This window comes from Heterodontus francisci, chromosome 14 (genome assembly GCF_036365525.1).
Source record: "Heterodontus francisci isolate sHetFra1 chromosome 14, sHetFra1.hap1, whole genome shotgun sequence".
Classification (NCBI taxonomy): Eukaryota; Metazoa; Chordata; class Chondrichthyes; order Heterodontiformes; family Heterodontidae; genus Heterodontus; species Heterodontus francisci.
In genome coordinates, this window is record NC_090384.1 from 51,380,477 (window position 1) to 51,452,565 (window position 72,089).

Here is a 72,089-nt window from a genome sequence, read left to right on the forward strand (position 1 = left end):
CAAATGCGCTGCCAGCCCAACTGGTTTTTCCTCACTGATACAGACCAAAATACTGTGGATTCTGGAAATCTGAAATAAATACAGAAAATGCTGGAAACACTCAGCAAGTCTGGCAGCACCCGAGGAGAGAGAAACAGAGTTAACGCTTCAGGTCAATGACCTTTCATCAGAATGGGGAAAAGTTAGAAATGTTTTAAGCAGGTGAAATGGGGGAGTGTGGGAAAAAGAACAAAAGGGAAGGTCTGTGATGGGGTGGAAGACAGGACAGATTAAATGACAAAACAGTCAGTCATGCAGGGCCAAAGGGAGTTTCAATTGGGCAAGAAAAGGAACAAAGAAGCAAAAGATGTGCCGAGAGCAGTTGTAAATGCAGAATGATAAACAGCTGCCATCCGAAAGCAAAAACAAGAGAAAAACAAGGGTAAGACTGAAACCTGCAAAGAAAATGAAACAAAATAGGGGCATAGATTACAGTCCGAAATTGTTAAACTCAATGTTGAGTCTGGAAGGCTGTAAAGCGCGTAATCGAAAGATGAGGTGCTGTTCCTAAAGCTTCGTTGAACTTCATTGGATCACTGCAGTAGGTTAAGGACAGAGAGGTCAGCATGAAAGCAAGGTGGAGAATTAAAATGACAGGCGACCGGTAGCTTGAGGTAATGCTTGCGGACTGAACGGAGGTGTTTTGCAAAGTGGTCACCCAATCTGCGTCTGGCCTCTCCAATGTAAAGCGGACTGTTCCGGTGAAAGTAAAATATCCCATAGCAATATTAGAAGAGCAGGGGAGTTATCCTGGCCAACATTTATCCTCAAGCTCATCATTGAAGAGATAATCTAGTCATTTATCTCCTTGCTGTTTGTGGCATCTTGCTGTATGCAAATTGGTCACTATGCTTCCCTACATTCCAGTAGTGACTACACTTCAAAAGTACTTTAGTGACTGTGAAGCGCTTATAAACATCTTGAGATCAATGAATGCAAGTTCTTTCTTTGCCATTGCCTGCACTGCTGTTACTCGCATTTTGACTGATACAGCATTTGTATGGTATTTGTAAATGTTTCCTATGTATTTTTCCCCAGCAGAAAATGCTTTGTATGGGATCCTATTGCAATTAGTTAACATCATAATTTGACCATTAATTAATAGGATAATGTCATCAGTGTGAGCATAAAATCAGTGTGATCAGCTTTTGGGCAGGTTATGCCCGTCAGCTTGGTTCAATTCATGGGACTTTAACCCTGTTATATTCAACCGAGCACAAGTGTTTATCAATTCAAAGAGACAATAAGTGCTTCCCTTCTAAAGGGGCGCACATTAATGAACTGTAACAGAAATCAAAAATGTAACAGAAACTTAACAAATCCAATTAAAATGATATTCCCAGGGGTGTTGATGCATTCCAATCCCTCCAGTACTCACCAGTCAAGGAAGGCCTTAAGCACATGGATGGACATTGCATGCTTCCTTTCCAGGGACACCCGGACATAGCCGTAGCCACAGAAGAGAAGCAGGCAGTTGGGAACACTGAAGTCTAATGTTTGGGAGCTCAAGCTCCACTCCAGCATGTGAGCACATTATGTAGGCTGACACTCCAGTGTAGTACCGAGAAACTGCTGTATTGTTAGAGATGCTGTCCTTCAGATAAGCTGTTAAATCTTCTGTTTCAGTGGTTAAGGTGAATATTAAAAAGGGGCAGGGAATTCTCCCACTGTTCTTCCAGCATCCTTCCATTAATCAAAACCACACAAAAATAGATTAATTGCCATTTATTTAATTGTTGTTTGTTGGAATGATGAGTAAAATAGTGACTGTATTTGCCTGCATAGTAATTCCTTATATGTGAAGGGCTTTGAGATCTTTCTGAGATGTAATTAAGCGCTATATAAATACAAGTCTTTCTTTTACTCTTTTCTGTAATAAATACAGATACTTCTTGCATGTACAAAGTTAAGATGTATCCCAAATTCAGTGGGAAAATATGCTTCAAAAAATGAAGCCAAATCTTAGGCAGAATTTTTATTAGTTTGTGAGGATGGGAAAGGGGGTGGGTGGTCGCTTAAACCACCCCTCAGTTTGAAGTGCCGGTTTCCCGACCTCTAACCTGCACAGTCTGAGTTCAAATCGCAGTGTTGGGAGCAGGAAGAGACAACCTGCCTGCTCTGTGCAGATGCCCTCTTAAGCCCATTAATGAGCTTGTTGTCAGCTTGTTTAAGGCCCAGTTTTGTATTTTCTTTCTAAGGTGCGGGTTCGACGCACTGTCAGAACTATGGCAGGAAGGCGGAGATGGTGACACAGCAGGGAGCAAGCTGGAATGGTGGGACAGCAGCAAAAGGCACCATTGATTTTGTGCGGCGCCGGGATTGGGGGTGTGGGGGAAACGGGTCCTTCTGCTATAGGGTCCCATGTGTTCATAACAGGGTGGCGGGGGTGGGGGAAGGGAGGTTTTAGGAAGACTCCACGTTCCATTGCCAATGAAGGAAGGAAATTATAGGAAATGAAATCAATCTTCTCCGATCTTGATCCAACTGGCGATGAGGAGCAACATCTGCCCGAGCAAAGGCAGACCCCTGAGCAGCAGGGGCAAAGGAGTGAGGAAGAAAGGGCAGGAATGCTCCAGACTCTCCACCTCCACTTGCAGCACTGTGGGGGCAGCTTCTGTCACAGGGTGTGACTCCACAGATGCTTCAGCTGTCGGATGGGCCATGGACGTAGATTTTGGTGACAGAGCTCCTTTTATGGTGCCCTAGATTGCTGGTGGGGACCACCAGCTGGGTTGCAGCTGGAATCCACTCCCTGCTTAGTTGCGCCATTTTCACCACTGGCCAGTCAATGCTGCAAACTGTGACATGCATCCTGTACATGTCAGTGTGCTGTTCCTGCATCCACTCTGTGTGATGCCACATGTGCCTCTCCATGATGTTGGCCACAGTCTTAATGGAGGAGCTCATCTGCTCAAAGCACTGAGACATTGTGGAGCACATGAGATGAATAGATTCCTCCATTCCCATCCCATGACTCCGCAGAGCCTCAGACAATTCCGACATGTGGGCACACATCTCATACTGGTTCTCCAGGTAGAGCTGCCTGTTTCATGATTGCCTAGACCCTGCATCACCGTCCTGCTGAGCAGGGCTGTGCCTGTCCTCCATCCTCCAAGGGAAACTGGCCACAGCTGACTCTGCCTCTCCAGAATCTTCCAATTCTGATGTTAGGTGTGCTTCACCCTGTGCCACCATCTCTAATAATGTGCGAGGACGTACCGAGGTGCAAGTATCTACGCTGGTGCAGGATCCACTAGAAGCGATGTGACGGTGCAGGCTCTGAGGTGTTGTCCTCCTCTGACTCCTCGGGACTTGTTGTCTTTGTCTGGCCTCCTGCCCGTCTGGGGCTGGACCTGTGGGAGACATAAGAGAAGATGGTTATGAGAGATCAGGGCAGTCAACAGATGCTCTCACTGCTGAAAGCAATCAATTTACAGCTTAGGTATTGACAGATTATTGCACAGGGAGCATTGCCATGCATCCCTTGAACCCGGAGAAGTTGAGATGTTTTTACCCTGTCTACAGCAGACCTTCGTTTCTCTGTCTGCAGCATCCCTGTGTCTTGACACTGTGAGCAGGTTAAGGGCCAGCTCCTCAAAGTGCATCAGTGACACTATCTGTGGCACCCCGCCATCTAGGTGGGCCCTCCTATTGTTCCTGACGTTCAACTCCCTTTTGAGTTGCAATGTGAATATAGATGCAGTTCAGACAATGCCTGTCTCCCTCACCACTCACAGCTTTTCATTCACATACGCTGCTATGGTCTGCGCTCCAGCTTCCTGTCCAGCAGCACTAGGGTTCTGACCTATGCTTATGGGTCTTCAAGGCTGCTGGGCACCATCTCTCCCATGGTCAGGAGAACTCTATTCACCCTCAGGATATCCCTCTCTTTTGCACTCTGCTGACTGCTAATCAGGATGCATGGCATCTTGGTCTATCTTTGGAGTCAACTTTCCAAACCTGAAAAGGTCCTTGAAGCATTTCTGGCACTGCACCCAGTTCCTCCTCACCACTCCTTTGTTGCTGACCTTGTGAGCCACCTCCAGCCATGCCTTCTTGATGAAACTTGCAGTCTTTCTGGTGCCACTGGCAGGGAACAGAATATCTCTGCGCTCAGTCACCGCATCCAGCAGCAGCTCCAGTGAGGCATCAGAAAAGCAGGGGAGGGTGACCCTGGCATGGGGGCCTCCTTTCTCACTGCTCTTTGCTATGCATCTTCCACCATCACTTGGGTGAATTGCAGCGTTAGCACTGGCTGCCGCCTACCCTTTAAATCGGGCATGTCACTGCCTAAGTCCCACTACCTTCCCGAGTCCACAGCCGCTAATTGGGAAATGAGCACAATTCCAGGCCAATTATCTTATTTCAATAACAAAATTGTAACATGTGTGCATTGCTGGCTCTGTGCCTCTTGTGTCTAATCTAAATTTTTATAAGCCAGTGCTGCTGGTGGGGAGCCTTACCCACTCTTAGCATACATTGGAACGTGAGTCATATGTTGCCCATGACTTTCTGACCATCCATATGCAAGTGCCAGTTAAGTATTATCAGTCGTAGGGACATAAAAACATAACATTTTTAGTGACATCCCTGATACATTCCAAACTCCAAATACACTATTTTACAACCCATACTCTTCCTTGTACCTTCACTATGTTGAAATTATTCTTTCCTGGAACCTCCTTCCCACCTTCAGTTTTTCCTTCCTTGTACAATCTTCAGGTCTTAACACCTAAACTTCCGAATTTCTTTCTCTTTCCATATCTTTTAATCTTTAGCTGCGCTTGACTCTATGGGTCATAGTCATCATCTAGATTTTGGAATAAAACAGAAATATTGACCTATTGAAAATATGTCTGTCTCTGATGTTTTAGCTGACTGAGATTGCATAAATAATTTGACATTAATATTCCACAGGTGGCAGCACTGTAACAGCATTTCAGAATATTTTGGTTCAACTTCATTACTATGTCAGCCATGCTTCAGCTGGTAACATTCTTGTCTCTGAGTAAGAAGGCTGTGGGTTCATGTCGCACTCCAGAGACTTGAGCACAAAGATTTAGGTGGACACTCCATTGCAGCACTAAGAGAATGCTATGCTGTCATTTGGATCATATGTTAAACCAAAGCCCCATTACCCTCTCACGATCCTATTTTGAAAAACAGCAGGAAAGTTATCTCTGGTGTCCTGGCCAATATTTATCTCTCAACTAACACCACTAAAGCAGGTTTATATCATATTGCTGTTTGTGGCAGATTGCTGTGTGCAAACTGCTCTATTTCCCGATAGGGTGGCCATTCGGTTTTGTACTTGACGTCCAGATTTCAATATATCTGCCCCCATTATGATACCGGATGCCCTTAGATCCGGTATTTTGAAGTTCGCAATGCCATGGCCCAGTCTGAGGGGAAGGTCCATTCATTTGCGGGCACTCACCGACCAATATAGAGATGATTTAAATTGAATGATATCAAAATCAACCAATTAGACTATTTTAAATGGTCACCCTACCAGCCTTTTTGGTTAAATGTCAGATATGAAATCATTTCCAGGTCAGTGAGTGCACACAAATAAAGGTCTTATTGGACCTATCACGTATCCTAATGGCACCACCGTCAATGTTACGTGATGTTGTCCTACCAGCCTCATTGGCTAATGTCAATGTCAGTCATTGAAAATCATTTCCAGGTCAGCAAGTGCACATGAGAAAAGATCTTGGTGATGTTCTCACCACCACATCCACCACCATTCACCATGGTGAGTACATTGACTTTAAATTGTTGATATTGTTATTAGTTATTATACTACATATATGAGTTTTTATGCTATATATATTAGCTATTAGTACAGTTATTATTGGTAATTATTACTTAAATTTAATAAAGCCATTCCGTGTGCAAAATTGCATTTGTAGTGCTCCATGCTCGTTTTAACTAATTCCATTGGGAGCCCTTAAACTCATAGTCAATTTTGCATGTGTGCATGCGTGGGGTTGGTGGGCCAGGGGCGGGGTCTTTGTCCAGTATTCTTGGCCTCTGTCAGTGACCACCCTATTTCCTGTATTACAGCTCCGACCACACTTCAAAAGTACTTTGATTATAAAGTGTTTTGTGACATCCTGAGGTTATTCAGGTGTTGCGATGGATCAAAACCTTACATGTCAATTGCTTTTACTTTCCTATCTAGACTAGCATGCTATTCCTCCAAACTACTGTGTGTTATATTAAAATATATGGGCTAATGCCTCTGCTAAATCTTGCACAGAACAATGTTATACAAACATTTAAGTTTCTAATACTAGTAGATCAGAAAAAGTAATTTTGAGGCTGTATTTTGTTTTCCGGCCAAACGACCAGTGGGGTGCCCAAAGCTCCGCTTTAAGTATGCTTGCAAGCTTGATAGCAAGGCCCTAAATGTCAACTATTGCACCTCGGAGTTACTGGCTGACAAAATAAGGAAATGGCGACACATCCTGTGGACTGGCATGCACTACCATGACAACCAGTGGCTACAGAAGCTTGGCAACAGGCGCCAACACCAAAAACAACAACTCACAGTATCACTTGGCTTCACTTGCAGCACTTGTGGCAGAACCTGCCTCTCAAGGATTGGCCTTCACAGCCATCAGCATAGATGCACCAAGAGAAGGCACCCCACCTAAATGGATTGTTTGCTGTGTGTCCATCATCTTTCATAGATGGAAGGATGCCAATGCTATTTTTTTTAAATCAACTACATGTGAAACAAAGCCATATGGACAGGAGGGGGAAAACTGTTCAACTGTTGACGGCATTTAGCTGAATTTTATGTCACAACAGCTAGTTAGGCCACAGCTGGAGTACTGTGTACAGTTCTGGTCACCACACTTTAGGAAGGATGTGATTGCACTGGAGAGGGTGCAGAGGGGATTCACCAGGATGTTGCCTGGGCTGGACCATTTCAGATATGAAGAGAGACTGGATAGGCTAGGGCTGTTTTCCTTAGAGCAAAGAAGGCTGAGGGGGGACCTAATTGAGGTATACAAAATTATGAGGGGCATTGATAGGATAGATAGGAAGAAACTTTTTCCCTTAGCGGAGGGGTCAACAACCAGGGGGCACAGATTTAAGGTAAGGGGCAGGAGGTTTAGAGGGGATTTGAGGAAAAGAATTTTCACCCAGAGGGTGGTTGGAATCTGGAACACACTGCCTGAAGGGGTGGTAGAGGCAGGAACCCCCACAACATTTAAGAGGTATTTAGATGAGCACTTGAAACGCCATAGCATACAAGGCTACGGGCCAAGTGCTGGAAAATGGGTTTAGAATAGATAGGTGCTTAATGGCTGGCACAGACATGATGGACCAAAGGGCCTGTTTCTGTGCTGTATAACTCTATGACTCCACTTCGAATTGATTCATTGATTATATAATTTGCTTCAGGATGTTCTGAGACACTGTGTAAATCCAAATTCTTTAACTGCATCAAAAGTTTTTGTGGGTAAGAAAAGATACAGATAATGGGAGTGTGAACAACTGAAATTCCACTGTAATTGATAGCTTTAACATGGTATCCAGTTACCCAGTGGTACTGGTCTAGTTTCAGCAGTCTTCTTTGGCGTCCTTGTCTCGAGAGACAATGGGTAAGCGCCTAGAGGTGGTCAGTGGTTTGTGCAGCAGCGCCTGGAGTGGCTATAAAGGCCAATTCTAGAGTGACAGACTCTTCCACAGGTGCTGCAGATAAAATTGGTTGTCGGGGCTGTTACACAGTTGACTCTCTCCTTGCACTTCTGTCTTTTTTCCTGCCAACTTCTAAGTCTCTTCGACTCGCCATGCTTTAGCCCCGCCTTTATGGTTGCCCGCCAGCTCTGGCGATCGCTGGCAACTGACTCCCACAACTTGTGATCAATGTCACAGGACTTCATGTCGCGTTTGCAGACGTCTTTAAAGCGGAGCCATGGACGGCCGGTGGGTCTGGTACCAGTGACGAGCTTGCTGTACAATGTGTCCTTGGGGATCCTGCCATCTTCCATGCGGCTCACATGGCCAAGCCATCTCAGGCGCCGCTGGCTTAGTAGGTTGTATATGCTGGGGATGTTGGCCGCCTCGAGGACTTCTGTGTTGGTAGTACGGTCCTGCCACCTGATGCCAAGGATTCTCCGGAGGCAGCGAAGATGGAATGAATTGAGACGTCGCTCTTGGCTGACGTACGTTGTCCAGGCCTCGCTGCCGTAGAGCAAGGTACTGAGGACACAGGCTTGATACACTTGGACTTTTGTGTTCTGTGTCAGTGCGCCATTTTCCCACACTCTCTTGGCCAGTCTGGACATAGCAGAGGAAGCCTTGCCCATGCACTTGTTTAATTCTGCATCGCGAGACAGGTTACTGGTGATAGTTGAGCCTAGGTAGGTGAACTCTTGAACCACTTCGAGAGTGTGGTCACCGATATTGATAGATGGGGCATTTCTGACGTCCTGTCCCATGATGTTCGTTTTCTTGAGGCTGATAGTTAGGCCAAATTCATTGCAGGCAGCCGCAAACCTGCGATGAGTCTCTGCAGACACTCTTCAGTGTGAGATGTTAATGCAGCATCGTCAGCAAAGAGGAGTTCCCTGATGAGGACTTTCCGTACTTTGGTCATCGCTTTTAGATGGGCAAGGTTGAACAACCTGCCACCTGATCTTGTGTGGAGGAAGATTCCTTCTTCTGAAGACTTGAACGCATGTGAGAGCAGCAGGGAGAAGAAAATCCCAAACAATGTAGGTGCAAGAACACAGCCCTGTTTCACGCCGCTCAGGATTGGAAAGGGGTCTGATGAGGCGCCGCTATGCTGAATTGTGCCTTTCATATTGTCATGGAATGAGGTCATGATACTTAGTAGCTTTGGTGGGCATCCAATCTTTTCTAGTAGTCTGAAGAGACCACTTCTGCTGACGATGGACCAAAGGGCCTGTTTCTGTGCTGTATAACTCTATGACTCCACTTCGAATTGAATCATTGATTATATAAGTTGCTTCAGGATGTTCTGAGATACTGTGTAAATCCAAATTCATAAACTGCATCAAAAGTTTTTGTGGGTAAGAAAAGATACAGATAATGGGAATGTGAACAACTGTAATTGATAGCTTTAACATGGTATCCAATTACCCAGTGGTACTGGTCTAGTTTCAGCAGTACAAGAAGAATTATAGTAATCGTTCAAGAGGAGTATGGGGTTTACAGCCTTATGGTCAGATTCCTTATGTGGATTTCTCTCAAAGTATGTAGGAGGTAAATCTTCAGTAGGTTATCTGTGATTATCAGTGGATCCCCTCACAATATGAGCCAACTTTGGTCTTTCCTCCTGATGCCAAAGTATGGTTCCACAATATAATCATCCAAGTGGTCATTTGTCATGTACCTGATGTTGAGTGTCAATTTGGAGGGCATTACAGCCAAGTACAATTGTACCTTCATCTTATGTCCCTACACATTTACATTCCAACAGGCGTTCTGGATGGCAATTGGAAATATTTGCTGGACTTTTACACCCCTCAGGAGGCGGCTAGGAGGCGGGTCGGGCAATAAGATTGAGTGGAAGGGAGGGGGTCACCGTGCCCATTGCTTACCTGCCCCTGCTGCTATTTCATCAGCAGCAGTGGAGGTGGCAAGTGGCCCGCCTGCCTTTAGGCCAATTGAGGCCTTAGTGGCCATTAATTGGCCACTTAAGGGCCTTTTCCCACCGCCGCTGGTAATACCTGGTGGCCTCCTTGTGACCTGGGAGGTCTCCTCCTGTTCGGGTACTCTGTGCCTCACAGACAGCCTCCCCCACAGCAGCACAGGCTACCCCCGCTAAAGCTAAACCCCCCTGCCCTGCTCTCTGACCCACTGCCCCCTCGCCGAGACCCAGCTGATCCCCACCTAGCACTCCTGGTAGCGCGACTGGGACTAAGGAGCTGCCGGCCCTCTGATTGGCCAGCAGCTGTTGGAGGTGGACTTCCTGCCTCAGAAGGGTAGAAGTCCCGACCGAGGCCAATCAAGGGGCCTGGGTCACACAAAATGGCAGCATGGCTTGCTGTCCCAGCGGAAGTGGGCTTGCCCCCGATTTTTCAGCCAATGGGTGGGGCTACCCCCTCCTTGTGAAAACCTGGCCATTCGCACTGGTTATTATTCCAGCCTTCCCCAATCAAGGAGCACTGATATAGCACCCCAACTGCTATGCTGCCTGAGAGAAGTCATGTCAACGCAAACTGGCGAATCGAATCTGGGACAAATGTGGCCTGTAAGTCTTTGTTCCCCACCAGGGGCTGTATTCAAGTACTGAGACATTGGGTAAGTTTTAACTGCTTCTGACAGTACCGTAAGACCCTGTGCTGAATGCAAGTCCTTTGCTGAAGATTGGATTCATACTACTGATTTAGTAAATCTAATACTATCTACCTCTCCCCCTCCCTACCTCTATCTCCTCCCTTCAGACATTCCTTAAAGCCTACCACTGACAAAGCTTTTGATCAACTGTCCTAATATCTCCTTCTGCGGCTCGGTATTAAATTTTGTTTGATAACGTTCTTCTGAAGCATTTTGGGGCTTTGTTAGAGGCACCATATAAATGCAAGTTGTTTTTTGGTTCATGGTGGTTGTCCAATTTTCAGATGGGTTAAGTAATTAATATATCACTGAAATTTTAAAAATGTACAGAGACGCCCTGTTTTCTGAACTGGGTTAATGTGTGATAGATAAAGAGACAATGTTACATTCTGCCTGAGGGTATGTAAAATTTCAGAATAATAGAAACAAAATAAATTAAGAAAATCCAATTCAGAAATGAAATATGAGGAGGCTGTAGATTAAATTCCTGTCATCTGAATTCTTGTTTTGAGTTTACTGTGATTTTTTTTCTGGCAATTTTCTCTGTTCTTACGATGACTCATGTTGGTGTATAGCAGAATGTGCACCAACAACTCTGAAGTAGCTCATCCTGGCAACAGTTCTTCATGTGTGAACCAAGGGTGCATGGGCGGGAGGGGGAAGAAGGGAGAACTGTTCAACTGTTGAGAACATTGTAGCTAAACTCAATCCTGTCTTCATCTTCATCCAAAATCCAGTCACACTTTCCTGCAGGGGTGCGGAGACAGTAAGGCCAATTGTAACACCTCACACCCACTGTGTTTGTTTGCCCATTGCTTTAAGCACATCTAAGAAAATGGAAAGGCACACATGAGATAACCCGTCTTCATGTGTCTGCTCACGTGGACACCCATGTGCAATCTTGTTGGGTTCTTCCTGCATCCTGAAATCATTAGGAAAATGCATGAAAAGATTGACCTCTCACTCCAAAGATATAACTGTCAGATTTTAAGGATCAGTTTCTCTTTGGGCTGATGCACTGGCCGTTTGAGTTGGTTTTCTGTCATTTAAAAGGTGGTGTTTGAGTAATGTGGATCTAGGGTTACCAACCTTACAGAATTGTCTGAAAGTCTTCCAGAATTGCTCTGCTTGGGCATGGCTACTAGCAACCTAAGAAAAAAATAGTTTGGATGCCCCAAACTTCACGGATAGATACCTAGGCTGCATCTGCCAGCCCTGTGATACTGTCGCATATTTATTTTGGTGAAGTTACGCCATGGAATGGGACCAGAAAGGTGAGAACTTCCTGTCTACTTTCAATTCTGCGAATCTCAACACTGTTCCCCAACTAACCAGCCTGTCAGATTCAAGATTGACATTTGAATCGGGAAGAGCAGGGTTAATTTTATTAGAACCTTGAAGCTTTATTGAAGTCTACGTCAACAAATTGAAGGCCTCAGAAAATATACAAAAATACTTAATGGCTGGAAATTTTTGTTGGGCGGGAGTCTGAAAAGTCAGTGGCGAGCCTGCCTCCACCGGGCCTGAGGAGCCAGGCGGGATTTTTCGTGCATAATGGAGCTGCCAGCCAATCAGCAGCCCAGTAGCTATTAGTCGCAGCAGCGCCACCGGGGGTAGTGGCCACTGCTAGGACTACACCCAGCCATCGCAAACAAGGTGAAGCACAGCCCCGGAAGTCGGGTAAGTTTTTAGGGCCTCGCTGGGTCAATTGGCCGGGCCCCAGCGAGTTAGGGGGGTGGGGGGAAGTGTTGTGCATTGGGGGAGGTTGGGGCTTCGGGGGCGGCCCTTCGTGGGGCACAGGGTTCCCCAATCAGGAGGGAGCCCCCTTCTCAGCCCGCAAAAAGACCGCTTTGTTTTATCAGACGGGGTTCTTAAGGCTTTTGGCGTCCGGCCGCCGAGGGTAAAATAACTGTGGCAGTGGGAGGAGGCCCTTGAGTGCCAATTAATTGGCCACTTAAGGGCTTTGATTGGCCTTGGGTGGGCAGGCCACCTCTCTCCACAACCGCCCTGTGTACAATCGCAGCGGGGGCGGGAGGCGGTTAAAAAAGCACCCCCCGCCCCCCCACCTCCCACCTCCCACTCAATTTTACGTGTCTTTCACCAGTTGATGTTTATCTCGGTGGGAACAGCCTGTATTGCACATGGTCCTGCAATACGCAGCTGCTCAGGATAAACCTCGACAAAAAACACTGCATCTCTTTCCACATGTGCTTTGCAAAGGCACATTCCAAAAGGAGATGGACGACCGTCTCTTCCCCACTGCAGCCACCTCAAGGGCAGTGTACAGAGGCGGTGAGTCTCCAAGCGTGTAGGAAGGATTTAATAGGAAGAGCCCTTCTCACTGCCAGCCAAGCTCCCTCTTGGTGCTTGTTTGAAAGTTCTGGCAATGAGGCATTCTACCAAATGACTGTTTGAGTCTGTTCAGGGAACCATCTGGCAGGATCCACGATCACCTTTTCCTGTAGGGCCTTGAGGACATTCTGTGCGGACCACTGTCTGATGGATTTGTGGTCAAAGGAGATTTTCCGAACAAACTTTTCCACGAAGGATAGGCTGTACAGCACAGTCCAACTGAATGGAGCGTTCTGCGGCAAAGTGGCCAGACCCATCCTTCACAACACCAGGGACAGATGGAACCTCAGCATGTAGTGACACTTAATGTTTGCGTACTGGGGTTCTATGCAAAGCTTGATGCAGCTGCACACAAAAGTGGCCATCAGGATGAGGGCGACGTTGGGTACGTTTTTTCCCCCTCTATCCAGAGATTTGAACATCATGTCCTGCGGACATGATCAATTTTTGATCTCCAGATAAAGCGGAAGATGACTTGTGTGACTGCCATGGTGCAGGAGTGGGGAATGGGCCAGATTTGTGCCACGTACAGTAACGACGTGTGAGCCTCACACCTGATGACCAGATTCTTACCCACAATGGAGAGAGAACGCTACTCCCATATGCCCAGTTTCTGTTTCACCATGGCTACTCACTCCTTCCAGGTTTTGGCACATGTCCCGGCCCCTGCGAACCATATCCCCAGCACTTTCAGGTAGTCTGACCTGACCGTGGAGGGGACAAAGGATCGGTCAGCCCAGTTCCCAAAGAATATGGCCTCTCTCTTGCTGCAATTTACTTTGGCTCCTGAGGCCAGTTCGAACTGGTCACAAATGCTCATCAGCCTGTGACCGGACAGCGGGTCCGAGCATTGTCCATGTACAGGGAAGCTTTAACCTGAGTGCCTCCACTGCCTGGGATTGTCACCTCACTTATGCCTGCATCCTTCTTAATGGACTCAGCAAAAGGTTCAATACAGCCAACAAACAAGACAGAGGAGAGAGGACAGCACTGTCTGACTCCAGATTTGATCAGGAAATTTCTGATTCCCGCCCATTTATTGAGACTACGCTACTGATGTTTGTGTGGAGCAGTTGAATCCAGTTGCAGATCCCCTCCCCAAACCCCATTTTGGAGAGCACGTCCATCATGTATGTGTGCGATATCCTGTCAAAAGCCTTCTCCTGATCCAGGCTGATGAGGCAGCTGTCCACCTCCCTGTCCCGTACATAAGCGATCGTATCCCTGAGTAGCGCGAGGCTATCAGAGATCTTCCTGCCGGGTACAGTACAGGTCTGATCGGGATGAATCACCAACTCCAGAGCAGACTAGACCCGACTGGTGATGACTTTGGACAAAATCTTGTAGTCTACATTGAGCAGTGAAATGGGCCGCCGATTTCTGATTTCCTCCCTCTCTCCCTTCGGCTTGTAAATGAAGGTGATGATGCCTTTCCTCATGGATTCAGACATGCTGCCAGCCAGTAGCATACTCTCATACACTTCTAGCAGGTCTGGGCCGATCCAGTCCCACAGAGTCGCTTCTGGGAGTTTTACTCGTCTCAAAGGACCTGACAGCCTTTGTTAGCTCATCCAGAATTAGCAGTTTGTCCAGACTCTCCGCGTACTGTCTGAGACCTCCGTGATAGATATCAGGAAGGGCTGAGAGGCCGTGCTGTCCGTGGACTTCACGTTGTACAGCCCAGCATAAAAGGATTTGCTGATCCTTAGTATGTCAGACAGCCATGATGTCACCGAGCCGTCCTCTTCCTTCAGGCTGCTGATCACAGAGCTCTCTGTGTGTACCCTTTGGAAGATGAAACGCGAGCACATCTCATCCTGCTCAACAGAGAGGACTCTGGACCGGAAGATGATCTTGGAGGCCTCCGTGGCAAAGCGCGAGGTCTGCTGGCTCTTCACTTCTTGGAGATCCTCCTTGACCTCGACCCCCATTGACTGCAGCCGGTGCAGATTTTGCATTCTTTTCTGGAGTCGGGACATTTCCCTCTGTCTCTCTCTCACCCTCTAAGCACCTTTGAAGATGAAGAACCTCTTGATGTTCGCCTTGATCACTTCCCACCAGTGTGCCGGAGACTCAAAGAGGGGTTTTAAAGTTCTCCAACCTTTGTAATTCCTTTTGAGCTCCCCGATGTTCTCTGGGGTCAGCAGTTTTACGTTCAGCTTCCGTGTACCCCTGCCAACCTACTGGTCGTCCTGTAGGTGACAGTCGGCCAGTAGGAGGTAGTGGTCAGAGAAGAACACTGGCTTGATATCGATCGATCTGACTATGACAGCATGGGACACAAACAGGAAGTCAATCCTGGAACGGGCAGACCCATCCAGTCTTGATCAGGTGTATCTACGCTGCACTCTGTCTGCAGGGTTGCTGAAGACATCGTGCAACTTGGCATCTTTTACTGTTTCCATCAGGAATCTGGGCGTGACATCCAGTTTGCTGTCATCACTGCCGGATCGTCCAGCTGCATCGATGATGCAGTTGAAATTACCACCTAGAACGACTGGCCTGGACGTCACCAGCAGCAGTGGGAGCTGCTGGAAGACGGTCAGCCGCTCGCTGATTTGGGCTAGGGCATACACGTTGATTGACTGGAGCGGAGCATTTTGGTACATTACGTCTGCTACGAGGAGGCGACCGCCCACTGCTTCCTTAACTTCGGTGATGGTGAAGTTGCCTTCCTGCAGCAGAATACCCAGGCCAGAGGAACGGGAATCATTTTCCCCTGACCAGATCGATGACCTGTGGTACCACCATCACAACCATTGCCTGTAGGTGCTGAGGTGTGGTATTCCACATTCCTGCAGAAACAGTAGTCTCAGCTTTGACATTGGCAAGGTAGCCCAAGGTCGAAACACATCGCATAGTGGATTTAACGCTGAGCACGTTAATGGAAGCAATTTTTAAACCTATTTTAAGCTGGATGTTTCTTACCATTCCAGGTGTCCTTACTAGTCCCAGTCTTTGGGTATTTTCCTGCATCCCCCATAGTGTGCTCAAGCTGTTGCACAGTTGTTGGGCTCAGAAAAATCGCCCAGTCACTCACAGGGGGGTTTGTTCCACTGGGGTGACATCGGGAGGGTCTTGCAGGCAATGCAGTTTAGACTGTCCTCTGCTGAAGGTATCTTTCCCCTCTGTTCCTCCTCAAGAACATTACTGCTCCCGGCTTCCTGGAGCTGGAGTGCGCTGGATGCTTCACTGCTCCTGATCTCCTGCAGCTGGGGTGTGCTGGGCATCTCACTGGGTTCAGCGCTTTGGGGTTGGAGTGCACTGGGCTCATCGCTGCTTCTAGTGTTTCAGAGCTGGGGAGCTTTCTCTTCCAGCTCCTTTGCTTTCTGCTGTTTCTTTTGTAGGTGCCGTCTTTCTGGCCGTTCCTCATCCAATGAGGAGCAGCTGCTGTCGTCCGTCTCAGACATTAGCCTCCTCTTGCCACAGGTTTGGGTGGTGGCCTGTTCCTTTCTTTGGGGCTTCTTCTTTGTGGTATTCCTTTTGACCACTTGCCACTCACCTGGTTGTCCCTCTGCTGGCTCCTCCTCCATTGATTCTGTCTGTTGAGGAGGAGTTTCCAGGCACTATAAAGGTAGAAGAGTTGGAGGCAGTCATAGCCAATTCATACAGCCCATGCCAAAGAAATCTAGGAACACACATTCCTCCTTATCCCTTCCAGTGATTGTGCCCAGGCTACGTAACTCTATATTTGGACAGTTTGGTTTTGAGTATGGTTGCCAGGTCACTTTCATAACTGACAACAAGATGGCAGATACCTGTTTTTTAATAACTTCCTTTTTAAAAAAAAAACCCTGTTCAGCATATGAATGGGCTAATTTTATTTCTGCTTAATATGCACAGCAATTTGTTTTATTGGCCTATTCTTGCCTAGAGCTCTGCACTCTTGTCCTATGTGGTTTCACAGTAAGCAGAAGGTAGAATCCTATACATCTTGAGTGTTGCCAGGGAGGTTTATAGCCCTTCTTTTAATCTTTCCTCAAATAAAGAGCAGAGTTCAGTTGAGAATGAAGCAGACTTTTATAGTATACGCTGCAATATAACAGTACAATTTCTTTTCACCCTTTCAAAGTGCTGTTATTAAGTCTCATTAAATCCCACATCATAGGAGCTAACCCACTGAGCTAACCTTTAGTAAATGTCTTTCATTATTTCGTAAGAGAGTCTATTTGCTTGGACTTTCTGCTTCTAAAAGAAAAATGCTTGAAGATTACTCAAGGGGTCTGGAGCACAGAAAAATAATATTTGAAACAAAACAGCTCTCTAGATAAGTTTGCTCTATTTCATGTAAAATACCATCAGTTTAGTACTTCCACAATTGATGCCCATGGAAATCTGGCCTGGTAACCTCTAAACTATTGGCAGTCTAGAGATGTTCCTGTCTCCAGGCTGACCAATTTTGTTTATTTTCAGCTTGCACACTAAAACAAACACTATTATTGCGGTGATAAGGTTGCTCTAACATCACGAATAGCTTTTAGTATCATATATAGACCCTAAAGTAGTAAATTGGGGGCTGGTTAGCTCAGTTGGCTAGGCAGCTAGATTATGCTGCAGAAAGATACCAGCAGTGTGGGTTCAATCCCTATACCAGCTATGGTAGTTTATGGAGGCCTTGCTTTCACCCTTGCTTGAGGAGTTGTGATCCTCAAGCTGTATATCACCAACTGTCTCTCTCTAATAGGGAGAGATACCTCTGGGACTAAGGCTAGAGCAAAGTAGTAAATTAAACATCATTTTAATGAAAAGGTATCTTAATTTTGCTTGCCCTGTTGTCCATATTTTTTCTTCTCCTTCCCATTCTCTATATAACATATTTTAATTTTGAGTTGGATTCAGGATTAAAACTCAGAAGTGAGAAGACAGCAAGGTATATTTTCCTCCAGTTGACAATGTTAGCTGCAAATCAGCATGAGCAAAAAAGGGGTTCCTACCTGTGGTACATGTAATAGCTGAGCATTTTGTTATACTTCCCTCTCTGTTGGGGAGGTGTAAATGAAGTAGGACATTGGCTGCTTGCACTGTGAGACCTCATGTTAGGCTAACAAGACAGAAAGAAGATGATGAGATGAGATTGATTTTTTTTTTACATTTCATTCAAGAGATTAAGGTCTGAAGAACAGTGTGACACACCTTTTGCAACTCCCAAAGTCGATTTTGAGGATGTTTGGGGCGATTTGAAAGATTGTTCCATGTGTGTCTGCACATCATGTACAAGTACAACTCTGTGAGTCAGCATGGTACGTAATTGAAAAAAATGGCACTGAAGACATATTTTGGGACAATGGGGGAATTCAATGGGTGTAATTACGAATGAAGGTTAGACATTTGGCTAAAAGCAAATAAAATAGGAGATGAGGATAAAGTAAACGTTTTCCTCATCATGATGCAGCCAAGAGCTTTTGAGCTGGTGTTTAACCAACGTTGCCTGCAAGACCCCATTTCTATTCTGAAATTAATGAGATTTTGGACTCATGGCACAACAAAGAATGAAATTGCAATGCGAGTTGCATTCCGTGAAAGGAAGCAGTTGCCAAGTGAGACTATTGCAGATTATATTGTTGAATTAAAGACACTCTCTCATCACTGTGGGAATGGCACAAACTTAGAAGTCAACCTTAGAGACACATTTGCAAAGCCGGCATTTTGCAAAGCTAGGCTAGTGCCTTATGCACAGTGAGAAGCAGTAAACAAAGAGCTGGATAGATTAGAAAGAAAAGAGGCAATTAAAAAGGTGAAGAGCAGTGAATGGGCTGCACTCATTGTGGTAGCTCAAAAAGCAAATGGGTCTATTCGGATTTGTGAAGATTATAAGCAACTGGTAAATATGTTGATTAAAAATGATACTTACTCACTGCCTACTAGTGATGATTTGTTTTCTAATTTTGTAAATGGGAAGATGTTCTGTCAGATAGATCTGTCAAATGCATATTTGGAATTAGAATTAACTGACAAGAGCAAGGAATTACTTGCCATTTATACACACAGCGGGTTGTACCAGTATGAAAGGTTACCATTTGGGGTGTCTACTGCTCCTGCAGTGTTCCAGAGCATCATGGATCAGGTACTAAGTGGGATAAAAGGAATGTGCTGCTTCTTGGATGACATTTTAATTAGCATTATGACAGAGAAAGAGTACATTGTAATGTTGAATAAAGTCCTAGATCGAGTTCCAAGAGTATGACATCAAAGCTAAAAAGCCCAGTGTCGCTTAATGGTATCAAGCATAACATACCTGGGTCACCAAATAGTTGGTGAAGGTATCCACCCAACGCAGGAGAAGGTTGAGGGGATTTTGAAAGCAAAGAGACCAGAGAACAAAGAAAAACTTAGAACATTTATAGGAATTGTTGTGTGTTCTAAGTTCACCCCCAACTTAGCTAATACATTCGCTCCATTGTATCAACTGCTCAAAGATAGAATAGATTGGGAGCGGTCTGTAGAGTGTCAGAAATCATTTGAAGATGTGAAGAAAGTACTGACTAGTGATGCTGTTTTGATCCACTATGATCCCAAGAAACAATTGGTTTTAGCAGCGATGTCTCACTGCAGGGGTTTCATGTGGTGTTATCTCACATAATGGAAGCTGGTGTGGAGAAGCCTCTAGCATGTGCTTCACATACTTTAACAAAGTCAGAGCAAAATTACTCACAAGTTGAGAAAGAGGCATTATCAATCATTTATGGTGTTACAAAGTTCCATAAGTACCTGTACAGTAGGAAGTTCACTTTGTTAACTAACCACCAAGCCCTAACAATCATATTTGGTTCGAAGAAGGGAGTACCATCCCTAGTGGTGGCACAGCTTCAGAGATGGGCCTTGATTTTGATGGCCCATCAGTACAATATTAAACATCGTAAGTCAGTAGATCATGCTGATGCAGATGTTCTTTCGACATTTCCAGTGAAGACTGATTAATTTTTAGCCAATGTGTTACCTGTCAATTACTTTACATACATAAATGACATGCCAGTGTCTGCCAGAGAAATAGTGAAGAAACTCACAAGGATGTAGTGCTCAGTATAGCATTCAATTATGTCATGAATGGCTGGTCTAAAGAGTGTGATGATAAGAAATTGCAGAATGTAGGAATGAACTGATCGTAGATCAAGGCTGTCTCCTATGGGATTTAAGAGTCATTATTCCGCTAAGGTTCAGGGAGAGATTGTTTAGAGGAACTTCATCAAGAGCACACAGGGATAGTCCATGTGAAAGCAGCAGCAAGAAGCTATTTTTGGCATCCAAAGGTCGATGGAGATATTTAAGAGTTGGTGAACAGTTGTGAGGTGTGTCTCAGAATGAAAAATAATCCAACCAAGGTTCCTTTCATTCCATGGTCAAACACAAGAAAACCATGGGAACGAGTACATGTTGATTTCTTTGAAGTGGAAGGGAAAGAGTATTTTATTTGGGTCGACAGCTATTGCAAGTGAATAGATGTTGATTCTATGCCCAGCAAGTGCCAAAACTGTTGAGGTTTTGAGAAGTTGGTTTGTAATTTATGGGTTTCCAGAGGTGATGGTGTCAGATAATGGTCCACAGTTTACTTCAGAAGATTTTGAAATATTTCTGAGTAAGAGTGGAGTCAAACACGCTCTAATCCCACCATATCACCCAGCATCAAATGGTGCTGCAGAAAGAAGTGTACACATTGTGAAGAGGTCTTTGCAGAGGTATTTGCTAGATGACAAGCTAGGCAGTAATTTCCATGTTTCTCTTTGACACAGGCTAGACAATTTTCTGTTCTCTTATAGAATAACCCCACAGTGTACAACAGGCTGCTCAGTTTAAACAACTGATGCTGTTATCATTCGTAGATAGAGGATGGAAACTGCAGTGTCACTGTGACACTCAATCACCATTCTTATCCAGGCTGTTAGAAGTCTAATGAGATTAAATCAGGATGGCTCACCTGTGATGCTCCTTCCCTCTCTTTTGTCAGACAACTGTTCTTTGAGACAATGGCCTGAGTCTGAGCACTCACCAACGAAGCAATTCTAATGTGAATTCTGTAATGTGAGTTCTGTGGCACAGAATTCTGCTATTGTGTGCCCAACTTGAGACAATTCTGAAACAAAATTTGAAAAGGAACCACACTAGCTAGAACCAGAACACATGACTTTCTTTTCCACCACCAATTACAGATTCACTGATCATTCATCTCATTGCTAGTTGGAAGATCTCACAAAATGGCTGCCAGAGTAAATCATTTTATGTGGATCACTTTAGACGTTTTACCAGAAGATTCGATAGGGGGCTGTATAAAACAAGACCCTTTTCTACAACTGCTCAAAATACTCTAATTCAGACTACTTCGGGCAGAATAAAATCTTGGCCTTGGAGACAGGAATGGGATGGGGTGGGGGGGCGGGGGGAGGAGGCAAACAAAATGGCAAGGAGTGCTGTGCCCGATGTTGTCCTGGTTCTCTGCCATTTTGTCCAGCGTGGGGAAGGCCGAGGACAGCCTACCAGCCTCACGCCAATTGGCCACTTAAGGGCCTCTTCCCGCCTCCATTCCAATTTTATTGAAGGCGGAGGGGGTTGCTGCCGCATAGAAATGCTGCGAAGTGAGACCTGGTGGCCTCCTAGCGGGGTTCGGTGGGGGGTGGGGGCCCTCCTCTGGGGGTAATCCATGGCCCCCGGAGGGCCACCCCAGTGGCAATGTCCACCAGCCCCTGGCAAGACCCCTCCTGGTCTCACCAATCCACTTCCCACCCCACACCCTGTCACCGTGGTCTGTCTGACTAGCCCCAGTGATCCTGACCTCATTCATCTGAGTTCTGGCCTCTCTGCCATTTTTAGCACTGCAGGCCCCCGGTGGCACTGATGGTACTGCAGAGCTTCTGGTCCTCTGATTGGCGAGCAGTTGTGGTAGTGGGAGCACATCCCTTAAAGGTACGATGACCCCGACAGTGGGCAGCTAATTGGTTGCCCGCCATTAAATTGCAACAGTGGTCAGACAGCGGGACCCCTGTCACCAGAATAAAATCTGGCCCTTTGTTTTTTTGCATCCCACTTCATCCTTATTATTTTAGTTTTAACTGTATAGTTTTATAAACATATTAAGCAGCAAATTGATGGTTGTCATTTTCAAATTCACAGATACATTATTATTCTGTTCCAGCAGCATAGACAGCAATAAATGTCTCACCCCTCATTTGGAAATGTTATTGTAAGGAAAGAAACACAGATTCTGAAAACTGTTATAGATTAACTGAAGTGCCTGGAGCAAAACTGAAACATTTTGTAGATTAAGCATGTAAGACCCCTAATATGTTTACTTGTTGGGTGCATCAGAGCTTGACCTCGGCCATCTATAAGTTCCAAGTGATTTACCTTAGTACTTATACGATTTGTTTCCCCCTGGAGCAAGTTCGACCCTGTGCCACAATCTAATTGTAAAATAATGGAGATGGGTGCTCATTATTTGGATGTGTAATAAATAATTCACATCATTTATGAGATTAAGAGAAAGGGTGATTACGAACGGCACCATTTAGTTATACAATACATGCTGCATTTGTATACAGTTGTTAAATGGGGCCATAGTTACTGTTAGGAGATATTGTTAGTGAGAGGAATATCTCAGGGATTGTCTAATAAACTGATTGTAAAGATGATTTGTTTGAAGGTGTGCCATTTTAGCCCTGCTCCAGCAACGTTGCACACAACAGTGCCTTGAACTGTCATAAAAGCAAAATACTGCAGATGCTGGAAATCTGAAATCAAAACAGAAAGTACTGGAAATATTCAGCAGGTCAGGCAGCATCTGTGGAGAGAGAAGCAGAGTTAATGTTTCAGGTCAGTGACCTTTCACCTTGAACTATCATGCTGGCTCTGACCCTGGCAGAGTCTTGCTCCACCTTCAGAGAACTTAGCCAACATCAATGTGACAATTAATTGTGAAAAATAAAACATTTTTTGTCTTTGCTAAATTATTTATTGCTCTAAACATTGCACACAGCGTTATAGTTGATACTATAAGGAGATTTTTAAAGTTGATTAGAAGTTGCATTACAATCTAGTTAACATCCACACCTCAATGTGAGGCAAAAAATTACTAAGATTAGAAATCTTAGGTATGCATGGTTTGATTGTTCATTTCTACTTGGACGGAAACTCGCCTAACAGGTAATTCAAGGATTTGGCACAATTAAATCCATTTAATTTCAACAAGACTAAACTGGCTCAAAAATAATAAATTTCAAGGATAAATGCTATTGTCCCAGACTGCTGACAGAGACTAGGGAGAGGATCTGTGAGGCACTGACAGACATTGTAAGAGAGTTTGGTGGACAAAGGGGCTATTCTGGTAGATTAAAACTGGCTTATGTGGTTCCCATAATCAAAAAGGGGGAAAATGCAGATAGAGAGAGCTAGGGATACATTAGTCTTAATTCCATTCCAACACAATGACATTAAATATCAGAAGCAAAATAATAAACCAATTAACAGCAGTCTGCATAGATGCAGAAGGGGAAGATCCTGCCTGACCAACCTCCTTGACTTTTATGAGTGATAACCCAAGTGGACTGCACTGCAGTTTAACTAGAATTCCACAAGGAATTTCATAAAGTACCACATAAAAAGCTATTACTGTACTTAAAGCTATAAGGAGTCAGGGTAAACTGTAGGAATGGATAAGAAATTTGCTGAAGGGTAAAATACAACAAGTACCCTTGTGGCCAGGGGAAGTTCTGAATGGGATTCCCCAGAACTCAGTGTTGGAACCACTACTGTTTTGAATTTGCATAAATGCTTTGAATTCAGAAATTCAATGCAAAGTGGTCAAATTACCAAACTAAGAAGGCAATGGAACTGGAGGAGGCCGCTGACAGATTACAGAGGATAAAATATGCACCCTGACTAATATTTATCCCTCAACTTATATCAGTAAATCAGGTTTTCTGGTCATTATCACATTGCAGTTTGTAGGAATGTTCTGTATGTAAATTTCCTTCATTACAACAGTGACTACACATCTAAAGTACGTAATTCGCTGTAAAGCACTATGGGATGTCGTGAGGTCATGAAATGCGATATATAAATGTAAGTCCTTTTAAATGTGCAGGGCACTGGCAAGTGAAGTTTAATGCAGACAAGTGTAAAGTACTACAGGTAGGAAGAAAAAATAAGCATCACATTTACTTTGCGAATGATGTTGGAATAGCTAAGAAGCAATCCAAAAGAGACCTCGGGATCTTAGTAGACTGGGTGCTTAATGAGTTAAATCAATGTGAAGCAGCAATCAATAAACCCAATAGAGCATTCAATCAAAACAGTAAAATACAAGTCAGGGGAAGTCATGACCAAACTGTACAGTGCTAGACTCTGTCCAGTTGTGGTTGCCAAGGCACAAAAGAGACATCCGACTGCTAGATACAGTGTGAGAACATCCAGAGAGCTGATCCCTAGTGCCAATCCCTATGTAGCTGATCCCTAGTGCCAATGCAAGGAGTTACAATGAAAAACTGGAGAAATGTTTGCTTTTCAGTCTAGAAAAGAGACATCTGATAAGGTGATCTTAGAGATATATAAATTAATGAAAAGATATGGAATAGGCAAATCCAAAATATTACATTAAGTCAAATTGCAAGAGTAAGATAAAGCAATATAGATTCAAACTAGTAAAAGGTAAATTTAGGACTGATATCATGAAATTCTTCATTAAATAAAGACTGAGCAAAATTTGGAATAGACTTCCAAGAACAACATTGGATGCAAAAATCCTGGAATTGTTTTAAACATTTGAATGCTGAAACAGAGAGACTTTAGAATCTGTCTGGCTGGATGAACTGAACTGGATTGAATGGCCTTCCTCATCAGTAACTATCTTGTGATCCTAGCTGATTGACATCCTGGGATAGACATCAGATTGATGTTATAGGTTGAGTCTGTGAGATGACAGAGCTAATGTTTCTTTGGAGTCCTTCTGACAGATAGTTCTCTGGTTTGGAGCTTCCAATTGTGGCATTCTTGGCAGCTACTAATACTCAGGTCAGGAATCAATCTGAAGCCAACAGGAAGACTGAGCTAGTCTGTGGCTCTGTGGTTTCACTATATAAGTAAGCAATAATGTTTCATGGATCGGTTGCATGTTGCAAAGTGTTATTGCTTTTTTTTACATCTTGAATGAAACATTAATCATGAGTATGGTAAATATACTGTTTACACTGAATGCTGTTTACTATCTTTTTGGTTTATAGTCTGAGCCTTGCGATGATATCAAGTCAGCCTACAAAAGATAAAAAGTCCATGAAGAGGTGCATGATCTATCGCAGCAAAACAAAACAGAGTGACAAGGCTTCTCTGTTTGATCCCTGAGTCTCATTGCAATTACCCAAACAGTGGGAAAATAAAGACACACTTTGATTCATAAGAAACACATTGCTTATGAAAGTACTCTTTGATGCTGAACTCAAGTGATATATCTAGCATTAAACCCCAAGAATGTAACAAGCTATATATTTGATTTTGATTTTTTATGTCTGACTCTGTGGATCTATGTTGCAATGCAAACTTTTATATAATGCTGCGTCACACTATTTGAAATGCAATGACTTGTTATTTAGGCAAACACAGCAACCATTCTAGGCCAGGAATGTTCCTGAAACAATAATAAGATTTATAACCAGTTAATCTGTTTTGTCAGTGTTGGCTTGGGAACAGGGAGAACTCCCTGCCTTCTATTCTGAAGCAGCAAGTTGGTCCTTAAGATTAACCTCTCATCTAAAGGACAGCAGCTCTGATGATCCAGTATTCCCTGTGAGACTCAAGCCTCACTGAACCCAGCCTACCTCACAGAAAAACATCAACAACTTGGAGTTATATAGCACCTTTAACATAGTAAAATGTCTCAAGGCACTTCGCAGGAGAGTTACCAAACAAAAATTTGACACTGAGCTACAAAAGAAAATATTAGGGTAGATGACCAAATGCTTACACAAAGAGGTAGATTTTAAGGAGTGTTTAAAAGGAGGAAAGAGAAGTAAAGCGGCGGGAAGGTTTAGGAAGGGAATTCCAGAGCTTAGGGCCTCAGCAGCTGAAGGCACAGCCACCAATGGTGTAACAATTGAAATCGGGGATGCGCAAGAATTGGAGCAGCACAGTTATTTTGGACAACTGTAGGGCAAGAGGAGGTTTCAGTGACAGGGAGGGGTGAACTCATGGAGAGATTTGAAAACAAGGATGAGAATTTTAAAATGAGGTGTTACGCAACTGGAAGCCAATGTGGGTCGGCGAGCACAGGGTGATGGGTGAGTGAGACCTGATGTGTGCTGTGATATGGCCAGCAGAGTTTCAGGTTATGGAGGATGGAAGATGAGAGGCTGGCCAGGAGTGCATTGGAATGGTCAAATCTGAAAGGGCAGCACAGTGGCACAGTGGTGAGCACCGCAGCCTCACAGCTCCAGGGACCCGGGTTCAATTCTGGGTACTGCCTGTGCGGAGTTTGCAAGTTCTCCCTGTGTCTGTGTGGGTTTCTGCCGGGTGCTCCGGTTTCCTCCCACCTCCAAAGACTAGCAGGTTGATAGGTAAATTGGCTGTTATAAATTGCCCCTGGTGTAGGTCGGTGGTAGGAGAATGGTGGGGATGCGGTAGAGAATATGGGGTTAATGTAGGATTAGTATGGATGGGTGGTTGTTGGTCGGCACAGACTCGGTGGGCCAAAGGGCCTGTTTCAGTGCTGTATCTCTAAATGAATAAATAAAAGCAGGAAAGCAATCAATGTGGGTTTCAGCAGCAGATGAGCAGAGGTGGAGTTGGGCAATGTTATGAAAGTAGATTTTTTTTTTTCATTCATGTGGGTGTCACTGGCTATGCCAGCATTTATTGCCCATCTCCAATTGCCCTTGAGAAGGTGGTGGTGAGCTGCCTTCTTGAACCGCTGCAGTCCATGTGAGGTAGGTACACCCACAGTGCTGTTAGGGTGGGAGTTCCAGGATTTTCACCCAGCGACAGTGAAGGAACGGCGATATAGTTCCAAGTCAGGATGGTGTGTGACTTGGACGGGAACCTGCAGGTGGTGGTGTTCCCATGCATCTGCTGCCCTTGTCCTTCGAGGTGGTAGAGGTTTCAGGTTTGGAAGGTGCTGTCGAAGGAGTCTTGGTGCATTGCTGCAGTGCATCTTGTAGATGGTACACACTGCTGCCACTGTGCGTGGTGGTGGAGGGTTTGAATGTTTGTGGATGGTGTGCCGATCAAGCGGGCTGCTTTGTTCTGGATAGTGTCGAGTTTCTTGAGTGTTGTTGGAGCTGCACCCATCCAGGCAAGTGGAGAGTATTCCATCACACCCCTGACTTGTGCCTTGTAGATGGTGGACAGGCTTTGGGGAGTCAGGAGGTGAGTTACTCGCCGCAGGATTCCTAGCCTCTGACCTGCTCTTGTAGCCACGGTATTTATATGGCTACTCCAGTTCAGTTTCTGGTCAATGGTAGCCCCTAGGATGTTGATAGTGGGGGATTCAGCGATGGTAATGCCATTGAATGTCAAGGGGAGATGATTAGATTCTCTCTTGTTGGAGATGGTCATTGCCTGGCACTTGTGTGGCGCAAATGTTACTTGCCACTTATCAGTCCAAGCCTGGATATTGTCCAGGTCTTGCTGCATTTCTACACGGACTGCTTCAGTATTTGAGGAGTCGCGAATGGTGCTAAACATTGTGCAATCATCAGCGAACATCCGCCCTTCTGACCTTATGATTGAAGAAAGGTCATTGATGAAGCAGCTGAAGATGATTGGGCCTCGGACACTACCCTGAGGAACTCCTGCAGTGATGTCCTGGAGCTGAGATGATTGACCTCCAACAACCACAGCCATCTTCCTTTGCACTAGGTATGACTCCAACCAGCAGAGAGTTTTCCCCCTGATTCCCATTGACTCCAGTTTTGCTTGGTTCCTTGATGCCACACTCGGGCAAATGCTGCCTTGATGTCAAGGGCAGTCACTCTCACCTCACCTCTTGAATTCAGCTCTTTTGTCCAAATTTGAACCAAGGCTGTAATGAGGTCAGGAGCTGAGTGGGCCTGGCAGAACCCAAACTGAGCATCACTCAGCAGATTATTGCGAAGCAAGTGCTGCTTGGTGGCACTGTTGATGACACCTTCCATCATTTTACTGATGATTGAGAGTAGACTGATGGGGCAGTAATTGGCCGGGTTGGACTTGTCGTGCTTTTTGTGTACAGGACATACCTGGGCAATTTTCCACATTGCCGGGTAGATGCCAGTGTTGTAGCTATACTGGAACAGCGTGGCTAGGGGCGCAGCAAGTTCTGGAGCACAAGTCTTCAGTACTATTGCCGGAAGATTGTCAGGCCCCATAGCCTTTGCAGTATCCAGTGCCTTCAGTCATTTCTTGATATCACGCGGAGTGAATCGAATTGGCTGAAGTCTGGCATCTGTAATACAAAGAACAAAGAACAAAGAAAATTACAGCACAGGAACAGGCCCTTCGACCCTCCAAGCCTACGCCGATCCAAATCCTCTATCTAAACCTGTCGCCTATTTTCTAAGGGTCTGTATCTCTTTACTTCATGCCCATTCATGTATCTGTCTAGATACATCTTAAAAGACGCTATCGTGCCCGCGTCTACCACCTCCGCTGGCAATGCGTTCCATGCACCCACCACCCTCTGCGTAAAGAACTTTCCACGCATATCCCCCCTAAACTTTTCCCCTTTCACTTTGAACTCGTGTCCCCTTGTAATTGAATCCCCCACTCTGGGAAAAAGCTTCTTGATATCCACCCTGTCTATACCTCTCATGATTTTGTACACCTCAATCAGGTCCCCCCTCAACCTCCGTCTTTCTAATGAAAATAATCCTAATCTACTCAACCTCTCTTCATAGCTAGCGCCCTCCATACCAGGCAACATCCTGGTGAACCTCCTCTGCACCCTCTCCAAAGCATCCACATCCTTTTGGTAATGTGGCGACCAGAACTGCACGCAGTATTCCAAATGTGGCCGAACCAAAGTCCTATACAACTGTAACATGACCTGCCAACTCTTGTACTCAATACCCCGTCCGATGAAGGAAATCATGCCGTATGCCTTCTTGACCACTCTATTGACCTGCGTTGCCACCTTCATGGAACAATGGACCTGAACACCCAAATCTTTCTGTACATCATTTTTCCCCAGGACTTTTCCATTTACTGTATAGTTCACTCTTGAATTGGATCTTCCAAAATGCATCACCTCGCATTTGCCCTGATTGAACTCCATGTGCCATTTCTCTGCCCAACTCTCCAGTCTATCTATATTCTGCTGTATTCTCTGACAGTCCCCTTCACTATCTGCTACTCCACCAATCTTAGTGTCGTCTGCAAACTTGCTAATCAAACCATCTATACTTACCTCCAAATCATTTATGTATATCACAAACAACAGTGGTCCCAGCACGGATCCCTGTGGAACACCACTGGTCACATGTCTCCATTTTGAGAAACTCCCTTCCACTGCTACTCTCTGTCTCCTGTTGCCCAGCCAGTTCTTCATCCATCTAGCTAGTACACCTTGGACCCCATGTGCCTTCACTTTCTCCATCAGCCTACCATGGGGAACCTTATCAAACGCCTTACTGAAGTCCATGTATATGACATCTACAGCCCTTCCCTCATCAATCAACTTTGTCACTTACTCAAAGAATTCTATTAAGTTGGTAAGACATGACATTCCCTGCACAAAACCATGTTGCCTATCACTGATAAGCCCATTTTCTTCCAGATGGGAATAGATCCTATCCCTCAGTATCTTCTCCAGCAGCTTCCCTACCACTGACGTCAGGCTCACCGGTCTATAATTACCTGGATTATCCCTGCTACCCTTCTTAAACAAGGGGACAACATTAGCAATTCTCCAGTCCTCCGGGACCTCACCCGTGTTTAAGGATGTTGCAAAGACATCTGTTAAGGCCCCAACTATTTCCTCTCTCGCTTCCCACAGTAACCTGGGATAGATCCCATCCGGACCTGGGGACTTGTCCACCTTAATGCCTTTTAGAATACCCAACACTTCCTCCCTCCTTATGCCGACTTGACCTAGAGTAATCAAACATCTGTCCCTAACCTCAACATCCGTCATGTCCCTCTCCTCGGTGAATACCGAAGCAAAGTACTCGTTTAGAATCTCACCCATTTTCTCTGACTCCACGCATAACTTTCCTCCTTTGTCCTTGAGTGGGCCAATCCTTTCTCTAGTTACCCTCTTGCTCCTTATATATGAATAAAAGGCTTTGGGATTTTCCTTAACCCTGTTTGCTAAAGATATTTCATGACCCCTTTTAGCCCTCTTAATTCCTCATTTCAGATTGCGCCTACAATCCCGATATTCTTTCAAAGCTTCGTCTTTCTTCAGCCGCCTAGACCTTATGTATGCTTCCTTTTTCCTCTTAGCTAGTCTCACAATTTCACCTGTCATCCATGGTTCCCTAATCTTGCCATTTCTACCCCTCATTTTCACAGGAACATGTCTCTCCTGCACGCTAATCAAGCTCTCTTTAAAAGCCTCCCACATATCAAATGTGGATTTACCTTCAAACAGCTGCTCCCAATCTACATTCCCCAGCTCCTGCCGAATTTTGGTATAGTTGGCCTTCCCCCAATTTAGCACTCTTCCTTTAGGACCACTCTCGTCTTTTTCCATGAGTATTCTAAAACGTACGGAATTGTGATCACTATTCCCAAATGTAATGCTGGGGACTTCAGGAGGGGGCCGAGATGGATCATCAACTCGGCACTTCTGGCTGAAGATTGTTGCAAATGCTTCAGCCTTATCTTTCGCACTGATGTGCTGGGCTCCCCCATCATTGAGGATGGGGATATTTGTGGAGCCACCTCCTCCAGTTAGTTGTTTAATTGTCCACCACCATTCATGACTAGATGTGGCAGGACTGCAGAGCTTAGATCTGATCCGTTGGTTATGGGATCACTTAGCTCTGTCTATTGCATGCTGCTAATGCAGTTTGGCATGCAACTAGCCCTGGGTTGTAGCTAGGCAGTCTTGACGATGGAGTTCATCTCAGGGTCAAGCATGACACCAAGGCAGTGAACAGTTTGGTTTAGATTCACAGTTGTCAGGAAGAGGGATGGGCCTGGTAGCTAGGGAATGGAATTTGTGTCAGGGACTGAAGGCAATGGATTTAATCCTCCTGATATTTTGTTGGAGGAGATTTCTACTTATCCAGTACTGGATGTCAGACAAGCAATGTGATAAATCAGAGACAGTGGGGAGGGGGGAGTTGAGAGAAGTGGTGGTTATGTAGAGTTGGCTGTCCTCAGCGTGCATGTGGAACCTGACCTTGTATTTCAGATGATGGCACCAAGGGGCAGCATGTAGATAAGAAATAGGAGAGGGCCAAGGATAGATCCTTGGGGGAATGCTAGAGATAACGGTGCGGGAACAGCAAAAGTTGTTGCAGGTGATTCCCTGGCTATGAGTGGATAGATACAAATGGAACCAGGTGTGTGCAGTCCCACCCAGCTGGATGACAGAGGAGAGGGGTTGGAGGAGATTTGACTGGTCAAGTGTGTCAAAGCCTACACAGCCCTGTCAATACTGTGCCTGTGTACTTTGACAGAATTATGCAAATACTGATCTATGTTAGCAGGGTCCTGCAGGCTCTGCTTACCTTGGTATAGTTCAAGAAATATTACTTTTGGTAAAGCTGACAGCTACACAATGCACTAATGTGTTGAGCAAAGTTACCTATGTCTGTGTGTTTCCAATTATTGCTGCAGATTGCGTTGCATATATTTTACAACAGGTGTTTTTAAAGCCAACATGACCAAGATAACAGCCAAACTAAATTAACATTTAAATGCCTCACTCATTCAGTAACAAATTATAACCCATATTATTCTTAATTACTACCACAAGATTAATAATTTCATGTGATTAATGAACATCTTTTTAACATGATGAAAAGGACAGAAGTCCCAATTTTAGATTGAGGCATGAATCGAGCAGGTGAGGATGGGCCAAGCGGGTAGCCCCGTGGCATTTTGACTGTGAGCCCCTCATTTCTATTTGATTGACAGTCTGTCCTCCCATTTGAACTGGGAATCTGTCAACCCACGCGTATGATGCGTACAATTTTCAATAGGCCACCTGCGGCCTATTCAGAGTAGCAATGAACTTCTTAAAGTAAAGTTCCATTCCATGCTTTAATTTTCATCTCAAGAATTGTGGAACTATTGTGGCAGTAGAGTTGAGTTGGAGGGATAACCTCCCTGGAGGTCCTGGTGGAGACAAAGCAAGAAAGAAACCACAGGAGTATTCCCAGGCCATTATTCAGCAGGCCCAGAAGGAAGTAGCTGACAGGGCCAGTGCCTGCAGAATCTAAGACCTGTGTTCAGAGAAGGAAGACGTTCAATCACAACAGACGAGCAGTAAGGCCAAATATAGCTTTTCATCTCACCATATCTCAATAGCAACTGATAACACTCCTTCCATCCCCAACCTCCATCACAGACTTCACTATATACTGACAAGGGTACATGGCAACACCTCACATTGCAGCAGCAAGTGCAGCCTCCGAAAAGTCTGCTGTAAAATTGGTCATGGATGGCAAGATATTAGGAACATAGCAGTAAATGCTCTATTGCTATTTTAACCACTGAGCAACCATTAAAAATCAGTGCTGTACAGTGTAAGCCTTAAGTGCAGTTTAGAGATGTCTGGTCTGGTTTCTCCTCTCATCACTGAGAATATTTGTACTCATAAATTGGCCTGTAGAGTGTTTTTAATTAAGAGTGAGTACACCAAGTTCTGAAGAGTTCAAGAGTGTTTGTCAAACAACTTTTACAGCTAGGCCTCTCATAACTGGATTTTTCCAGGTCTCCCTTCACTTAGGACCTCTGAACTTTGTTTGGACAAACAGGCTGAGGCTTCCATTCCCTTTTCCTTCCACCACAGGTGACTTTCCAGGCTGGAGGCAGGCGAGTGCACTGTAAATGGGAGGAATTCTGATGGGCTGGGCCACTGCGAGGAAATGGGGAGGAAGAGAGTGCTGTAGAATGTGAATGTACACATCCTTTATGATCAAGGCAACACAGGATCAATGGAACACCAAGTTTACATGTACAGCTTAAGTGAACAGCCAGGGAAGGGTTTAAGTCAACAGCAAGGGTAAGGAATTTTTGGCAGGGGATAAAAATGATAGCTTCAGTTTTCCTAATGTTCAATTATATGATTTTCTGACTCATTCATCAGAATGTTAGACAGGCAAAATGACACCACAGAGATGATTGTGGTATTGAAGGAAGTGGTAGAGAAAGGAAGATGAACCAATGAAAGCTAATTAGTCTAACATTGCTACTGTCTCAAAAGAGGGTTGCTAGTTCTTCACCAATAAATTCTATGTGGCACAGGCTTATTCAACAAGTTTTTATATATATTGACTCATTGATATTATAATACAACTGTCTACAGATTACATTAAATTATAAACAAGAAAGCTACATAAATGGAATGTACTAAATTTCTGGACTTCCATTCTTCCTGAAAATTCTAACTTTCAAAAGTGGAAAGCTCTATCTGCACACTCGCCTTATGATGCACGTACTCAACTCCTGTTCTTCTCAGTCATAAATTATCTTATCATTCTTGCTCCATTTTAGCCAATTGCTGATGGCAGGGCCACAACTCTTAGGAATGCGAGAAAGACTCCATTATTGAAGCACTATTATTTTATGGCCATCATGTCCTATAAGTGCGAGCAGTTTCCCATGCTGGGTATGGCGGTCTCCTAGCAACTAGCTTTCTTATCTAAGTAAGGGTCACCTCTTATATAAAAGCAAAATACTGCGGATGCTGGAAATCTGAAACAAAAACAAGAAATGCTGGATTCACTCAGCAGGTCTGGCAGCATCTGTGGAAAGAGAAGCAGAGTTAACGTTTCGGGTCAGTGACCCTTCTTCCGAAGAAGGGTCACTGACCCGAAACGTTAACTCTGCTTCTCTTTCCACAGATGCTGCCAGACCTGCTGAGTGAAGGGTCACCTCTTGACAGCTAAGGGAAACTTCAGAATTCTCTGTTGCTAATCTTCCTTTGTTCACAAGCACCAAAAACAAGATTCCATCCACAACCCGCTTTCTTCATATTGCTTTCTGGCTCAACAGTTAAACACTGGGATTCTTAACCATTTAAACTGCTTTGAAATATTTTAGCAGGTGTCGTTAGCATAGATGCAGAAAATATCCTGAAGGTCAGATAGTAACAGAGTAGGGGAAAACAAGGATAGATCCTTGGAATAACCTAGAGGTGACTGCAAAAACTGGAGGTAAAGCCATTGCTGGAGGTATGCCGATTGTATTGAAATAGGTAGGAATGGAGCCACAAAAGAGTTGTCCCACTAAGTTGGGAGAAGTCAAAGATTACAGAGAGATTAAAGAAGATATGGAGGAATAATCCACTACCAGTACAGGGGCTACAGTTGGACTAAGGGTTCAAGAAAGGAAATGAACCAGAGTTCTTGCTCCTGCTCACCACCCAGTGTGCCCAGCTGAAAGGTCAAAGTTTGTAGAATGTCAGTTGAGAACACAATAAGGCTCAGGACACAACAAGACACTAGATGTTGGTCAGCACCCATGGAACCCACACATGGCAATAGCACTAGATGATGGCTGGCACCCATTGAACCAAGTCTGCAAGAGTCAGCATGTTCAGAATAGCAGAAACCTCAAACATTTACTCAGTTATGAAGAATGCAAGAAGTAGACCTGATTAATTTTATTCTTGACACGTTGTATAATTTTAATTAATATTAATTACAACCTTTTTTCTTCATGAAGCCAGTTTTTAATATAACATGAGCATGAGGCCAGCTGAATGATCATGATTTAGATGAACATTAGAACATTAATTCAAAGCAGCAGTATTTATAACCACCCTCTGGAGAGTACAGAAGACCTATTGTCTTTAATCATTTGTCTACAATCAGACACCATAATAAGAAGGTCTTTTTAAAATGTGTCATTTCTTTATCTGATATTATTGTGAAGGGCAACATTTCTCCTATGCCCCCCAAAATTTGCCAAATGCCTTTTCATAAAGATAATCCTGCCTTAATCATTTCAAAAATATACATTGCAAGTTTGATATAAAATTAATCATTATTGATTCTGCTGCCAGTAATGGGAACAGAAAAAAGTGACATAAAACAAGCGGAACTGAGCATAAATTATTGCAATCTGAGGAATGCAGCAAACTTACTCTATATTCCTTCTATAAGTCCCTTTATGCATCAAAGCATCATATATGCCCATCTGGCGCAGCAAGTTTAAGAAAATGCAAATGTGGACATTTTTCAATTTTAATGCAAATCCTTCTGATGCCATGAAGGTGCATTCAAAGGTATAAAAATTACATTGCACATCTCAGCAAGGGGGAATAAACAAAATCTCTTGGACCAAAAAAAAAATCACCTATTGTTCCACCCAAATTTTAAGACATGAATTTACAGCCCATTCAGAACTGGTGTTAATTCAGGAAATTAGTGGCTGCTGCATTTTTACCACAATGTTATTTAGTGACAGGCGTTTTGTGGAAATTTGGGCGTGGGATAGAAATGCCCAAATTTATTCATTTTTTTACACCAGAAATCAGCATTATGCTGATTTTGTTTTGGTGCACATTTAGAGGAAAGTTTGGTTTACTACGTCAGAGATGAACTCTTAATATGAACATATTGGGCTGAATTACATTCGGGCACCCAACTGCGTGGTGGCGCCCTTTCAACTCAGCGGGGTGCCCGCATTCAGCGGACGCCGCAGAGCCCCCGCGATATTATGTGTGGGGCTCATTAGAATCACGGCACCGAGCCGCCCTCCCCATATTATGTGGGGAGAGGCGGGACATTTGGCGCAGTGAGAGAGTCTTTGACAGCTGTGCAGCAGGTGCTGGGGCCCTATTTTATGTAGCCCAGCATCTGCTTCCTGACAGCTCTCAAAGAATACTTACCTGACTGCTGAAGAGTGGGGCTGCTGTCAATCTGGCAGCAAAGCAGAAAGTGCTGCAGAAACCCAGCAGGTCAGGCAGCATCTGTGGCGAGAGAAGCAGAGTTAACTTGTCCAAGTTCACAGACCTGAAAGTTAACTCTGTTTCTCTCTCCACAGATGCTGCCTGACCTGCTGAGTGACCCCAGCACTTTCCGCTTTGCTGCCACATACTTACCCTGCTGTGTCCCAGTGCCCTGTGAAGTTCTGATCCTCTTCTCCCACTCAAGTGTAACATTCCTTCTTGTAGGCGTGCAGCACCTGGGTGAATAATCCTAAATTTGCATATTCCAGGACATGAGACTTAACTAGACCATAAAAGGTATTACAGAGGTTTACAGAGAACACACTGACACAAATGGGAATGCACGGGTGTCACCGCAATGTAAATACTTCTTTCACTAAATGTTCCTCACAACATGGGTGTCCTTTTCTCTGTGCGAATGATGTGTGCCAGCATGTAGTGCCAATGTCACATCCCTTTGCACCGTTGGCCCTTCACGAGAGCCAACATATACAATAACATCATTGCCGTGCCACCATTACTCCTGAGCGTCTCCACGGGTGCAGTGACATGGACATTGGCTCAGTCAGCTGCTGCCTCTAATGGTTTACACAGGGATGCTGCAGATATGGACTGGTGCACAGCAGGTGAGCAAGGGTGATGTGTGACTTGCCAAACTCATGTCGGTTCCTATGGAGCAGACAGCCTTTGTCTGATAAGCCCACTTCTGTACGTCCCTAGCTCACTGCTAGCCCTGCGTGCAGAGCCTGGGTGCCATCTGTTTTAGGTGCTCAGCGTCCTCATAGTCTGAGCAGGAATCCTGTTGATGTCTCTCTTCATCATGCCAGGCCTGGCCCCTATTGGGTGAGTAGTTGTGCAGAGCAGCAAAGAAAGGAGCTGGCCTTTCCATCCCATAGTACAGGGCATCACCCTATCCATACAGCATTGGAGGCGCTCTTTTAGCATGCCGATCGCCTGCTCAATGGTGGCTCATGTAGCTCAGTGGCTGGCATTGTATCTCTCCTCTGCAGCAGTGGTGGAGTCTCTCACTGGTGTCAGGAGCCATGCCTGCAAAGGATAGCCCTTATCTCCAAGAAGCCACCCCTCCATGTGAGGCAGTTCAGTGAACAGCGGTGACAGCTGGGACTGGGGCAAGACCCAGGTGTCATGGCATCTGCCTGAGAAGCGGTCACACATTAGTTGCAAGCATCTGCGGTGTTCACATACCAGCTTCACCTAGACTGAGAGGGCTCCTTTAATGGTGACATCTGCAGGTGGTAGCCTGGTGGGAGGCCTGATGGCCACATGAGTGCAGTCTATGAACGTTACAACCTATGGTTTAGTTTAGTTTAGTTTAGAGATACAGCACTGAAATAGGCCTTTCGGCCCACCGAGTCTGTGCCGACCATCAACTACCCATTTATACTAACCCTACACTAATTCCATATTCCTACCACATCCCCACCTATCCCTATATTTCCCTACCACCTACCTATTCTAGGGGCAATTGCTAATGGCCAATTTGCCTACCAACCTGCAAGTCTTTGGCATGTGGGAGGAAACCGGAGCACCCGGAGAAAACCCACGCAGACACAGGGAGAACTTGCAAACTCCACACAAGCAGTACCCAGAATTGAACCCGGGTCGCTGGAGCTGTGAGGCTGCAATGCTAACCACCGCGCCACTATGCCGCCCCAGTGCCGCAATGGTGCCAGAACCAATGGCCTTCTGGACCTGGCTGTGAGAGTCCGTCCTGAAGCAGACATCCTCACTGGCCCTCCGGTGCAGGGCATTGGTGACCTCCCTGATACAGCGGTGCACTGCTGATTGTGTGACACCACAAAGGTCTCTGGTGGGCCCCTAAAAAGCTGCAGATGTGTCAGGTTTGAGAACCGCTGTCACTATGAGGAACAGAGGCAGGGGATGTCCACCGGAGCCCATGGGCTGCAGGTCACCCTTGAGCAGGGCACAGAGACGTATCACCACCCTCTCGATATGCGCAATCTCCCCTGACACTGGCGCTCTGACATCTGATGGCATGTCATGTGGGGCCTGTAGACACACGGCAACCGTAATGGCGGGCTCCCCTTGGGGGCTGCTGCTCATGACTGGGGTCCTCTTCGTGGATCACACATGCCTGTTGATATTGCCTCTGGCACATACGGATCGTCACGTGCAGAGGATCACACAATGTAGGACGAGCCATACCTATTTCCATGTGATAATTAAAGTTGAAACCTGCATGTATTCAAAGATTCCTAACAGGGCATGGATTGGTGTTGATGGGTACATCAGCTGCTTTCCTGGATCAACTATGCGGTATGCTATGGCATTGCCAATACTCAGAGTGGCACAGCATGACCACATCAAGATCCTACCAGCTGAATCGGTAGCCCCCACCATCCATAAAACCTTAATGTTCCTGCCCTTTCTGGCACCCTCCCCACACACAGGGTATCTAGTGTGTACCATTGCCCCCTTACAAAGCGTTCATTGTTAATGGAGGGATGGTACACGGTACCTCCCTTCATGCCAGCACAGCTTTCCCTCCAGTAATCCCAGACCCCCTCCCTTTAAGAATGCAGAGTGAGACCCCTGTGTATCACCCCCCTCTCTTCCAGAATGCAGAGTTAGACCCCTGAATATCGCCCCACTCTCCCTCCTCCCTTTAGGAATGCGGAGTTAGACCCCTGCATATCCCCCCCTCCCTCCTCCCTTTAGGAATGCAGAGTTAGACCCCTGAATATCCCCCCTCCCTCCTCCCTTCCGTGAGGCAGAGTGAGATCCCTGAATAACAGAACTTACCTTAGCTGACGACAACTTCTGCCTCTGAGCACCCGCCGGCTTTTCAAATCGTGAATGGGACGGCACATGACGGCCGCCCTTTCAGCGAAAAATCTGGAAGTGTCAGTGGAGAGGTGGCGGGCTGCATAATCAGCCATGTTGCGGGGGGGCTGCACCAATGTCCCGCTGCCGCCAGTAATATGCGGCGGGTCCTTCTCGACGTTGCGGGTCGTGGCGGGCCTCTCCCCGCAGCATTTTACTGGCCCATGCACCGCGACCCATGGCGCGAGGGGCCGGTAAAATTCAGCCCATTATTTTAGTGACGTGTTGAGACTATCTTATGACTAAAGAGGATCTGGGAGGAAGAGTGAGACTGGTCATAGCCAGTATGGTCTGCATCAAAAGGGCGAGTGCTAAGGGCAGGACCAGAATGCAGTTTCAACCATAGATCCTGCAGCACTTGTGTCTCAGGGAGAGGTGAAATCTGTGAGCTTCATGTTGAATTGTATTAAATGAGCGCACAGGTTGCAACAATGTAGTCTCACAGCACCCACATGTGGACAAATCTCAGAACTACAATCATGTGTTTTTACAAAATCGAAAAAGAAAATATTTGCATTTCTATTGCATCTTATCATGTCATCGAATGTCGGGAAACATTTCCTACAATAAATAATTTTTGGAAAGTAGCAACTTTTGTGCAGGAAAATGTGCAGCTTCAATGTCCCACAAACACCAACCAGATAAATGACCAGTTAATCTGTTTAGTGATGGTATTGGACAAGGAAGGAAATATTGTCCAGGACACTGGGATACTCCCTGCTCTTCTTCAAATGGTGACATGGGATCTTGAATAGGCTGATAGGCCTCAGTTTAATGCATCATTGGAAGGACAGAGTTCCTATGGACTGTAGTTATTAGAGAAAAAGGTTCACAATTTCAGACACAATCATAACAAAACTTATCATCCACTGTAACTAAGGCCAGAATTTTACCGGGCCATTTAGAGTGATTTTGGAAGTTGGGGGATGGGGGTGGGGGTGGGGGTGGGGGTTGGCTATAAAATGGGAGCAGACCACGTTTGGCTGTAAGTCTAATGTCTTGACATCACTTCCCGATTTTACCAATGCGGGCACCATGGACGGCTTACTTCTGACAATGAGGCAGTGGGATACCAATTGAGGTATTTAGAAGGCTAATTAACTCCAGTTTTATGGTACACTTCTAATTTTATCAATGGCACACGAGGACCAGGGGGTTCTGGATTTTGTCCTGAGCGCAAAGGTCACAGCAGCAGTACTGGAAGCAGGCACCATTTCCATTTTCTTGTTATGTGGCTCCATTTCTGTTTTCGTGTTATGGGGCCAGCCACACGTGATCTCAAGGCAGCTGGCCAATTAAGGAAAGCAAAGGCATGGGGACCATCCAATTAATGAGCGTGAAATGCGGGGGCTGTCCAATCCCAGGCCAAAGGCAGGAACGGAGTCGGCGAGGTCCATGTCAGCTGACACCACAGCAGGTGTTGGCATTGGGGTGGCACAGTGGCGCAGTGGTTAGCACCGCAGCCTCACAGCTCCAGCAACCTGGGTTCAGTTCTGGGTACTGCCTGTGTGGAATTTGCAAGTTTTCCCTGTGACTGCGTGGGTTTCTGCTGGGTGCTCCACTTTCCTCCCACAGCCAAAGACCTACAGGTTGATAGGTATATTGGCCATTGTAAATTGCCCCTAGTGTAGGTAGATGGTAGGAGAATGGTGGGGATGTGGTAGGGAATATGAGATTAATGTAGGATTAGTATAAATGGGTGGTTGTTGGTTGGCACAGACTCAGTGGGCCAAAGGGCCTGTTTCAGTGCTGTATCTCTAAATAAAAAAATAAATAAAATAAAAATTCATATTTAAAAGGCTGCCAACTCTGCATTCATTGCTCCTTCCTACAACAGCTGCCTTGAGACATCCTGCTATTGCTGCTGCTGCTACCCTCATTGAAGACTCAAACCAACCAAGTTGCTCACTGGAAGGCTACAGCAACAATGGCAGAAGGAAGATCCCAGGTGGCCCCACTGTACAATGATGCCTCCCTGCAGGTTCTCTGCCAGGCTGCAAGGGCAAGGCGGGATGTACACTTCCCCGGGGATGAAAGGAGGAGAGTGCCCTGCCTGACCAAGCAAGCCTGGACGGTGATCATGGAGGAGCTCAGCAGCCATGGGGGTCACCCCCCCCTCAAAGCTGGATCCAGTACTGCAAGCATGTCATTGGCTTCATTTGCTCCCCCAAGCTGAGTACTCCATACCCTCCTTTTCCTTTGAGGCTTGTAAAAGTTCATCCACCATTTTGTGACTACTAGTTCCAAATTCCCTTAATTCATTTTTGAAAAAAGAATGCAATTATGGATTCAGCAACCATAAAGTCAACAGTCTCCTCTCAACCTTCTCTTCTTTCAGGAGAACAACCCTTCAAGTTTGACTGAGGAACCACAGAAACCCCATAACAATGGCAAAGTATCCTCAAACAATTTTGCATGAGTAATTCAGAGTCCAGCTTAATCTTAGTTGCTATAGTTCAGTTCACCTCTCCCTACCTGCTCCCATTCTCTGGATTTACTCATATGCACTGTGTGTGGCTGGGTTCTGGATCAGGTTTCTCTCTCTCTTTGAGGTGCAATGTTGATTCAACACCAAATTATCGTCACACCTCAAAACCTGTCACTGTACAACTGGACAGCAGAAATCAATAGAAACAGAAATGTCCTAAATTAGGCAAAGCAGAATGGGGGCAGGGATTGCAATATTTGAACACCATAAATAAATTTAGGCACATTGGGTTTCATTGTTGTTTTCTGATGCAGTTTTTCAAACTAAGAAAGCTAACAGTTGTGCTCCCTGTAGGTTGCTGTTTTTTTTCAGTTTTCCAATGTTCAAACTTCTCCTGAAGGCATTGACTATTTCTGAACTACAGTTCCACAGGAACTGAATACTTTCCACTGCTTCTCCTCAGTGATCGTTCTTCATTTGTGATCTTTGACATAGATTGTTCACATTCTGTTTTGCCACAGAAGCATCAAAACTCAGGTTGACACTGTCCAAAGCCAATGAAACAGGAAATCTTCAAGTAAGGTTATTGTATTATAAGGGTGTAAAGGGTTAATACCGAAGACAGTGAGAGAGACCCCTCCCACTGTACGAGCAATGAGCAGTCACATGAGATAGGCTTGAGAAGAACAAGGTATAGCAGCACAAAGGATGTTAGCTTAGGTGGCTTACTGAGAGTGCATATAGTAACTGTAAATAATAGAGTTGTTAGTTAACCTTTACTGGAGTCTAAGACTTTCTCAAGAATGCCCTATAATGCTGCTAATACAAACCAACAACGCAACATGGTGGCAACAGTAAAAGCGACCAGGAGAATTTGAAGATCTCCTTATCTTTGGAAAAAACACAAGGGGAACAACAGAGAACTTTAAGGATAAATCCTGGCCCAGTACTGTAAGAAAACAACTTACTGGCAGAAGAGGCTATGAAGAGCTCTGCAGCCTCTCAGACCACACCACAGCAGATGGGGGTCTGTGTCGGTACTTCCAGCACATCCAGCGGTCGTGTCTGAGTCTTCACGCTTGGCGACGATCCAGGATCAGTGAGACAGTGAAACTCACCATTTAATTAATGGCGCACTAGGGAAAAAAAGTCAGGTGCAGTATGTGATCTCAGTTGAATCAGCGACTAGGGAGATGAATACAGTCGGCAGCCATTGCTCAGCCTCGCCGAGGAGAAACAGTGCAATAGTCATCGGAAAGTGCGGGAAAGGTCGGGGAGCATGGGAAAGTCCTGAACAGAATGCGAACACCTCAAGCCAAACCTGAAAAATTTAAAATTAAAGGGGAGCAGCTTAGCAAACAAAAGGGATAAGTATGGATCCATAACTGGGAATGCCTGAGAGTTTCCAGAATCAAGGAGGTCCCAATTGGATCCAAAATTGGCTAATATGGAGGTTCTTAAGGTTCAGAATTGCTTCTCAACTCCAGACCAAATCTGAAGTGGAACAAGTGAACACCCTCCTGTATTCAGTAGGATCGATAGCAGACAATCTAATTGTCCAACATGGGATCAACGAGGCTACTGATAAATTCGAAGAGGTACTACAAGCCTTTAATAAATATTTTAATCTCCGCACCAATAAAATCTTGGAAAGAGTAAAATTTAATTAGTGGGCGCAGATCATTGGCGAATCTGTAGACTCCTATATTAATGACCTTTATAGATTGGCAGAAGGTTGCAAATATGGCGAATTAAAGGCAGAACTAATCAGAGACAGGATAGTCGTTAGCATAGCAGATGAATCCTTGTCAGATCTGTTGCAATCCAAGGAAGACCTTACACTGGAAAAAGCCATTCAAATTGTTAGACAGGCTGAAGTTCGCAAACAGAATAGAGACATACTACAAGCTGAAGACAAACCATGGATGAGAAGGAGTCCAATGCCCATCCCACTGATTAAGCCAAAGCCAAGGAAACCCTTTGAGGAACAGCAAAACCATACAGCTGAGAAGGCACATGACATAGGAAAATCTTACCAACATTGTGGAGCCAAGAAGACCCACAGATGAGAGCTGTGCCCAGCTAGTAAACTGTGTTTTAAGTGTGGAAAAACTGGACACTATGGGAAGATATGCCACAGCAAAATTTCTGTGCTTAAAGGTACAAAGCAGAAGACCTTCATGCAAGCACCAGTGAATCAAGTACAGCAATATCCATGAAAAAAAGAACCAGGAGAGTTCTTGGGAGAAATCAGTAATCCAAACCAAGATTTCTGGACAGCAGACATCTATATGACACCTCGTGAATTTTAAGCTTGACACAGGGGCTAGCATTACGGTATTGTCTGACCAAGAGCCTTGGGTGAAGAGACAGTACCTGCAACTGACAGATATACAATGCATGCTCGACAACTGGACACAATAGCGAGTAATAGGCAAATTCCAAGCAACTCTTCAGCATAGAGGCAGACAACTGATAGAGACTTTATATGTCATACACAATTAAGAATTTTCTTTACTGAACAGGGATACATGCTTGTAACTGCAGTTGATTGAAAAGATAGCCGAAGTCAAGCAAATAAAGGTAAACAATTCCTTCCAATCATCAGCTGACGCGTTATTTGGGGCAACTGTAGATCATCCATCACAGGAAGATACAAATTTCATAGGTGATATAGAGTATTACACGTAACACAAAGAATAAGATTGGCCAGCAAGCACACAGAGGTTGTGAGAAATACAGCAAGCACAGAGAATGACGAAGTGTGCATTCGTATTATACAATATTGTACACATGGGTGGTCACAAGTAAGTCCAGGAGGGAGAACAATGATGATGTTCCATGAATATAGGAAATACTTTACCATAATTGATGATTTATCAGTTTACTATGACAGAATTGTTATTCCTACTTCACTGAGATCCAATATCTTAGATCGATTACACCAAGGCTATTTGGGTAAAACCTAGTGCACAGTGAGGGCACAGTCTTTGGTATGGTGGCCTGGGATATCTAAGGATATCGAGACCATGATCAACAACTGTCAGACTTGCGTGATACTGAGGCTAGAACAGTGCGAACCGCTGTTGACTGCCTAATTTCCAACTAGACCTTGGTAAAGGCTAGACATGGATTTATTCATGTTTGTTAGCAGTCATATATCATCATTAGTGACACATGGGATTCTACGATTCTACAACCACTGAGGTAGTTATCAGAATCCTTATGGAAATCTTCGCGACACATAGGATTCTGGATGAAATATTACCAGACAACAGACCACAGTTCGCAAGCAAATGTTTTATCCAGTTTGCCGTGAAGATGGGCTTTCAGCATGTTATGAGCTCGCCAAGGTATCCACAGTCCAATGACACGGCAGAATGAGGTGTGAGAACCATAAAATCTTAACTCAAGAAAAATTAAAATCTTCCTATATCACTCCTAGTTTATCAATCAATGTTACTGCTGTGCAGATTGTCACCAGCAGAATTACTAATGGGAAGGAAGTTAAGAACACAGCTTCCAGTATTGCCTCAACAATTAATGTCAGGATTGAAGACTCAAGACTACAAGAAAGTTCGAGAAAGGGAAAACTCCTACTGAAGGCAACAAGCCCGGAATAGGACATTTCGAGCGCGAAGCTTACCCAATTAAACAATGGTCAAGAAGTTTGGATACATGACCTGAAATGAGAAGATACAGGGATCCATAAACATGAGGACTATCAAAGATCGAATGCTATACGAACGAATGAAGGGAACATATGAAGGGAGCAGAGGAATATCATTCCTACTCCGCAAAAGCAACAGCCAGTAATCCATCTGCTAGATCCAGATGAATATGAACATACCCAAACTGAATGGAAGTCTACAACCCGTGGAAACGAAAAACCAAATCAGCAACCCAGATTTCCTATGAAGGCAACTGATTGCCCCAGACAGATTACAACCAAATCGGGGAGAGTTGTCAGACCTCCGATGAAATTGAATCTGTAAAGTCAGAGACTTGGGGCAGAGAGAGTCGTAGAGAAGTCATGAACGTATATATGTTTAGAAAAATGTTGGATAAAGACTTGGAGGGAGATGTAGTATAGGGATGTAAAGGGTTAATACTGAAGACAGTGAAAGAAACTCCTCCCACTGTACGAGCAATGATGTAACAGTCACATGAGATAGGTTTGAGAAGCAGAAGATACAGCAGCATGAAGGATGCTAGCTTATGTGGCTTGTTGAGAGTGTACATCGTAACTGTAACTAATAAAGAGTTGTTAGTTAACCTTTACCAGACAGACTTTCTCTGGAACGCCCGACAATGCTATTAATAGAAACCCTACAATGCAACAGTAATAAAGGTTATAAAAATGTCTGCTTGCACTTCCTGCTCATCTCACTTTCTGTGTCATTTTCTAATGCCACAGCTGAGACAACTGTGCATTTGAAAACAGCAACAAATCACAAATCTAATAGCGAACAGTCAAGAAAATCAAACTATGTGTAGCTGTATTTTTTTCTTGATACAGCAGTTAAAAAAATTGAAAATCGGTTTCTATCTCACTTGCTTATGTTGTACCCTTTTCTGACAACGTCTCCCCCTGCCAGTAGCCTGATGCTCACATGACATTCTCATCTTCCTTCATATCCTGGGCTTTTAAAGCTACTGGCAGGGGGAGACGTTGTCAGAAATCATGACACAATAAATCATGTGAAATAAAAACATGCACTTATATGGCAGCTTTAACGGAGAAAAAAAGGTCACAAGGTGCTTCACAGAGGCACAAGGGAAAAGATGGAGCTCATGGAATGCTAAGCCAAAAGAGGAATGCGAAGTTGGTGGGATGGCTAGAGTGTGATACAGAAAGAGACCAACAGTTCGGGTTCAATCCCTGTACTGGCTGTGGTAGTTCATGTAGGCCTGCCTCCTCGACTTGGCCCATGCTTGAGAAGTGGTGCCCCTCAAGCTGTACATTACCAACTGTCTAATGGAGGGAGAAGCCTATGGTTATTTGGGACTATGGATACAGCAGCAACAATTAAAAACTAGATTGAAGAGATGGGCTTTAAGAGGGTCAGAAAAGGAGAATAGGTAGAGGGTTTGAGGAAAGGGATTTCCAGAGCAGGCTGTCTAGATGGCAAAAAGCACAGCATTCAATGATGGAGCATTGCAGAGGGAGGTCGGGTAGGAGAGAATGCACTAAAGGCCAGAGTCAGAGAAAGAGCACATTTGGCATGGGGAAATAGCTGGTGAAGGTTAGTGATTTAAAAAAAAGGTCCATATTTTGCTGGGAAAATAATGGTGAGCTAAATGTGCACAGCAATTTTAATGTGTAAAATACACAAATTTGGTGAGGAAGATATACAGCATGAGTTACAGATCACCATAAATCCCCGCTTCTCTGCTTCACCATCAACCGACCCATAGGTTTCAAGAAATTGCTGCATTTATGCTGTCAAAATGAATTGTACTTCCTTCAGCAAGTTAGGGCTGTATTTAACTACATATATTTAATAATGAGATTTATGTTCCTGCAATGCTACTCAACCTCACAGGCCCAGAAATGGAACAATTGAAACTGTGGAGTCTCATTCCTGCAGGTAGTAAACAGTTCCTCAAGTTTTCTTCAAATTTTAATTTTTGAATGCTACTTGTCTTTTTTTTTACTCTTAATCCAATCTTTCCCTTTGCTTATTTCCCTTTCTGTATCTATTTTATCTCTAATTTACCCTATTTCCTTCTCCATGCTTCTGTTTCTTTCTCTATCCTTAAATTGCATTGGTTAAAAAAAGATAGACATCGTTCACGAAAGTCTCAAATGCTTGTTGACCTCACCGCACCACGTTGGCCTTTGCTTCCAGTAATTTGCAAAAAATCTTTGGGTTCAAGGAAAAAATCCAACTCACATGGCAAGCTGCAAGATTAGTTTAGTTTAGAGATACAGCACTGAAACAGGCCCTTCGACCCACCGAGTCTGTGCCAACCATCAACCACCCATTTATACTAATCTTACACTAATCCCATATTCCTACCACATCCCCACCTGTCCCTATATTTCCCTACCACCTACCTATACTAGGGGCAATTTATAATGGCCAATTTACCTACCAACCTGCAAGTCTTTTGACTTGTGGGAGGAAACCGGAGCACCCGGAGAAAACCCACACAGACACAGGGAGAACTTGCAAACTCCACACAGGCAGTACCCAGAATTGAACCTGGGTTGCTGGAGCTGTGAGGCTGCAGTGCTAACCACTGCGCCACTGTGCCACCCCACAAATTCTGGGCCAAATATAATGCATGAATACTTTAACCTTTTCTGAAGTAATTGTTCAGGTTTGCACTAGATGTAATAAACAGTGAGGAGGATAATTGCAGACTTCATGAGGACATAGACAGACTGGTGAAATGAGCAGGCATGTGGGAGATGAAATTAAGTGCAGACAAATACGAAGCTGGGATGGTTCACCTTAGAACATGAAGATTAAAAGGAGATTTACAACAGCAACTTGCATTTATTTAGCACCTTCCTCAGCCGTCGACAGAGGCCAGAGATCAGGGATGTCCCCATCAGTCCTCGAGGTCTCCCTTGTGTTATGGGCCGTTTGCTCTGCAAGTGGAAAGAGGGACATAGACTTCGTAGGAAGAGCAGCAGAACAGTTATGCTTGTGGCAGCCCCTCAACCCCTGATGGGGTTTCCTACATGGCTCCTCCCCACATCCCTCTCAGGGAACATAATGGGTGTGAGCTGTTAAAAAAGGCGGCCTATCACCGAGAAGCAGCCATGCATCTGCCAGGATGTGGTGATTCCTCACCCCTTTGCCACCACCTTTGTGGTCTCTCCCTCCCCATGTCATACTGTCTCCTGCATAGTCACATACAAGCCCCAAAGTGGAGAGAGCTATGTAGGACTCACCTTGGCAGAATTAAGCAGGGCGTTGACCCTCTTGTAACACTGGACCCAGTTCCGTGACATGACCACATGGCTGTTGACCTCCTCTGCCATCTCCATCGAGGCTTGCTTGGCCAGGCGGGAGGACATCTTCTTGCCATCTCTGAGAAAGAGGACTGTCATGCTCGGCCCCCACCTGTCAAGAATGAGGCACATCAATTTTGTCATGAACATTGATTTTTAACAGTTGTTGGAGTGACGAAATGACTTGTTAAACAGATCAGCCATGGCTGGAAAAAAACATTTACATACTAACAGACATCGAAGGTGAGGAAGCGTATTCCAAGGCCTGCTAAGGAGGATACAATCCACAAGGGCCAGGACTGGTTCGACCAGCTGGTCATATGACTACCTGGCTGTTCCAGGATTTTCTTTTGAACTGGCCACAGGGAGTTTGAACTCAGAGTGTCTGTTTGCTCCTGGACCGAGAAGATCTCTTCAACCTGCTCCCATCCCTTTCTCACAAACCTCTGAATCCACTGAAGACACGTGAACCCCAAGCGAGAAAAGTCTCCTACAGTGAACAAAGTTTAAGAAGAATACTGGGCCCCAACGAAAAGCAAAATCTACCTACAATCAAGGACTCTGCAGTGAGCTCGAAGAACTGTAACAAAAACTATTCAGATATTGCCTCAAACTTTTACACTTTATTTTTCTTCTGCTCTTTTCTGTCTCTATTTGCATGTGTGTATCGTGTATACATGTTAGCGTGGGCATGTTGTGTATCTGTAGGCATCAACTGAATTAGAGTTTAAATTTAATAAATTTAAACTTTTTTTCTTTAAACCTAAGAAAGCCTGTTGTGCTGGGCTTTTTGCCTTATTATTGGAAAGCGGTGAACAAGGATTCACCAAGGGGAGCTAAAAACACAGTGTGTTTAAAATTAAACCCTGTTATGGTAAGACCAGGTGAAGGCTGAGAGGGACTCCCTAGACACCTGTCTCACCTGGTAGTAACAAGGACCTTCTGCCTTTCCCTTGCTGCCTTAAGGAGAATCTCCAGGGAGGCATTGCTAGACTGTGGGGCCACACCTGGTGTCTTGCCTCAGCCACGGTGCCAGGTCACTCCCACTCTATACCAATGGTGTCACGTCTTTCTACGGGGGTGGAGGTGGTCCAGGAGTTCCAAAACCCCTTCTCTGGGTGAAGCAGCAATCCAGAATCAGTATACACGATACACAAATGCAAATAGAGACAGAAAAGAGCAGAAGAAAAATAAAGTGTAAAAGTTCAGTGTACAGTTCTTCGAGCTCACTGCAGAGTCATTGATTGTAGGTAGATCTTGCTTTTCGTTGGGACCCAGTATTTACAATCCAGATTTACAAACAGGGTTGGCAGTTCCTTAAATATAGCAGCAACACCTGCATTGGAGTCACCTGATGCCACAATCACTGCCTCGGAGCCTGGCCCGTCGCATAATTGGATGAACCCTCCAATATGACAAGTGGTCGCCCGCCACATGATCGCGGTCGGCCGGCAGCACAAGTCACAGGCAGCGATGGCACCTGCTTCTGGAACAACGCTGGGACCTGCGACAGGGTCACAAATTTCAGCCCATTGAGTCAGGATTCTGATATCATCCAGGTATCACTGGGGTGGGTTCCGAGGTGAGCAAGGAACCTGCTTGGAGCTGTCTGAAAGGTTATTAGATTATACAAACAGGAAATTAAGCAACTCTTTAACTCTGCGTTTTGGTTTTAACAGCCAGCAGACTTATTTCCCCAGCTATCAGCAACTCGCCAGAGTCACCAAGGTGATTAGACAGCGGGGAGCTCTTCTTCAGTGAAACTGACAGGCTGGGAAGCCTTTGATCGGTGAAACTGAAGAGCTCCAGCCATGGCCAGGTGAAAGGCTGCTGCTCACAGCACTCCTTCTCAGAGCGTGCTTTCAGTGCCTGACAGGTGATTGCCACCTTCTTGGAAGTCATTTCACCGTATCTAGCACTTCACTCACTTTCAGCTGAACTTCCCTGCTGCCAGCCTTCACCACGGCATGGGAGCAGCTTATGCAATCTATCTTGCAGCTCTGATGATGAACAAGAGGAGCCAAAACACCAACATCAACAACAACAGCAGTAGCAGGTGCAGCACCAGCAACCACACCAGCTGCCTTCTCCTCAGCCTCATGGCGCTCCACAGGGCTAAGGGGATGGACTCAGAGATCCAACTCCAAGCAGGCAAGACCCCAGGCAAGACAGGGTCTACAGACAGAGGATCAAATCTCTCAACATGTCTGAGCACCAGTGCCTCGGGAGACTCAGGTTTTCATGGCAGGTTGTTGTTGACAACTGCAGCCTCCTGGACAAGACCTCCATCCCAATGGGCTGTCAAGGTGCCTGTCACTGGAGGACCATACCACTCCCCTCCACCCTGGCTGGGTCTCTACCACTCCCTGAGGTTGTGCGCTCTCCTCCTGCAAGAAGAGAAAGCAGAGAGTGATGAGTGTGACTAATGGCTTGTGTGGTTAGGAGGGAAGGACAACATTTGTGGAGAGTAACTGTGGGGCATGGGTGCGAGGGGGTAATATGATGAGGGTGAGTTTAAGTGTTGGCTGTTAAGATGTGAATGTGAGGTGCCTGGAGGGAGAGGAATGAGTGGAGCTGCAAGGTGTGTTGTCCTGAGGAATGCTGTACAGGGAATGCTGGGAAAGTCAGAGTGTGGGCTTGGCATCTGAAAGTGTTATGCCACTCACCTTTCCTGCCCTCCTGAGGTCCTGAATCCTCTTGGTGTACTGTCTCCAGATTGGAGGGACCATCCTTCTGCTGCTGACTTCCTCGGCATCTTCCATGCAGGCTGCTTGGATGGAGAGGTTGTCTTCTTCCTCCCGTCCTGGGGAAAAATCACCACCCTGCTGTCCCTCAGATCCTGCAGCAGGACCTCCAGGTAAGCATGAGAGACTGGGGGGTCGAGGAGGTGGTGGGTGGGCAGGGCACCTTTCCTAAGTTTCCTCTCCATTCCTGTGGTTTCTGCAGTCTCAAAAATCCACATGCAGGTGAACACTTGTAACCCATGCCAGGGTCCCTTTAATTAGAAATCCTGCCTTTGTCAGATCCAGTGCATCATCGTGCATGCCCTTCCTGATTGGCTGGGTAACCTGGAGGTGGGATGCTAATACTGTGGTGCCATTGAAGAGTTAGAGAGTTATAGGATTCCTGACTAACTACTGGTTCCACCGTTTCGGCAGGAACTATCATTTGAAAATTCCACCCAACATTTCAGGTCAATGACCTTTCATCAAGTGATTCGGTCATAGAGGTAGGTGTTAAGGAGTATCCTAAAGAAGGAGAGAGAGAGAAAAAGGTGGAAAGGGAGAGAATTACAGAGCTGAGGGTCTACGCAGCTAAAGCAGCAGCCACTAATGGTAGAGTAATTACAATGGGGAATATACAAGAGGCCAGAATTGGACAATAGCAGAGATCTTGGAAGGTTATAGGGCTGGAGGAGGTTACAGAGATTGGGTAAAGCCATGAAGGGATCTGAAAACAAGGATGAGAATTGTAAAATCGAGATTTTGCTGGTCCGGAACTAATGTAGATCAGTGAGCACAGAGGTGCTGGGTGAAAGGTGAGTTAGGATACAGGGAAAAGAGTTTTGGATAAGCTCAAGTTTACATAGGATGGAAGATGGGAGGCCAGCCAGGAGAGCATTGGGATAATCAGGCCTAATGGTAACAAAAGCATGGATGAGGATAGGTCTTTGAGGGCACGAGATGTAATCGTGCAGGAGCAGGAAGAGAAGCATTTGTGGGTGATAGTTTGGTTATATTTGGATAGATAAGAATGCAACCATGCAAGGGTAGTCCCACCCAGATGGACAACAAGGAGAGGCATTGGAAGATGATGGTTTGGTCAACTGTGTCAAAGTCTGCAGACAGGTCAAGAAGGATGAGGAGGGATAATTTACTACAGTCAGTCAAATAGGATGTGATTTGTGCCATTGATAAGAAATGATTCAGTACGATGGTAGAGGCAGAAACCTGATTTGCAGAGATTCAAACATGGAGTTGCAGGAAAGATGGGAATGGATGTTGGAGGTAACATCACATTCAAGAACTTTGGAGAAGAGATGGGGCGGTAGTTTGCAAAGACAGAGGGGTCAAGGGTAGTTGTTTTGAAGAGAGGGTTGATAACGGCAGATTTGAAGGGGAAGGGAACATTACCTGAGGAGACGGACCTGTTAATAAAAGCAGCTAACAAGAGGACCAGGAAGGAAAGTTGTGCAGTTTGGTAGAATAGGGTCAAAGGAGCAGGAGGTGGGTCTCACCAGCTCAGAGAGGTTATGATGGGCTGTAAGAAAGAAACTAGAGAAATATGTGAGTTCAGGGCTAGGGTGGAGGAAGCCTTAGGGAAAGTACAGCTCGGTGACTAGGGGAAACAGGGGAAGCAGCAGAGGCAGCTGAATGGATGGTCCCAATCTTTGTGAGAAGAGGCCCATGAGCTTCTCGCATTTGTTGTTGGAGGTGCAGGTATATGAGGCAAGGTAGAGGTGTTTAAGAAAATACTTTTAATGCTTCAAAACTGAGCGGTTTTGAAAGTATTAATCAGAAGAAACCATTTCTGCTGGCAGATGGTTTGGTACCTAATGGACACAGATTTAAGATAATTGGCAGAATAATCGGGGGGGAGCTAAGGAGATATTTGTTCAGCAACGAGTTATTTTGATCTGGAATGCACTGCCTGAAAGGAAGCAGATTCCATAGTAATTTTCTAAAGGGAGTTAAATAAATACTTGAAGGGCAAAAATTACAGGCTATTGGGATAGAGCAGAGGAGTGGGACTAATTGGATAGCCCTTTCAAAGAGCTGGCACAGGCACAATGGGCTGAATGGCCTCCTTCTATGCTGTAGAATTCAATGATTCTATATTCCCTCAGCTTTACCAATAATCAGACCCGGTACCTCTACAATGAGGAATTTACCTTTATTACACAATTAGTCACACATAAGCATGATCCAGGGTCTGAGCAATAAAACTCCTTGTTGTCTGAACTGGATATTATGGTCTTATGAATGCCCCATATGCAGTTCTCCTATCTTCCAGTAGGTGGACTGATAAGCATTGTATTATGATAAGGCCAAATGTAAGCCAACAAGCTGGTTTATTCTGTGTGTAATATAAAACCAGTCTAAAGCTTACAGTGAATTTCAATCTACATCAAATAGTCCTTGCATGATAAAAAAGCACATCAATCCATCATTATTAGTGGACTAAATTCACTTTATTGACATCTGAAAATACTTGCCTCTAACCTTGAAAAGTTAGATTTGACCTTCTGACTGTTTCCACCACGCAAAACTGCAAACTGTCACAGCTCTCCAAGGCAATGATTGGCCAGTTGAGCTGCCTGTCAAATTAGCCACCTCTTCGGTGTGAGCTCCCATGGCAATTGAACCAAAGACCCCCACCCCCGCAACTCCCTCCCACTTACTGGGATCAAATTATGTGTGAATGTTATTGGAATGCATTAATGAACCCCAATGTGCCAAGCTGATATTGCATGCATAAAATACCATTCTAGGCAATCACTCTGCATCTAGTCGCATACCCAGAGGATCCTCTGCAGATTTAACTTCTATAAGCTGGTTAATTTGATAGCATCACATTAACATCAATATAAATGAATCCAAAATCCCTCCCAGGCCAAATAGTCTTATCTCTCAAAAAATGACAGTAACATTGGCAGCAAAAACAATGTATACAAGAGGTCGTCTGCTGGAAATATAGCTGGAAGGTACAATGTAAGAAAGTAACAGATAAGGTTTTGGCAAAACCAGTGAGTGGAGAAAAAAGCAGGTCATTATATTTTATTAAGATTCTAAATGGTTACAACAGCCACCTTTTATTGATGCTTTATATCGAGAATTCAAAAACAATTATTGCTCATACACACATTAGCAAGTTTGGGAAGTAATGTATCATTATTCAAGTTTGGAGGGCAGTTTGAATTAAAAGTCCTGATTTAAATATGTATATATTAGTAGAACACTTAGGTAATACTAAGTACAGTTGAATAGTTGTTTGATAAAGAAGAAATAATGGAAATTAGTTTAATAATTTCTCAAATTTTGTATAAACCCTGGTGTTCTGTATAAAAAAAAACCCACAAGCAAAAGAGCAGCAAAGCTAATTGGTGGCTCCCACATTATACACAGAAATGAATTTATTTATCTACTGGTGTAGCAGTTAACTTGTGACAATTGCACGCCACCAGTTAAACATATCATCGTGACACTCGAGAGAAGACAGTCATTGCAGACAGAAACAAAATTTGAACTACAAAAGCAGTTTCTAAATGTAAAGGCCCCGGCAAATCATAGTGATGTCCATGGCATGTCAACCTCACTATTAGTCAAACACCCACTTAAGCCACTTATTTGTTCCAGATGTCACTGTGAATGGCAGTTGACCTTCAATCTACATCTGATTGTCTTTGCAGTAGAGTGTTATTCTGTCAAATGGTCGCACACATAATATTTAAAGAGGGAGGAACGCCAAAGGGGAGTATTTCTCATTTAAAGTATTCTTCCAAAGCCAATTATTACAAAAATAATCCTTATGCTTAAAAACAAGAGCGTTTCCTATCCTGGAATAATCAGGTTATATTGTCTCATCATTGGCTCGATTCATTTTAATAGAGGGCACAGGTTTAGTCCAACTTTCCCACTGGTCCAGAGCAACCAAACTCCATGAAATCACATAGCACTTAGCCAATAATGATTGACCACGGTTCTTCATACGATATGTGATTTTCCTAAATTCCTTTTCATAGAACCTTCGGAGCTGCTTCTTGCTTCACATTAGGAGAAGGGTCAAAACTATTCAAAATTCTGCTTGGCTGGCTGGTTATCCCTGGATTATGTCAATGGGTGGGCTCCCAATTCATGCAGTTGTCAGGGTATGATAATGTAGCACAGGGGTTCTCAACATTTTTGCTTCCAAGGCCCCCTGATAGTGCTATAAAATATCTGGGCATCCCTGTAATGCATGAGTATTTTGAAAACAAGCCCCAACATGATGATGAATGCCAGCAACTTGAGTTAACCACACCAGTAATGGTGAAGAGTACTTCAGAGAAATGAGGAAATAAACAGGTCCCTGAGTAATTTTACCCTCCTGACCTCATTGCTCTGAATCCTTCAGTGGAAAAGGTAGCCCCTGTCTTTCCTCTTCCACAACCACTTCATAAAAGGCCAGCAGTAGGTGGTATTGACTCAAAAGACACAACCACCCAGACTAGGCCTGTCCATCTATTAGACAAGTGCCTGGCCTAAGATGTGAGAAAAATCAAGATAACACTTTCAGCACGCAAATGGATCAGGGAAAGCTAAAGTTATATAGGTCTGCTTAAATAAAAATTAGAGTACACAAAAATCTGACAGTAAACGGAAAATAGATAATAGATAAGGGATCATAGGAAGGAGTTCCATGGTGAGATCATGATTAACTAGGGAGGAGTTAGTATGGAGAATCAACGAACTGTTGTCCAAGTTGGGAGACAGGCATAGTGAGTTAAGTCCAGAAACTATTTGACGGTAGAGTGTCAGAGGATACAATGATAGAGGTATTTTCAAAGGAATGAAGATCCAGAATGAAGAGTCAGTTGCAGGAACAGAAAGATGAGGGCGATGTTGGAGGACACCATAAAATCCAGAAACAGCAGAGGTTTGTTGAACAAGAGAATTACATTGGATCTCAATTATTACAGCCTTGCTGCAGGCCCAGAGACTGGCAAGTTTCTTTCTTCCCAGCCCAATTATCCCCACCTCCAAGATAACATGGCGTATGCACTTTTTCCATTGATGCAGTTGGGAGACGTACCTTCCAATGTGGTTCTGAACCATTCAAAGCAGGAGTATGTTTGGGTTTGATCCCTGGCCTATAGTGAGCTACCAGATCTGAGCTAGGTAGAGTTGGTTTCCTCTTATCTCAATACTAAACCCCAACATGGGTTATGCCCTTGCTGAAGGTTCAGAGACTGGCAAGTCTCTTTAGTTTCACCACCCCTTCCTCCTTCCAAAGCTACTTGGCACGCAAGCTCTCCATTGATGGTGCCCCCCACCCTTCTCATCTCAAATTAAATTGCGTGAGCAGTTTCCAACAACACAAAAGGGGTTCTGCACGAGGGAAAAGAAAAGGCTTGAAAGGAAGGCTTGCTACCTTGGCCCATGCAACACTGGACTAACTCACTGATTTTCATGCCCTTAACATATGCTTCAAGAGGTTTTAACTTCTTCTATTTTATTCAATAGTTAAAAGCAGTGAGTGAGCTATGTCTATGAACATAGAAGCAATCAAAAATAATTTACTGAGGTAAATCCATATAACGCAGAGGAACTCAACCAACCACAGCAATTTCTAACTGCCCAGCTACCTTCCTTAACTCTTCAATAGATAGGGCTTTTAACCTTTCCCAAGTTACTTCACTCTGGTCTAGGAACATACTGACCTTGAATGTGGACATTTTAGTACTCTAGCACTGAAAACCACAAGAAAATCTGTATTGAAGTTTTTAAATTTTTGCTAGGGATCAATTGGGTTTCCTACTTCCAATTTCTCATTTGTCTTTGGGTTTTCATCCCAGATGCGAGCCCCCAAATTTCTGTTACGATCAGGTGAGGAGGGGTTGAAAGGCTTGTCTGTCTCCTTGTTTGACTGCAATAGGATTTATTTATTTTAATTAATGAATGTGCTTACCAATTCAGTGAGTGTTTAACTCTTTTATGTGCTATAATCACAAAAGAACCAATCAGACAGGTTTTCTTGAGTTTAAACAAGAAAGATGTAAGTTTATTGTACAAAAAATCAAAACCCAATCTAAGTAAAATTAATAAGCTACGCTCCAACTTTCACACGCACACGGGAATCTCACACACGCACAAATAGGCTGCAGAGTGAAGAAGAGTAGTTTGGTTGGATTAGAGTCCTGAAAATATAAAATAATGTACATCTTTGGGGTCTGATAATTCAGTTGTCTTCCAGCTGAATTCGTGGTCCTGAAGTTTCTGGTTGGTAGAGGTGGCCACCTAGTTCAGGGTTTTCTTGGAGACAGTGATATAGATGGTTTTCTCCCCAGAATCTCTGTCTGCAACAATGATAGACTTGGGTGCTTTGCCACCTGGAGCCAGGGTTTGGAACTTTCAGTGTTACCTGGACAAGGAGACAGAGAGAGACAGCCCCACTGGTGCCCTACACTTGTTAGCTCAGATGCTTGTCGGATGTGTCCAAAAGAAACTCCAAGTGTTCACACAGACTGGGGAGATGGTCACATGATTGTCCCAGTGTATTCTCTTTTGCACTTTAATGAGATCCAAGTCTAAGAATTCCATTCTCTCTCAGGTCTTATTGTTCCAATGATTACCCCCTGAGGTTCATCTTCACTAGTGTTAATGTTCCAAGATGGCTTTGAATGTCTTGCTAATGAAAGTGATACCAGATAGCTCATTCAACTGCTCAAGCCATTGTTCTGGATGAGTGCTATTCCGACATGCATCTCCACCTCGGTACCTCCGTACCTCAGTACCTTGGAATGTGAGGTATTTCAATGCAAATTGCTGTGGCCGTCTTAGCTGTTGTCTTTTTAAAAGTTGAACTTCGGATTGCAGCTTTCCTTTAAAAGTTTAATTTAGGTTTCCAACTGATGAATTAAAAATCATCATTCAGCATAGCACGTTTTCATGACACAGCTGTTTCAAGATACAGGGGGCAGGGGAGACTACTGATGGGAAAAAAACAATTCGTGGTAGACTACTAATGGGACAAACAAACTCGCAGACCCCTGAAATCTTCATACGGACCACTAAGGGATCACGGACCCCCGGCTGAGAGCCCCTGGTGTAATGGATATGTTACTGGAATAGCAATCTAGAGGCCTAGACTAGACTAGTGCACCCATTGCAAATTTGAATTCATTTTAAAACTCTGGGAATTAAAAAGCTGATCAGTAACCAGAAAAAGTGACTATAACGATGTCAATTGTCATCGAAACCCAATTGGTTCACTAATGTCCTTTAAGGAAGGAAACCTGCTCTCCTTACCCAGTCTGGCCTATATGTATTTTTTTTATTCTTTCATGGGATGTGAGCATCACTGGCAAGGCCAGCATTTGTTGCCCATCCCTAATTGCCCTTGAGAAGGTGATAGTTGTAATATTCTGATAACTATTAAGGCTTAGTACAGAATATCTAAGAGACTGACAGTTACAGGAACAGGAGTTTATTTGCACACATCTTGCATCTATGGCATCCAATTATACTCTACATGAGGTTCTGTACAAGTTCCATTACATCACTTCCTGTGATGATGCTCACAATTACATATTCTGCCCAGTAACAACCCTATATAACATTATACTACAGTGGTGAGCCACATTCTTGAACTGTTGTAGTTCATCTGATGTGGGTACACCTACAGTGCTGGTAGGAAGGGAGGTCCAGGTATTTGACCCAGCGACAGTGCAGGAATGGCAATATTGGTCCAAGTCAGGATGATGTGTGACTTGAAGGGGAACTTGCATGGTGGTGTTCCCATGTGTCTGCTTCCCTTGCCCTTCTAGGTGGTAGAGGTCACGGGTTTGGAAGGTGCTGTCAAAGGAGCCTTGGTGAATTTCTACAATGCTTCTTGTAGATGGTACACACTGCTGCCACTGTGTGTCATTGGTGGAGGGAGTGAATGTTTATGGTGTTAGATGGAGTGTCAATCAAGCAGGCTGCATTGTCCTGGTTGGTGTCGAGCTTTTTGAGTGTTGTTGGAGCTGCACTCATTCAGGCAAGTGGAGAGTATTCCATCACACTCCTGACTTGTGCTTCGTAGATGGTGGACAGGCTTTGAGGAGTCAGGAGATGAATTACCCACTGCAAAATTCCCAACGCTGACCTTCTCTGGTAGCCACAGTATTTATATGGCTGGTCCAGTTAAATTTTTGGTCAATGGTAACCCAGGATGTTGCTGGTGGAGGATTCAGTGATGGTAATGCTGTTGAATGTCAAGGGGAGATGGTTAGTTTCTCAATTGTTGGAGATGGGCATTGCCAGGCACTTGTGTGGCACGAATGTTTCTTGCCACTAATTAGCACAAGTCTGGATATTGTCCAGGTCTTGCTGCATGTGGGCACTGACTGCTTCAGCATCCCAAGCAGTCACAGATGGTACTGAACACTACGTATTCATCAGCGAGTATCCCCACTTCTGACCTTATGTTGGAGAGAAGGTCATTGATGAAACAGCTGAAGATGGTTGGGTCTAGGACACTACCTTGAGGAACTCCTGCAGTAATGTGCCAGGGCTTAGATGTTTGGTCTTCAACAACCACAACCATCTTCCTTTGTACTAGGTATGACTCCAACCCGTGGAGACTTTTCCCCCAATTCCCATTCATTTCAATTTTGCTAGGGCTCCTGATGCCACACCAGGTCAAATACTGCCTTGATGTCAAGGGCAGTCATTCTCACCCTCCCTCTTGAATTCCGTTCTTTTGTCTATGTTTGGACCAAGGCTGTAATGAAGTCTGAAGCCAAGTGGCCCTGGCAGAACCCAAACTGAGTATTGGTGAGCAGGTTATTGTTGTGTAAGTGCCGCTTGATAGCGCTGTTGATGACACCTTCCATCACTTTACTGATGATTGAGAGTAGACTGAAGGGGCGGTAATTGGCCAGATTGGATTTGTCCTGCTGTTTTTCATGGATAAGACAAGGCTGGGCAATTTTCCAACCTGTCATGTAGTTGCCAGTGTTGCAACTGTATTAGACCAGCTTGGCTAGGGACGCAGCTAGTACTGAAGCACAAATCTTCAGTACTACCGCTGGGATGTTGTCAGGGCCCATAGCCTTTGATGAATCCAGTGTCTTCAGCCATTTCTTGATATCACATGGAGTGAATCGAATTAGCTAAAGATTGGCATCAGTGATGCTGGGGACCTCAGGAGGAGGCTGAGATGGATCATCCACTCGGCACTTCTGGCTGAAGGTGGTTGCAAATGCTTCAGCTTTGTCTTTTGCACAGATGTGCTTGGTTCCCCCATCATTGAGGATAGGGATGTTTTGGAGCCTCCTCCTCCATTTAGTTGTTCACCACCATTCACAACTAGATGTGGCAGAACCGACAGAGCTTTGATCTCATCTGCTGGTTGTGGGATCACGTAGCTCTGTCCGGTTTTATTCATATTTTACTTTTCTCTCCCAGTTTGGTACAACTGAGTGGCTTGCCAGGCTATTTAAGAGTCAGCCATGTTGCTGTGGGACTGGAGTCACATGGGTAAGGACAGCAGACTTCCTTCCCTAAAGGATATTTGTGAACCAGATGGACTTTTATGGCATTCTTATAGTGTTACAACCAGGTGAGAAAGGGGTCTAGGGTTCCTCTCAGCCTTCACCTGGTCTTACCGTAACAGGGTTTAATTTTAAACACATCCTTGTTCATTAACTTCCAAATATAAGACAAAGAAACTAGCCAAACAGGTTTTCTTAGGTTTAAAGTAAAAAGTTTGAACTTTATTAAACTTAAACTCTAATTTGGTTAATGCCTCCAGATACATGACATGCCCATGCTAGCATGCATATGTCTCTGTTAGAGACAGAAAAGAGCAGAATAAATAAAGTGGAAAAGTTTGAGGCGCTATCTGAAGATGGTTTTGGTTACTGTTCTTCAAGTTTGCTGTAAAGTCCTTGATTGCAGGTAGGTCTTGCTTTTCGTTGGGCCCCAGTATTCTTCTTCAACCTTGTTTGATGTAGGAGAATTTTCTCTCCTGAAGTTCATGCGTCCTCAGTGGGCCCAGAGGCTTGTGAGAAAGAGATGCGAGCAGACAGAGCAGTCTTCTTACATACAATACCTGGTGCTCAAAGTCCATTGTGGGTTAAGTTGGAGCAGGGAATAGCCCCTTTGTCCCTCCAAGCACTGTCTGTTAGAATGCAAATATTTTTTCCATCCATGGCTGATCTGTTTACCAAGTAATTTCCTCGCTCCAGCAACAGTTTAAAATCAATGTTCATATGACAAAATTAGTATGCCTCATTCTTGGCAGGCAGGGGTTCTGCATGACACCTTCACACCTAGCAGAATGAAATGCGATTTGAGAAATGCGCACTTCATTAAAAAGGGTCAAGAGAGAAAATATAAGATACAGGAAAAAAACGCATGCGTCTCTTTCTCTCTCTCTCTCATTCATTCACATTCATTCATGAATCCTAAGACTTATTACAGCCTGTCTTTTCTTGGTAGCAGTCTTGCTTTAAACTGCCCTTTTTGGCATCCCGATAAGCCTGTCGTTCTTTGGGAGGTTTTTCTTCAGTTTGCCCATTTCCATGACTGCCTAGGGTGTTTTTGAGATGGTAAGGTTTAATTAGCCTAAGTTGGAATTTTTTTTCCAGTAAAGTCAGTAGTAGGCAGGTCTATCCTGAACTCTCTTTCAGTGCTTTGCTGAGTCATGCAAAGGCTTTTGACTTAAGGGAATGGGTGGTTCTCTTTTTTTCGGACTGTGGGGGAGGATTCTTTGCTAATCTCCCCTTTGTCCTCTGGGACACTCCTGCCTGCAGGTATTTGTGCAGATTCTACTGTACTCCCCTGTGGCTGGACTAGATGAGATATCACCCTCATGGTTTCTCTGCCCCTAGAGGTCTTTCTTTGTTTCTGCAGGTTCCTGTAAATGCTGTTAGCAACTCTGGTGGGGTGCTTCTAGTGACTGCATTTACACAGGAGGATGTGGGATATAACTTTTTACTTTTCGGGGTTGGATGACCGGGCAGTAGGGGTTTTCATCCGGGATTCCTCCCAGACTTCCTTTAACCTGCCCTGTTGGTCGTTTTTTCCCCTTCCCTTTCTAACCTTTTGACAGTCTTGTGCCTGCCTGTCCCCTTTTGTTCTCGGTGGGGTTCCCTTATGATTCACCAGCCCTCTGCTGGAGGGTCTTACAAACACCAGTACAGGACTTAGGGGTGTAGGTTTTACTGTAGGTTGGGGTTTCCCCTCAAACTGGCACATTTGGCAACTCCTGCAGTACTCCAACACATCGTTGTGGAGTTTTGGCCAGTCAAACTGTTATCTTATCCGGGCTTTTGTCTTTCGTATACTGGTATGTACAGCCACTGCAATCTCATGGGCCATTCTTACTATTTCTCTCTGGTACCTTTGCGGCACCACTGAACCACTGTCCACTCCTTGCTCTCAGGTTTGTGAGGAGAACTCCATTTCCTCATCAGTACCTCATTCTTTAAAGAGTAGCAATCAGGAACTCCCTCTGCTTCAATTTCAGACTGGGCAGCCTGTGCTAACTCTCGCAATACTGGGTCAACCCGCTGAGCCTCAGCTAAGGAAGATCTTTTAAATGCATTCTCTGGGTCTCCTAACTTTTCAAAGAAAATCTCAGACAGACAGACTTCAGGGTTATCTGCCTGCAGTGCCAATTCAGTCTCCTCTGGGGGAGCTGGTTTGATCACGGCCTGATTCATTACACATTCAGGGAAACTGTAGGGGACCGTCTACTGCCTCTGCCCTGTCTCTTTGACATCCTGCGGTCTTTCTTTCACTACTGGGGGGGCTACCATCTTCACCCCAGCCAAATCATTACCTAAGAGCATGTCAACCCTATTCACAGGCAAACTAGGGACAATCCCTACGGTCACCGGTCTCAAACCTAGGTCGCACTCCAGGTGCACCCGGTGGACAGGTACATGCGAGCATACAGGAGAGTTCTTCTCACTCCAGGAGCAAACAGTCTTTCCCAGTTCAAACTCTTTGCACAATTCAAAAAAGCCCAGGTTGCCAAGCAGGTTAGTCATGTGACTAGCTGGTCTGACCATGTCTGTTTGTGGATTCTCTTGTCTTAGCTGACCCTGGAATGTCTCTTCTTACATACAACACCTGTTGCTCAAAGTCCATTGTGGGTTAAATTGGAGCAGGGACTAACCCCTTTGTCCCTCCAAGCACTGTCTGTTAGTGTGCAAATGTTTTTTCCAGCTACGGATGATCTGTCTACCAAGTTATTTCCTTGCTTCAGCAACCGTTTAAAATCAATGTTCATATGACAAAATTAATATGCTTCATTCTTGGCAGGCAGGGGGTCTGCATGACAATAGTTCCTTGGTCACCCTTACAAAGACTGGCTTTTAATTCCAGATTAATTAATTAATTGAATTTAAATTCCACAAGCTGCCATTTGATCTCACATCCCCAGAGCATTAATCAAGACTTCTAGATTCCTTGTCCAGTAACATTACCACTATGCTATCATCCCTGATATGATGCCAGCTCACAGCAATGTGGTCTACCCTTAACTGTCCTCTGAAATGGCCTAGCAAGCCACAAAGTTGCATCAAACTGTTATGCACAGTGGTTAAAGAAGACAGCCTACCACCACCTTTTGGAGACAACAAGGGATGGGCATTAAATGCCGGATTTGCCAGCAATGCCCACATTCTGAGAATGAATTAAAAAATTCAGGCATGCTCATCACAATTACTTTCAGTCATGCAGGGTAATGCATTTCAAATAAGTAAACAGATGATATAAACTATAATTAAGAGCAAATAGAACCAAAGCTGATCTAAAGCACATGTAAAAATGGTTTTGTTTAAGTTGGGTTCCTTGTTTAACAATTTCTTTACAGTCATTGTCCCATAATTGTGAAACAGCATAACTGCAAATGTGTGAAAGCCCAACTAAAGCACAGGCAAACCTAGAAGAAAGGGCCATGGAAAAGCAAACATGGGAAGAATTGGAGAAATATATTAGTATCAACTGGGATGTAGAAGAAGAGCACCAGTATGAACTGAAGCAGGGGGTTGTGAGAAACAGTTCCAATATGAACCAGAGTGAGGCATTCTCTGTTAGTATGAACTGGGGGTGGGGAAAAGAATGACTCCATGTCATTGAGAGAAGTGAATAAATAATTTAAAAGCAATGCAATGATCATCTTTAGCAATAAATAGTGCCAATACATATTGTCAAGAAAACATGCTATGCCAAATGAGAAATTTTAATTCATCAGTTGGAAACTCACAAAACAAGAAATTTGGGGGCTCGAGTCTATTGTCGTAACCCAACGACAAATGAGAAATTGTAAGTGGGAAACCAAATTGATCCCTATCAAAATTTTAAAAATGTCAATTTCAGGTTTTCATGTGATTTTCGCTGAGGCCAGTACCTTCCTAAGCCAGAGTGAAGTAACTTGGGACAGGTTAAATGCCCAATCTATTGATGAGTTGAGGAATGTAGCTGGGCAGTTAGAGATTACAATCTGTCCAAAGGCTAGGAGACCCGAAATCCTAAAACTTGTGGCCAACCATTTGCACTTGAAACTGAAGAACAAGAGACAGACTTGGAATCAGAAACAGACAGGGTAATGATAGGTAAGGTACAACCAGAACAGAGGCGACTAGAATTAGAATTCCAGAGAGAGAAAGAACAGAGAGAGTGTCAAGAAAGGGAAAGAGAAAGGGAAGAAAGGGAAAAATAAAGAGCTTTCCAAAGGGAGTTAAGGCAGCTCGAATTAACTAGGGGAAGACCCAATACACCTAGTGAAGGTATGGCTAGTGAGGGAGCTACCCCTAACTCAGAAACAAGTGCTGAGCTCTTAACGTTCTTCCAAAGTTCAATGAAGGGGATGTGAAAGCATTTAACGTCACTTTTGAAAAGCTTGCAAAACAGCTGAATTGGTCGGCAGACATCTGGACTCTGTTAATGCAATGCAAGCTAACAGGAAAAGCCAATGAGTTTTATTCACTGTTGCCAGATGAGAGTTCATAAGACTATGAGATGACTAAAAATGTTATCCTGGGTGCATATGAGCTAGTACCAGAAGCTTACTGCCAAAAATTTCAAACGCAGCCTGAATAAACTTACCTCAAGTTTGAAAGAGTTAAGCAGCTTGCTTTTGACCATTGGATACAGGCACTCAAGCTGCAGCCCACAAATGAAAACCTCAGAGCGGTGATCCTTCTCAAGGAGTTCACAAACTCACTTCCCCTTCCCATTAAAATGCACATAGGGGAACAAACAATTCCAAAGCCAGGCAGGCCACAATCCTGGCTGCTGAATCTATGCTTGTACACAAGCCCTTACCCCAAGGGAAACCCTTCCCTTGTCACCCCCACAAACCTGAAAAGGATAAAAAGTGGGAGAGTGATGGGAGCCCAAGCAGCCATGGGTGAGAAGGGAATGCTGGACACACAGGGGCCCTCCTCAGACCAAAAAGGACTGTGCTGAAAGCAGGGGTGATGTCCAAAGACCTGCGTGTTTCCATTGTAACAAGGCAGTCCACCTTCAAGCTGACTGCTGGAAGTTACAGAGAAAACCTGTAGGATTAATCAGGGCACACCAGATCAGTGCAGAACAAGGGCCTTGATGGAAAGCGCAGCAGAACAGGCTGTGGCTTTAACTGCGGCAGTAAGACCCAGTGAACCTACCGCTGGGAGTGCTGGAAAACTTAACAAAATCCCTAAGGGTTACTAGGATTTTGTGTCCCAAGGAAATGAGACCCCATACGCCTTGAGTGAGGCAAGCAAACCCATTGTCACACTTAGGGATTCAGGGGCCACCAGATCCCTTCTGCTGGGAAAAGGCATGACCTATCTCCCAGACAGTACATTGAATGCGAGGAGGTTAGTGAATGGTTTTGGAGGGCGGTATATGCCCTCACCTTTATATCGGCTGCACCTGGAATGTGACCTTGTTTCAGGACCGGAAACATGGGGATTGTCCTTAGTCTACTAGTGGACAGGGTTGACTTACTCCTGAGTAATGAGCTGACAGGGGTGAAGGTGGTCGCTTCCCGAGTAGTTTTAGAGAGACCAAAAGAGGTCAGGGAGACAGAGCAGTTGCAGGAGACGGTCCCTGGCATTTTCCCTGATTGTGTGGTCCATGGCCAAACAAGCTCCATCAGAGGACACTGAACTGGCACTGCGGACAGATGACCTTACTGTCTGGTTATCTGAAACCTTTTTTGGGAAGTTAGAGGACCCAAAGGATGGGTTAAACCGATTTTCCTTAATCAAAGCTCAACAAGCTGAGCCAGGATTAAAAAAGTTACCACAGACTGCCCAAACCAAAGCTGAAGCAGAGGGAGTTCCAAAGTGCTACTATTTAATGGGTGAGGTACTGATGAGGATGTGGAGACCTGCGGACGAAGAGTGGACAGTGGTTCCCCAGATAGAGGTGCTGCCGAGGTACCATAAGGAAATACTAAGAATAGCCCACAAAATTCCAATAGCTGGACATGTCGGTGTACGAAAAACGCAAGCCCGCATAGGACAGCATTTTGACTGGCCAAAAACTCCACAAAGATGTGGTGAAGTTGTGTAAAACTTGCCACTCGCGGCAGGTTTTTGGGAAGACCCAACCTGCAATAAAACCTGCACCCCTAATTCCCATACAGGCCTTTGGGGAACCATTCAGCAGAGTGCTGGTAGATTGTGTGGGACACCTGCCGAAAACAAAAGGAGGCTATCAGTATCTTCTCACCATTATGGATGTCGCTAGCCAATTCCCAGAGGCCATTTCCCTCAGAACTATTTCTGCCAAAGCAGTGGTGGAGGGGCTAAGCCAATTCTTCACCCAATATGGGCTGCTTGCTGAGATCCAGTTGGATCAGGGCAGAAATTCCATGTCTGGGATCTTTCAAAAAGTCATGGGTAATCTGGGCATAACCCAGCTAAAGTCCTTAGCCTACCAGCCACAGTCACAAGGGCTTTGGAACGGTACCACCAGACCCTAAAGACAATGATCAGGACATACTGTTACGAGTACAACCATGACTGGGACAAAGGGCTGGAATTTCTCCTGTTTGCCACCAGGGACTCACCCAATGAGACCACTGACTTTAGTCCCTTTGAATTAGTTTATGGACACGAGGTGAGAGGTCTTCTTAAACTAATCGAGGAGAGGTTTGGGACCCAGGGATGAGTCTTTCATGTTCCCGGAGTGGCTCACGAAACTTCTTCTTTTGGGCCTCCTTATCTCGAGAGACAATGGATACGCGCCTGGAGGTGGTCAGTGGTTTGTGAAGCAGCGCCTGGAGTGGCTATAAAGGCCAATTCTGGAGTGACAGGCTCTTCCACAGGTGCTGCAGAGAAATTTGTTTGTTGGGGCTGTTGCACAGTTGGCTCTCCCCTTGCGCCTCTGTCTTTTTTCCTGCCAACTACTAAGTCTCTTCGACTCGCCACAATTTAGCCCTGTCTTTATGGCTGCCCGCCAGCTCTGGCGAATGCTGGCAACTGACTCCCACGACTTGTGATCAATGTCACACGATTTCATGTCGCGTTTGCAGACGTCTTTATAACGGAGACATGGACGGCCGGTGGGTCTGATACCAGTGGCGAGCTCGCTGTACAATGTGTCTTTGGGGATCCTGCCATCTTCCATGCGGCTCACATGGCCAAGCCATCTCAAGCGCCGCTGACTCAGTAGTGTGTATAAGCTGGGGGTGTTGGCCGCTTCAAGGACTTCTGTGTTGGAGATATAGTCCTGCCACCTGATGCCAAGTATTCTCCGAAGGCAGCGAAGATGGAATGAATTGAGACGTCGCTCTTGGCTGGCATACGTTGTCCAGGCCTCGCTGCCGTAGAGCAAGGTACTGAGGACACAGGCCTGATACACTCGGACTTTTGTGTTCCGTGTCAGTGCGCCATTTTCCCACACTCTCTTGGCCAGTCTGGACATAGCAGTGGAAGCCTTACCCATGCGCTTGTTGATTTCTGCATCTAGAGACAGGTTACTGGTGATAGTTGAGCCTAGGTAGGTGAACTCTTGAACCACTTCCAGAGCGTGGTCGCCAATATTGATGGATGGAGCATTTCTGACATCCTGCCCCATGATGTTCGTTTTCTTGAGGCTGATGGTTAGGCCAAATTCATTGCAGGCAGACGCAAACCTGTCGATGAGACTCTGCAGGCATTCTTCAGTGTGAGATGTTAAAGCAGCATCGTCAGCAAAGAGGAGTTCTCTGATGAGGACTTTCCGTACTTTGGACTTCGCTCTTAGACGGGCAAGGTTGAACAACCTGCCCCCTGATCTTGTGTGGAGGAAAATTCCTTCTTCAGAAGGAATTCAGAACTAGAAGCACCTAAAAACCTCCCAGACAGCTATGAAAAGGCAGGCAGATAAACATGCCAAGGCCAGAACATTTTGGCCTGGAGCCCATGTGCTGGTACTACTCCCAATTCAGGATGAACCCCTGAATGCCCAGTTCAGTGGCTGAAAATGAGTGGCAAAATGGATTAATCAGGTAAATTATTTAATTGACACCCCAGATCGAAGGAAAAAAACAAAGGCTGTGCCATATTAACATGTTAAAACAGTATCACAGCTGGGAAGGGGACAGACAGGCACAGGTCTGTCAGTCAGGAAGGAAGGAATGGGACGAAAGGAACAGTGAGGACAAGTTAGAGGAAGGTCTGGGAGATTTCCAAATTGCTCCCCCTACTGCCCAGTCAGCCAACTCCGAAGTGTTGGGTAACCTAGACAGCACACTCTCCTATTTGAATGCAAAACAGAGAGAAGCCCTAGCAAGGCTGATCACAACATTTAAAGAAATCTGCAAGGACCCTACATGATGTGGATATAGGAGAAACCTCTCCCAGAAAACAGAACCCCTATCACTTAGGTCCCAAGAAACTGGCCCAGGTTCTGGAGGAAATATAATATATGCTAGTAAAACGAACTGATTATTTTAATTCATTCATGGGATGTGGGTGTCGCTGGCCGGGCCAGCATTTATTGCCCATCCCTAATTGCCCTTGAGAAGGTGGTGGTGAGCTGCCTTCTTGACCCTCTGCAGTCCATGTGGGGTAGGTACACCCACAGTGCTGTTAGGAAGGGAGTTCCAGGATTTTGACCCAGCGACAGTGAAGGAACGGTGATATAGTTCCAAGTCAGGATGGTGTGTGACTTGGACGGGAACTTGCAGGTGGTGGTGTTCCCATGTATGTGCTGCCCTTGTCCTTCTAGTTGGTAGAGGTCGCGGGTTTGGAAGGTGCTGTCTAAGGAGCCTTGGTGCATTGCTGCAGTGCATCTTGTAGATGGTACACACCATTGCCACTGTGCGTCAGTGGTGGAGGGAGTGAATGTTTGTGGATGGGGTGCCAATCAAGCGGGCTGCTTTGTCCTGGATAGTGTCGAGATTCTTGAATGTTGTTGGAGCTGCACCCATCCAGGCAAGTGGAGAGTATTCCATCACACTCCTGACTTGTGCCTTGTAGATGGTGGACAGGCTTTGGGGAGTCAGGAGGTGAGTTACTCGCCGCAGGATTCCTAGCCTCTGACCAGCTCTTGTAGCCACGGTATTTATATGGCTACTCCAGTTCAGTTTCTGGTCAATGGTAGCCCCTAGGATGTTGATAGTGGGGGATTCAGCAATGGTAATGCCGTTGAATGTCAAGGGGAGATGGTTAGATTCTCTCTTGTCGGAGATAGTCATTGCCTGGCACTTGTGTGGCACGAATGTTACTTGCCACCTATCAGCCCAAGCCTGGATATTGTCCAGGTCTTGCTGCATTTCTACACGGACTGCTTCAGTATCTGAGGAGTCACGAATGGTGCTGAACATTGTGCAATCATCAGCGAACATCCCCACTTCTGACCTTATGATTGAAGGAAGGTCATTGATGAAGCAGCTGAAGATGGTTGGGCCTGGGACACTACCCTGAGGAACTCCTGAAGTGATGTCCTGGAGCTCAGATGATTGACCTCCAACAACCACAACCATCTTCCTTTGTGCAAGGTATGACTGCAGCCAGCGGAGCGTTTTCCCCCTGATTCCCATTGACCTCAGTTTTGCTGGGGTTCCTTGATGCCATACTCGGTCAAATGCTGCCTTGATGTTAAGGGCAGTCACTCTCACCTCACCTCTTGAGTTCAGCACTTTTATCCATGTTTGAACCAAGGCTGTAATGAGGACAGGAGCTGAGTGGCCCTGGTGGAACCCAAACTGAGCGTCACTGAGCAGGTTATTGCTAAGCAAGTGCCGCTTGATGGCACTGTTGATGACACCTTCCATCACTTTACTGATGATTGAGAGTAGGCTGATGGGGCGGTAGTTGGCCGGGTTGGACTTGTCCTGCTTTTTGTGTACAGGAGATACCTGGGCAATTTTCCACATTGCAGGGGAGATGCCAGTGTTGTAGCTGTACTGGAACAGCTTGGCTAGGGGCGCGGCAAGTTCTGGAGCACAGGTCTTCAGTACTACTGCCGGAATATTGACAGGGCCCATAGCTTTTGCAGTATCCAGTGCCTTCAGTCGTTTCTTGATATCACGCAGAGTGAATCGAATTGGCTGAAGTCTGGCATCTGTGATGCTAGGGACTTCAGGAGGAGGCCGAGATGGATCATCAACTCGGCACTTCTGGCTGAAGATTGTTGCAAATGCTTCAGCCTTATCTTTCGCACTGATGTGCTAGGCTCCCCCATCATTGAGAATGGGGATATTTGTGGAGCCACCTCCTCCAGTTAGTTGTTTAATTGTCCACCACCATTCACGGCTAGATGCGGCAGGACTGCAGAGCTTCGATCTGATCCGTTGGTTATGGGATCGCTTAGCTCTGTCTATCGCATGCTGCCTATGCAGTTTGGCATGCAAGTAGTCCTGGGTTGTAGCTTCACCAGGTTGACACCTCATTTTGAGGTATGCCTGGTGCTGCTCTTGGTATGCCCTGCTGCACTCTTCATTGAACCAGGTTTGGTCTCCTGGCTTGATGGTAATGGTAGAGTGGGGGATATGCCGGGCCATGAGGTTACAGATTGTGGTTGAGTACAATTCTGCTGCTGTTGATGGCCCACAGCGCCTCATGGATGCCCAGTTTTGCATTGCTAGATCTGTTCGAAATCTATCCCATTTAGCACGGTGATAGTGCCACACAACACAATGGACGGTATCCTCAATGTGAAGGCGGGACTTCGTCTCCACAAGGACTGTGCGATGGTCACTCCTACCAATACTGTCATGGACAGATGCATCTGCGGCAGGCAGATTGGTGAGGACGAGGTCAAGTATGTTCTTCCCTCGTGTTGGTTCCCCCATCACCTGCCGCTGACACAGTCTAGCAGCTATGTCCTTTAGGGCTCGGCCAGCTCGGTCCGTAGTGGTGCTACCGAACCACTCTTGGTGATGGACATTGAAGTCCCCCACCCAGAGTACATTTTGTGCCCTTGCCACCCTCAGTGCTTCCTCCAAGCAGTGTTCAACATGGAGGAGTACTGAGTCATCAGCTGAGGCGGTAGGTGGTAATCAGTAGGAGGTTACCTTGCCCATGTTTGACGTGATGCCATGAGACTTCATGGGGTCCGGAGTCAATGTTGAGGACTCCCAGGGCAACTCCCTCCCTATTGTATACCACTGTGCCACCACCTCTTCTGGGTCTGTACTGTCGGTGGGACAGGACATACCCGGGGATGGTGATGACAATGTCTGGGACATTGTCTGTAAGGTATGATTCCGTGAGTATGACCATGTCAGGCTGTTGCTTGACTAACCTGTGGGACAGCTCTCCCAACTTTGGCACAAGCCCCCAGATGTTAGTAAGGAGGACTTTGCAGGGTCGACAGGGCTGGGTTCGCCGTTGTCATTTCCGGTGCCTAGGTCAATGCTGGGTGGCCTGTCCAGTTTCATTCCTTTTTATTGACTTTGTAGTGGTTAGGTGCAACTGAGTGGCTTGCTCGGCTATTTCAGAGGGCATGTAAGAGTTAACCACATTGCTGTGGGTCTGGAGTCACATGTAGGCCAGACCAGGTAAGGACAGCAGATTTCCTTCCCTAAAGGACATTAGTGAACCAGATGGGTTTTTACAACAATCGACAATGGTTTCATGGCCATCATTAGACTAGCTTTTAATTCCAGATTGAGCCCAGCCAGAGCAGCTGGAGTTCCCCAGTTGTGGTAGCGCCCAAGACCGATGGCTCAACAAGGTTCTGCATTGATTACAGGAAGGTTAATGCAGTAACCCGCGCTGATTCCTACCCAATTCCCTGCCTGGAAGATTGTATTGATAGAGTAGGGAATGCCACCTACATAAGCAAAATAGTCTTGCTAAGAGGATATTGGCAGGTTCCCTTAACACCCCGAGCCAAAGAGATCTCAGCTTTTGTTACCCCTGACAGCCTATTCCAGTGTCGAGTGATGCCCTCTGAATTAAGGAATGCCGCAGC